Source organism: Schistosoma haematobium, chromosome 3 (genome assembly GCF_000699445.3).
Source record: "Schistosoma haematobium chromosome 3, whole genome shotgun sequence".
NCBI classification, from domain to species: Eukaryota; Metazoa; Platyhelminthes; class Trematoda; order Strigeidida; family Schistosomatidae; genus Schistosoma; species Schistosoma haematobium.
The window spans coordinates 2,607,730-2,664,309 of NC_067198.1; the positions used below are offsets into that span (position 1 = coordinate 2,607,730).

Below are 56,580 nucleotides of genomic sequence, written 5' to 3' on the forward strand. Positions count from 1 at the left end.
GAAACAAGAGTTAAAAAAATTGGAATGGGATTATTCCAAGAGCAATAATCCCACCGCAATGTCTAGTAAAATTCATCGTACTGGGATAAATATTGATTTTTCACATTGGAGTTCATGGCTATGGATTCATGGGTCTGAAGTACCAATTACGAATGAGCGTTTAGATACTTGTTTGGTCTACTTGAATAATCGCCTGCAACAAGCTGAGGAAGCCGCTTTGCTTAGTATAGAACAATTAACATTGGCTTTAGGTGCTGTCGCACAACCGTGTCTTCAAGACATCTACCCTGAAGAAACTAACGATGATTTAGAGAGTCCTAAACCTGTTTGCAAAAAATATAGTGAACAGTGGTCATCTGTTGTGCACGAAATCATCAAATCCCATTTTTCCGGTACTAAAAACAATTTACGAAATGATAAGTTAGTACTTATTGAGAACTGTCAATCTCGATATCATTGGCCAACAGTTGTAACAGACGCTCAGGTCAGTGTGGATATTCCGTATTTTTTAACAGCTCATTGTTTACATATACGTGCATTTATATTGATTTTACTTTTAATAGGTAGTTAAAGTAGCTAAGAAATACGTAATTTCCTCACCGTAATTCAAAATGATCAAATTAGTTAATCAAGGGTAATGACAAGTTTGTTAAATGTTTCTACATTCCCATTTTTAATAGACTTAAAACTACAGACAAATAGTTACCCAATTTGTCGTCATATAGATTAAGTTAATATTTTTCCTTATATGGTCTTCCAGAAATAACGGTGGCGTCCATCTTCTTTATAAAACTATCCACTTTAATGTAAACATGGTATATAAACGAAAGGAACCCTTTATGATCACAGGATAGCACTACAATAATTTCAATCCATTAGATATGTTAATTCTTCTTTCGTTAAGATTGCCTTACAGTGTTACTCAGTTCATTGTGGATTAGGGTATTACACAAATACAACGTAACATTTAAGAGGAGAAATAGGGATAGTGTCAGTTTTCATTTATCATCTAGTTTAACTGTCGTGAATAGTCACAATATAAACGCATAAATATTGCGGACCAACATGTGTCTTTTAGTTTCTTCTTTAGTTGAACTATTTGTTATGACACACTAATCATTATGTAAACCTATTTTACTGAAATTATATTAATAAAATATTTGATTAAAACGGCATATATGTTACATGACGTAGATTTTTCTGTTCTTTGTTATTATTTTTGTTGGTCAAAGATCGCTCAGGTACAATCTACAGTTAGAAACTTTTTACATGTATATGAATCTAATCTTGATCGAAAAATCACAGGTCGGACAATCGCTAATATATTTCATGGGATATCGACTCCTCACTTCCCTGCAACTACATGGTCATATTGTCGACGATTCTGGAAAGTTCATTTGGATATTGATTGGCCAACTATTAAGAAGATTGCTACCCAAGAGTTACTAACTCATTTTTCATGCACCTAAATAATTTATTCACACCATTTGTAACATAGACACTGATTTTAAAGAGTGAATCACTGTACCAATAAATAAACATATGAGTAGTTACTAAATTAACAGTTATCTAGTCATCTTAATATTTAGAATCAAACTTAACGGACAGGGTTACCAACCTGAGACGAAACTATTTAGGTTTGGATCCCAAAATGTATAACATTTACGCAAACTTTGGTGAGTTCTACTTCCTCTAGTAATTTCCAACCGGTGCACTCCACCTGGATGTACAGAGTTGGAGAGAAGGATGTACAGGACACATGTTTTCCATGGAAGAGCAGGAATGAAATTTAGAGTCGGTTTTTATTAAAGTTACATTAACGCTGACTATTTTTAAAATGAATAATTGGTACATTCAGATTACCCCCTCACTGTACACAATTTAATTCGTTAAAAGTTGGTCCTATCAGTTACGGATACCACTGGTCGTGAATTGTTTTAAAGCATAAACGAACAGAACCTACCCTTGGATACGTAGCACTAATTACTTTGAGTAACTACCCTACTTCATGCATTACATTTTAGAAAAGTAATTACTAGTGTGTGGTATCACTACTACAAATAAGAAACATCAGTACTTAACGTGAATTAACATCGACCGCTATGTCGTCCACTTTAGCATGCGACATCGCGAAAACCTTGAGTCCTAGTGACATTATTTCGAAGTGGTCTGATAATAATTTATCTCGACCACGAAGTGGTTTTAAGCAAACTACTGAAGTAGTTGTGCGATATCATTTAAATGTGACATCACACCATCCACAGTAACATGCACATATAAACACTAGTCTCTCACACTTGGGTGAGGACCTGATTTATATTAAAATGTATTCGGACTTCGAACTAGATCACATGAACAACCAGGAAACCACAGACAACATGCACACTAACTAGTTAGGCGTCAATACAGTAAAGAAAACGATGAGCGACGCTTCGTTAAGACAACACTAACTTCATTTGAAGGTAGGGTTTTATTTACTTTTGCAAAAGTAATATTAATCAAGTTCAGTAAATAATTCAAACAATATACATGGATATCTCGAAGATTTAGGAAGAAAAGCACATACCAACTAATCGTTTGGAGTGGACGAGTGCTGTGGAGATGTCAGCATAGGTCTCTGGTGATTTTGTTGGGAGAGTATTCTGTGCACATGAGCCTCAAGCAAATCAACATGCTTCTCTGCATTAGTTAGTTTACTGTCCAGATGAGACAACTTTGTCCGACACGAAGAGTCAAAGCGATTGAGGAAATTTACTAGGCTTTTAATATTTGTAGTAATCACATCAATCCTTTCGCGGTTGCCCCAATCATCTTTAATTTCTTTAGCAGCCCTAAAGGTCGAAGCCATCCATGTACCGGGACTGTCAAAAATGTTAGTCCTGTGTCCAATAGGTTTCAGTTTACGTGTATACCGACTGAGTTTGTCTCATGTTGTTTCGGCACGATTCTAGATATTTGGTAGTGTGTGGCTCGACTTCAAGAGTGAGTAGATATCAATGTGTAAGGTTTTTCATCAGAGACAGATATGGAATTTCGTTGGATGAATTTACATCCCAGTCCATCCACAACTTTTGAATCATCTGAATGTCCATTGGGGTAACGTCTAACCACCCCACTGGACTAATCACAAATATTTTTGTAGTAATTTGTTAATTTCCACATCTTGCTTAGGTGTGTTTGTCATAGATGTCAAATTTGTAATTAGGACAGAGGGCCTACGGACAGTTTTATTCCTTTTCTAGTATATTTTTGAGAGTGTATAGTTGTCTCTTGAGTGTGTCAGTTGAAATTGCGTACACCACTGCTTTGTGTAGCATGTTCCAAGAATTTGTAATTCAATTTGAAAACCTGTATGCCAAGAGTATTTTTTTCATTCTTTGCTTTTATAGTCGCTTCATATGTTCACTGAAATGTCCCAATCTAGTGAGAAGAAAAATAAAGTATGTATTAGATCCAAAACCATCTCTTAGTGTTTTATACATCAAAACCAGATCACCTCTTAATCTGCGACAAGACAGAGTAAAGAAGTCTAGCTTTTCTTACCACTCTTTGTATGGTAAACCTGGGAGTTCTTGAACTGCACGAGTAACTGCCCTTTGTACGTTTTCCAGAATATCCGGGTTACATTATAAATAAGGGCTTGCGGACTGAAGTCAGTTTTCAAGCCTGGTTCTCACTACGGGTGTGTATACTGTAGTGAATATGGTAGTATCTAACTTGGTGAATGCTCATCTGAAAGCCCATAGGGTTCTAAACCCCTTGGCTGCAGCCTCCTGGCAGTGTGTCATGGTTTTATTATAATGACTGTCACCACGAGACATTTGTGAGATCGGACCATGGATACAGGCACTTCACCTGTGCTGTACCTATTTACCTTCTTATCGCCAATGTTCGTTTAGACACATTTTGCGCATTGATAAGCATCAGCCACTCATTAGACTGTCTAATCACCATATTAAAGTCTGTCTGAGGTGCGCGTGCATCCGCGTCACTCGTTATTTTTCGCCAGATTTTTACATCAGAGTATAATGACATTAGAGACGCAACTATACTTCGGAGATAAATAACATACAGTACATAAAGCAAAGGATCTAAGACAGAACCTTGCGGTACTCCACCAAATACTGATCTTCTGGTTGGGCTCTTCGAATTTACTCTTACGTTCTGCCTACGACCTACCACGAAATCCTGGAGCTTTTTTAGGAGACGCATGGCAGAGTTAAGCCTTTCCAGCTTCGATTTGCCTCGGGATTCTGGGGTCTAGCTCATCCAGTCCTGTCGACGTTTCCATGTCTGAGGTGCAAAAACCTCACGTACATTGTCTTGATCAAAGTCCGCCGTTAGCAGATGGTTTGCTTAGTCTCCGGGCCTAGATCTTAATCTGGAGGAGGCTCCTTAGTGGAAACTACCCCTAAATAGTTCGCCATAGCATCTGCTTTGTCCTGATCATCCTCTATCTTCCGGTATCCACTACTTTCATTAATTAGGTTGTGAATCAAATGCTGCATCTTAATTCTGTAATTTATTTAAGAGAATTTTCTCTTAGGCTCCTTGATTGCTGATAGTGCCAATTACATTTCATATTTTCGCTGTGCTTCCCGTGTTTATTATACACGATTTCTTACCGACCTGTAGCGTTCCATTGTACTTCCTGCATCAAGGCTGGTGGCAACGCTCCAACGTTCCAGCAAATGTCGAATATCCCGGCCCATCCAGGAACGGACGTGCTTCGTTTTTGGGACGGTCCAGGGTTTATTTGTATTAGTGCATGCCTCGTCTACTGATTCCTTTGAGTCAGTAATTCAGTTTTCAGCCGATGCTGCACAGCTTATCGCCTCAGAGTCTGCCATCCATGTGTTAAGAAGCGCTGGCACAACTATTTGACAGGCCATCTCAGACATAAAGTTGAATATGACGACTACCTGATCACTTCTCCTTAGAGATGGAAGGAAAGTCATTTGACCGACATCATCTCCATGTAACGCTGTGTGCGTCAGCAGTAAGGTTTCAATTATAGTCTGCCGTCGCACTATCAACCGGGACGCTGGTTGATTGCAATGTGAAAATAATGAAGTGATCGTTTGTGTAATAATTGAACGACGATTGTTTGAAGAACTCACTTAATAAATAAAATAATTAGTAAAGCAGACAGTTTGATAGGATCAGAGAGTGTGAATATAAGGAAGACAGAAATGTTTGTAAGAGAGGTAGATGTAATTATGTGATATGGATTAACGATGACAATTAGTAAGTTTAGAGACGTGCACCAGACAAAGCCAAACTAATCAGAGAATGGTAATCCATGACTAACTAATTGTCAAGTCTCTTCTTGTTAGCAATGTTCTGGTGGGATGTTTGTGTTGAAGCGAACTTGCGAACTTAGTATGTTGTGTGTAATTGTTAGATTACCTCTTATCTTGCTATAGCCGAGTGTGAATAGTCCCAAATCTTCGAGTCCAAGTTGTATTCGTATAGAGTGAACAGATAGACTTACATTGCCTCGATTTCAAATTGATTTAAGCTAGCTTGGTTACTAGCGAGAGATCGCGCTTTGAGTAGATAGTCGGGAGAGGATGCTCATGCGGAGCGTGAGTGCCTTATACCGACTGGAGTAAGCAAGTTGTTTGAATCACTCGAGGAACAATGTTCACGACATGGAGTTTTCATAATTTATGTTTTAAGCTGCCTGTTTCTCAATTGCTGTAACGTAATATTTAGGCTTATTTAGTCTTTTATCGGCCTCCATATATTTGTGTCCTTCCCATATGTGTGTACCATTGGGCTAATTCTTCTTAGAAATTTAATAGAAATCAGGGTGATCAATGAACCTAATATAGTAGAGCATTCGAAAATTTCTATTTGTGTTAGACTCTCCTTTACACCTATATGAGGCGTCCTGAGCCTCACTTAAGTCAGGATCTTCACTTTTCAGGTGTTTTCACTACTTCTGGTGTATTGATTATACAGGCACTGTAACCGCTACTCCTGACGTTGTGAGAAGACAATTTGGTATGACTACTTCATTGCTGTTCCAATGACCGTTCGAAACTTAAGCACGGCCACACTTTGGAATGCTCAGTTTTGTTGTGCGTGATGTCTTTTAAAGAGGCACGAATATCTTGGGCCAAATACAAAGACGGGCAACCTAGTTGGTCATAGGGCTAAAAGATAAGTCTTAGGAGGATAAACTCCAAAATCTGAGATTTTTCTCGTTGCGCTACAGGACAATAATTGGTGATCTGACGATGGTATACAAAAAATCGAGTTCACCGAGCCAACTCGACAAACGGCATTTTAGCAGGTCATTAACAGAACGCTTCTCGAAAGCGTGCGCAACAGATGCGTACAGCCCAGCGTGCTCTCACTTTTTCTCATCAAGAGTTGACCCCACCTGGAATGCTTTCTCAGACGAAGTGATCACGGCCTTTATCAGTGGATAGCTCTAAAAAGAGACTTGATAAACACGTAGTCATCAGTGGATTATCATCTGACAGTCATCTCATTAATTCCCACGTTTATCATTAACGCATATCAGTAACTACTTCCGTTATCTCTATTTATTACCGTCGACTTCAATTTAATTCCTTCAGTTCCGTCTTATCACTGACCAATTACTTAGCCTGTTTGTTATTCTGGAAATAATTATCTTCTCTCATAACTCGAATTATCACCATTATTTTCTCATTGCAACCAAACAAACCTCCGCCTATTATTGTGATAGCTGCTGGAGGATGGAAGCCGGACTGTTTTAAGACAAACGCACTCATACAAGCAAAATGATATACAAATCTACAAGTAAATACCAAAACGACTAGAATTAGTGCAACTGAGTGGCTAGACTGCCACTCACCGGAATTTACGTAATACTTGGAATCGTACCAAAACAACAAAAAACCAACGCAAAGAAACCAAATAGCTTATACAAACTGGTGAAAAAGATATTAGATATACTAAGCACTGGGTTTGTTTAGATTTTGTTTAATTATTCCAATATCTTATGTGTTGGTAGGATAAGACGCTCAGCTCATTGAAATAGTCTAATTTACAACTTGAAATTTATTGACTTTGTGAATCAATACAACTGACTGTCACTAGTAAAAAATTAAAGAAAATCGTCTCATAAGGTTAACGATCACCCTTAAAAGGAATTACAGGCATCCGTTCAAATATTATTATTTGATCGAATTCGATCAAGTTATATATATATATATATATATATATATATATATAACTCATTAGATCAATCTCTTTAGAGGTAGATCCAGTGTGCGATCTGGATTATCAGGTTGCTTTCTTGAATAGTGTTCTATGACCCTCTCCATTTGCAGAGATTTCGTAATTAGAGGCTATTTAGAGGTTGTATGCGTGCTCACTCAGTTACCTACTTGCGTTTCTTATTGTTCTTTTCTCTTCTAGATCCTCTAGTTTGCTTGGTTTATGTTACGATCTTTAACCAACAAAATATCTTCAGAACAAATATCAGCCTATAAACGATCTAAAGCCTGTTAGTAGTATAACAGCAATCGAAACGTCAATTTATAATTCCTAACTCCTTCATTTATAAAAATGAGTGTTCCGTAAGTTTTATCATACAATAATTCTTTTTCAGTTCTATTCGGTTTAAGTGCACTATGAACAATACGATTCTTGATGTCCTAAGAAACCGTGGGTGGATTGAGGTTTGCAGGTAACCCAATAATTACTAAGTATGAATAAAAAATATCCACCTTACCAATGTAAATTGTCGAATGCATGAGCTTGAATCTTATGAATCATTTCTTTTACCTTCGACAAACGCTCTTAAAGGAAAAAAACTATCCGATTACATACTATTTGGTGGTTTAGTCCATTACAGCATACTGTATTGACTTGAAATACTGAACATTCACCGAACTAGTCGATGTATTCTTTATATATACAATGTTCTCATGAATCACTACCTTGCTTCTCGGCTTTACTGAACGGTTTCGTCAGTATAATACTTTTTATATTTCGGTCTTCATTGGTAAGAATATGAGATCAAGTCATCTCTAAGCGAATTGTATTAATCTTTGCCATTTGCAGTGCTGCGAAGATTTACCCTCGTTTTGAATATACTGACAAAAGATGGTGGTATTACGTTTCGTAGAAGACAATTTCACTCTTTAATGAGAAAAATAAGACTCTAGATGTAGACTATTTTATCTCGATTTTCACACTATCTGAGAGTGTCTTCTTAGATAATCAGTCCTAGATACAATGAGAAAATCGATCATCCTTTAGTCTACCCTTTAAGCTACTATTAGATCACCTTGTATCTTGTATTCCTTGCTGATAAGCGACTATTAAACTGTAATAATTAGTGAATTCTCTGGTATTATACAAGTGAAAATATTATATAAGTTGTGTAACCGATCACCTGGATTAATAAGCCTCTATGATAACTGATTATGAATCTGGATTTCTTGTTTAGATTCAAATATTCAATGATTATCAAAGGACAGGAATGGATAATTTGACGACGTCAATCTGTGCACTTCTTTACAAAGTTTTTAACACAAACCAAGCTTAAATGAACCTATTCAAACGTAAATGACTGTTCTATATGATTTTTGTAGTTCATTTATAAATTGGGAAATTAAAACCTGATTACCGGACTTAGTTAACGCTTCTCATATTGTTTGACTGATTACACTTTACACGTGAGCTACATAATTTTATGATTGAGTCATAAATAAATAAGTACATGTTAATGGTAAACATATATTACAGTAATATTAGCCCAGTGACTTTACCTTTTTCCACCTACGATAAAACAAAGTTTTGATTTCACTCAGGAAATATTTTTGAGGGAATATAAGTGAGTATTTTTGTACATCACAAATAGAAATTTATTCTAAATGGCTATTGTATTCATTATTTTTTTACTTTTTACAGGGAAGAAGAATGTGATTTCTTTTGGTGTGATCCCATGACAATGAAAGAGTTATTTGATCACGGATTAATGGGCAATATAACGAAGATTTGTCATTTTCGGAATCACTTTGAGGTATGTTGTAGTAAAGTATATGCAGTTTGGCTTCGTGTACGTGTAGTAATATTTCAATAAGGGCTTGGCGATTTCAAACATGATATTGAACAATGTTTGTTCATTCCAGATGATTCACGGAACGAGTATTGAAGAATTTAGAACTTTTAAAATATTTTTTTCACTAATGTTTTTTGTACTTTTATCACATTATTACTGAGTAATTAGACCACTGTACTTTTATGTCCTATTTATTATAAGCTTCCGTTTGATCCATATCAATCATTACTGTACGGTTTGCTCTTAAATTACTCCTAATCAATTATTTACAGTTTTCCCGGTTCATATCTACTTTTGACTAAGCAAAACACAATCCATAAGGTTGTTTCAGTTAACAGAATTAATGTAGTATGTAGCTAGTCTTTGTCAACCATGAATACTCATAAACTATATTTCTAGGAACAGATGAAGTCGGCGATATAAGGTTCATTGTATTTCCATTAATATCTTACTGTAATTCAAAATTTAATCGTCGTGTGTTTGATTGTACTCATATCTGTTGTTTATTGTCAGGTGGTAATTCATTTGTAAGTGTTTTATTCTTCCTGTTGTTGATGTAAAAGATTGCGATTGATTTGTCTTTTTGGTATGTATGCATCCTGAACAGATTGCTTCAATGTAACCATAAAGCACAGACGTTTCCAATCAGAGTTGTACAGTGGCTAGCAGCAAAATCCAGAACATGTGATCTGTTCTAGTTGAGATTCACCGCTTGGACGTACCTTCATCTCAGTGTTAGTGTTCAGGTCAAAACGGGAACCAAGTACCTTCCGCTTCAAACACCAACGCGTTAGCCAGTTAATTATTGAGTGCAGAATTAATCACAAAGATAGGTACAAAATAATTAGTAGACTGAAAATAACTTATTTATTTGTGGTATGGTTATCTTGCTTCATATACAGTGCTGGCATTTACAGATGTACAAAGCCTTATTTTGCAAATTCATCACATCATTTTCCCACAAACTCTCGGACACAAAATTTGCAGATTATGGTTCCTCGTTATTTTAAAATTAGCTTTAATTTAGTAGACATTGATGGTTAGTGATTATTCTTTGACATAAGGATGCCTATAGCCTCGATTTTTCATCTCAATTAAGATATGTTTACGTGTCTTATTGTTGTTTTACATAATGACTCAAAGTTTATTAGCATGAACATACGATATGATATCTGTGTATTATAAGAATTAACTGAATAGTAAATGATTTCAAAGTTTTGATAATTATTTACCCTTAAATAAAAGCATACATTTGTTTGAGTAAAACAAATGCTTAAATAGACCGTAAAATAGCCTTTAATTCTTATGTATTCAGAAAGATACAAGTGAGAAGACCGGCAGAAATTTGTTCAGCTGTATAATAATATGGGTATATATATAGGTTTTATAATGTAGTTAGATAACTATTAAAAACCGGGAAGTATTAAGCAAATGTTCCTTTCTAGTACAGAACTGCTTAGCAGAGCACATTCACGACCCAACTGGGGACCAAACTTGAGAGTTTCAGGTCTCATAGCCAGTGCTCAACCTCTAAACCACTTAGCAAGAATCCAATAGTTTACATATCTAAACATCAGCCAGTTGTTCATATTGAGCAACAATCTTTCCATACCATTAGCGAGTGACTGATACGTCAGTGCTTTTTAGTTTTCAATGGTTGTCTAAGTAAGTTCAATCCATGATGTTAATCGTAAAAGTTAACAATCTTGACGAATCCTTGTAATAAAAATAACGATTTTCTAAAAAAAAATACTTCTGTTTAAGATCGATTAATGCTCTATTTCCTGTATTACATTGATATAGTGGAATATTTGTCCTCGTTCATTTAAAAGCAGTTACAGCATAATGAAATATCATACAACCAACATAACTTATTCACTTGGTATTGTTTTACTTGAATCTACCCATTGATGTTTAGGACTGCAATTGATCAGTCTCTTATTGGCATATGTGCATCCAGTGCATATTGCCTCGATATTGCCTTAATTTACAAGCATTATAAGGAAGGATGGATAGTGATTAGCAGTGAAATTCAGGACGCGCGTTTTGTCTTATTCGGGACTCATCAGCTGGATGTATTTGCATCTCACCACATTGCATAAGCAAATGGCTATCACGACTCAGTAGTTGAGTGGATAACACGATGTCATTTGAAGTGAACGGCACTGGGTCCAAGTCTCAAAGTGAACATCAACTCTGAGATTTAGAAACATCCAGTTGACAAATCACAAATAAGACAAATTGTCGTGCATCCTGGATTCCACTGCTAGCCACTATCCAACCTTAACATTAATTTATTTGGTAAAATGTATTTTGTTAAAGTAGAAACATAAGAACTAAAGCGCAAGTAGATTTTATCTAGTGATTAGTTCACGTAAATATCTCTGATTTTATAGGAACGTAATCTTTTCATAAATAACATGATCATTTATTTCACTGATTGAAGTCATGAGTCAATTGAAGCTAGACCACTATGGAAAACGTGGAAGCACTGGACGGCCGTTTCGTCCTAGTATGGGACTCCTCAGCAGTGCGCATCTACAATCCCGCGCCCCGCGTGATTCGAACCCAGCACCTATCAGTCTCGCGCCAGGTGCTTAACCAACCAGACCACTGAGCCGGCCGTCATCCACCGTTGTTAATGTCTAACTTCAACCAATCCATGAAGTTGCGCCACCGTGGAGCAATGCTAGTGTTCAGTTATATGTGTTCCAGTGCAATGACGATTATACAGTTGGTGTTACAATCTTGAAAAACCGACGCCGATGGTTTGGCCATGTTTTATGAATGTCACTTCAGTGAACTCTACACTGAGCATTATTTTCCGATGCTAGGGCGGGATGAGAATAGCGGCGACGTGGTCAGTTGTAAATTACTCTATGTCATGAAAGACAGCTTCATTGAAACGGTACCTATCAGTGAATGATTCCTCTCAGTATCACCGAGCCGGCAATTAACGGTATTAATATCTGACCTCAACCAATCCACGATATTATGCACCGCTGAGGAGTCACATACTAGGACGAAACAGCCGTTCAATGCGTCCAGGTTTTTCATGGTAGTCTAGCCTCAATGGACTCATGATTTCAATCAGTGAAATTTCTAAAAATCTCCACAAAACCCCTTTTTGATCATTTATTGTATAGATTAGTTCTTGGGAGATAGCTTAGTTACTAAATGTTAATAATTTCGCATAGTGATAAGTACACAGATTACTTTCAGTGTTTTTTTTTTTAACTCTTTGATATCATATGAATACTATAAAGAAAACTTTCATTTCATTTCATTTCTTTTTTTATATTATTAGCTTACACGTAAAAATTTAATGGTTAAAAATTTGAAACGTTTAAAACGTAAATGGGAAAAGGAATATAATAAACAAGAAAGTCAAATGTAATAGATTCAATTATTATAGATCAATACACATTTGTTCCTTTATAGATTGGATTTTTTCCCAACAACATTTGAACTTCCAGTAAGATTCTATCAACATAACTCTAGTCAATAATTTTTTTTTTATATTTAAAGATGGAATATCATATGTTTATTGAAGAATTTCGTAAATATCCCGGTTCTATATGGATTATGAAACCGATTGCTAAATCACAAGGCAAAGGAATATTTCTATTTCGTAAATTAAAAGATATTGAAGCATGGAAACGTACTGGAATGGTACTTTGTTTTGTTGTTGTTGTTGTTTTTTTATTGTAAAAATCATGTTCCATAGAAATTTGAACAACAAACTGTTGGTGATATACAAAATCGTGAACTACCTGAAACTTATGTTGTATCAAGATATATCACTAATCCATATTTGTTATGTGGACGTAAATTTGATTTACGTGTATATGTTCTTGTTACATCGGTAAGTGATTTTCATGTATCATTATGGAATTGGATGTTGTCTTTTTTTCTCTAATAGTTCAATCCATTGAAGGTTTGGGTTTATAGAGATGGATTTGCTCGTTTTTCCAATACAAGATTTTCATTAGATTCTATTGATGATCAATGTATCCTTTTGAATTGATTCTATATTATGTAACTATTCTAGTATTTTCAGAAGAGGATTTGTGGAGATTTTTAGAAATTTCAATAGTTGATATCATCAGTCAATTGAAGCTAGACAACCATGAAAAACTTGGGAGCACTGGACGGCCGTTTCGTCTTAGTATGAGACTCCTCAGCAGTGCGTATCCACGATCTCGCCCCCCGCGAGATTCGAACCGAGGACCTAACAGTCTCGCGCTCAAGCGCCTAACTATTAGACCACTGAGCTGGTGGTCTAGCCTCAATTGACTCATGATTTCAACTATTGAAGTTCATAAAATCTCCACAAAACCCCTTCTGATAATAATCATCTACTAACTAGTGACTGACTTCAAGAGGCATTTCCTGAAGATTTAGAGAGAAGCCTTGATCAGTGGAGTTCAATCAGGTCTGTTGTGAGATATCAACCCACTAAAGACAATGGTGCACGGTGGTGCAATTTCGTAGATTGGATGAAGTTAGACATCAACACCGTTAAATGACGGCCGGCTCAGTGGTCTAATGGTTAAGCCCTCGCGCGCGAGACTGATAGGTCCTAGGTTTGAATCACGCGGGGGGGATCGTGGGTGCTCACTGCTGAGGAGTCCCATACTAGGACGAAACGGCCGTCCAGTGCTTTCAAGTTTTCTATGATTGTCTAGCTTCAATTGACTCATGATTTTAACTATTATAGTATTTATTCCCAATTGTTTTCGTCATATATAGACAGTATAGGGGAAGGATATGATGTTTAGATGTGTTGGGTTGTTTAAGAAAAGCTGTATTTGGTTGATTAGAAACTGAAACCATGATCATAAAGTGTTCACCAACAGTCTCTTACCCTTATTAACATCGTATTAGGAAATCTATTGCGAAATCTAATTTTTATGCCTGGGAATCTTCTAAACAATTCCATAGACTGTTGCGTGTAGAGTCCTAGCCTCACTATAATCAAAATAGATAAGTTATATATTTACAGCCTACAAAACAAACACATACAATTAATGGGAAATTTCCCACCGTCAGTGCCCCCAAATGCCCTGGTATGGCCAAGAGTGGGGAAGGCCCGCCCTTCACCTCGAAATGCTCTCTCCACTGCCTTGTGGGTCAGACCTTTGAGTCAAAGGCTTGGGGTATGGCCCCCTATGAAAATCAGCTACTTCGATTTGGGCACCCAAGCAGTATCACAGCCCACACACAAGTAAAATGAAAAGGACGATATTTACTAAAAATTCTATCCACGCTTCCATTAACAGTCAAACAATTCACATTATTATTATTATTATTATTATTATTATTATTATTATTATTATTATTATTTACTACGTCATTATTCACCCTTTTTTATTACCACTCTGTCTATACTTATTTTTCGACTTATACAGCAACTCGCCTGTAGTGGAAATTCGGCTCTGTCTAAACATTCTTGAGTCACTGCCTCGTTGAAAATTGTATGCTACCAACAAATACAAATACTGAAGCAGTTTATCTGAAACCACGTGCGCCATTCAAACAGGCTGCCTTCAACGTTCGCACACTTATGCAGGTGGGACAACAGACAGGGCTGGCTATGTGTTTGAAAAGTCTTAATATCGACGTTTGTTGTCTATCTGATACCCGTTTTCAAGACTCTGGTGAATTACTACAAATTCGCTCTCCATCTGTCACTTCGATAAGCTTGTTTTACGTGCGCTTATCTGGGGACCCTGTGGCATCTTTGTCTGGTCTTGCTGGCGTTGATGTCGCAATGAGCGCTAGAGCTGAAGCAGCACTAATCGATTGGATCCTCATTAACAGTCGGTTATGTGCTGTTAAATTAGAAAGTCCCATTTAAGTGAGAAGAAATCAGAGTGAGAAAGATGTCTTTTCATCATCGCCTATGCTCCGACAGATTGCAGCCCGGATGCAATCAAGGATGAGTTTTACCACCAGTTATCTGTTCTTCTCCAGAAAGTGCGTTCGACAGATATTGTAGTACTAGCCGGAGACTTGAATGCTCAGGTCGAGCATCTAGGCACAGAAGAGAGTCGTTTAGGTGGCCGATGGGGACTTGTTGGTCGCAGGACAGATAACGGGGACCGTCTACTGCAACTGTGCACAGACCACGACCTGTTTCTGGCTAGCACTTACTTTCGGCACAGTCGTCGCTGATGTGCCACCTGGCGTCCTCCCTCTGCATCTCAAACCTAGACTCAGATTTATCACATCGCGATCAGCTACCGCTGGCGTGGTTGTGTACAAGACTGCCGCTTATTTTGGAGTACCAATATGGACTATGATCATGCCCTGGTTCGCGCCAATGTTGTTTACAAAAGTCTGGGAACTAGAGAGTGTACCGATGTCATGGAATGAGTCGTTCCTGTAACAACTATCGGGGGATCAGTCTACTTCTGATTGCGTCCAAACTGTTGGTTTCTGTCATACTTCGTAGGTTGTTCAAAACCCGAGATAGATTGACTCGCGAGGAGCAGGCTGGTCTTCGTTCTGGTCGAGAACGTATTGATCACATCTTCACCCTCCGCCAAATGTTAGAACGCCGTCATACTTAACAAAGGCCATCAATCGTAGTGTTTCTTGACATTAGGGTTGCCTTCGATTCGTTGGACAGAACTGTTCTCTGAGACTGTCTATTGAAGAAAGGTATGTTTGGGAAGTTTATTGACATCCTAAAGGCCCTATATACAAACACTTTGGGTTGAGTGAGGGCATACGACCACCTTCCTCCATTGTTCCACTCGAGCAGTGAGGTTAGGCAGGGTTGTCCAGTCTCACCAGTTCTCTTCAACTTTGCCATCGATGACATTCTGGAAACAGCTCTGATGGATGAAAGTAATGGCGGTGTGGATCTGTTGCCTGGAGAAAGACACAGTGGCTAGAGACGTTATCAGATATGGCTTAGAATGGAAGCCAGTGGTGATCCTACTGTAACCTTCTTTCACTTTCTTCGTAAAAAGTGGTTGTATCTTCCTTAACTGAGATATCTCTTCTGATTGTACCTTTCCGTTTCCCCCATTATTATTATTGTCATTATTATTAGTACACTACCTTACACTACTCTGGTCGTTATTGTTCTTCTTTTTTTTCTTTTACGCTCCTTACCTTCCTTTTTTCTCTTCCCATCCTTATTGTTCTGTGTGGCGCATATATATTTGGTGCTTCCTTGTACCAATATCTATGTATTCAAATAAACAAATAAACATAAAATTAGTACAAAACATGAAATGAAAGTCAATTACGAAAAAGGATCATGAAGTGAATATATTTACCAAATATCAGCGTGGATACAACAAAAAAAGGTACAGTTCCGTGACTGATAGTCAGAAAAAGATTGATCCGTTCAAGATCAGCTTGAGTGTAAGTGGTTGGTGCTTTACAAAGATGTAATTGATTGATTCAAACGTGGCATCGCTCCTTGAAGTCACTAACTTCTAGTCTGAGCCATGTTGATAGATGCAAACTACTTGATTGAGCTTCGTGTGACTATCGTAACCAATAGTTGGAGACTCTTGGTGATATGACTCACAATCGATCACAATCGCGTCGGTGTATACACTCTCTGTCTTCCCTTAAACCGTGAGATTGAAATCACTTAATATCTTTTTTTCTACTAACTAATTCTTTCTTCCTGTACTATGTCCTTACATGTAAAATCTTTCTTTTATATATTACCATCATTGAATTAACTACTTCTATGAATCCGGTGTTCATCTTGCTGTGTTAATGCGGTATGGCAACTTGGACCGATGCATATATGTGCCTGGTTCTACGTTGTAGTTGATTGACTGAATTGATCGGTTCATTGTTAGAGATCAGGAATAACACTTATTTCATACATAAAAGTGTTGAGTGATAATAAGAAATGTTATTTATCTAAGTTTAAAGCCGAAGGGCTTACCTCTAATTGATATCTACTCATTTACTTATCTTACTTACTTATGCCTGTTACCTTTCTTGGGTATTATCGGTCGGACCAAAGACGCGTAAACACGTAAGAACGGCCTAGAGTTCTGATTGGTCCTGCTTCCCTGTCTAGCCCAGCTAGTTGAGTCCAGAACGCAAGTCTCAGCCTCTGAGATATGAATCGTTATATTTCAAGCATACTCTGTTTATATACCAATCAAGCAGACCACACCGCACCATAAAACAGAAAATAACATTTGACACGTGAAATAAGTATTGACCAGTAGAAAAATGACACGTGAAATAAATATTGATCAGTAAGGAAACGACCAATAGGAAAATGACACCATTTAACGTTCAAGGGTAGCATTTGACTTAACCGGATAATTGTTTTGGGGATATTTTTCTGAATATCCCAACACCTCACTTTGGAAAAGTTAATACCGACGTAACCGAGGGTTTGCTTGAAGTTTCTTTGGGTGTCTTCTTTTGCGATCCGACCTCCGAGGCAACCACATAGAACCATAGGGATGTTCTTCTTGAGTAGATGACTTAGTCGTCTCTGTTGGAGGTATTGGCGGAAGTTGAAACGTGTCCAACAGCAAGTCGAGTGGGACGCGTTCTGTAATTGCTTCTTTCTCCTTCGCTTCCCTTGGCCTGACTTGATTGTGGTGCCTGGTCCAGATTTCTCGGTTCACTTTGACATCATACATGACGACCCCATGTTTTTTTTGTGATTTCACCCTCTACCCATCTATCGCACCCGTGTCTATAATCTCGTGCATACACTTTTGTACCAACTTCGTAGGGAATTCGAGTATTCTTCATCTAGGGGCTTTGCCGGGCCACTTGCTTGGGTTTCATCGCACCATGAACTGTCCTTTCCAGTTGCTATTCATTCATTTGATATCTGCTTCCGATTCACGGTTCGGTGTGTTCTTTGGTCCTCCTCTTTTTCGTTTCTCTAAAGGATTCTAAACTAGGGCTTTCCTCGTGATACAGTTTAATGATTTCCTCAATGTATTTCCTATCCATTTCCATCAACTTCTCCTAATTTTCTCTTTAGTTGGAAGTTGGTTTGTTCACTTTCACAGTAGCATGTTGCTGATGGTATCCTGTCAAAGTACATTGAATATCTTTCGCAGACAACTGTTCATAAATACTTTTACCTTTTTGATTATAGTTGTGGTATTTCTCGAAACTTCAACCCCGTACAATAGAACTATCTTGACGCTTGTCTTGGAGATTCGTACTTTGATACTGGTCGATAAATATTTTGAGTTTCAACCTTTAAAATGAGGACCTCGCTTTGCAAGTCTTTAAATTTACGTTTCCATCAGATCCTCAGTGTTCATTGATGATGCTGTCCAGGTACGCGATAGGTTCCACTTGTTCCAGAGTTTCCCTACCGAATGTGATCAGGTCAGTGTTCCCTGTGTTGTATTTGAGGATCTTGCTTTTTCTCTTGTGTATGTTGAAGCCTATTGATGTCGAGGCTGCTGCTACAATGACTGTTTTCACTTGCGTTTGTTGATTTGTACGGGTTGAAGAGCTATGTGATCTGAAAAGTCCAAATCGTCTAGTTGCATGCAAGATTCCAATTGCATTCCTTACTGTCCCTGCAATGTGGAGGTCTTGATAATCCAGTCAACCCCCAGAAGATAGAGAAAGGGGAAGATTAAGTAGTATTGTCCAACTCCGGTTCTTGCAATGCATTTGCCAGCTGTCCTCCATACACGACTTTGCAGTGTAGCCCATCATATGAATTCTGTATGATGCTGACGATCTGTTCATGTACACCAGTGTCGAAGAAGGTTCCATTAGGTTCTCCTATCCACGCTATCAAACGCTTTCTCATAATCAAGGAATTTGATGAATAGTGAGAAATTTCATTCACTTGACTGTTCAACAATGATCCATAATGTCGCGATTGGGTCTGCGTACGATCGATCCTTACGGAATCCGATCCGTCTACTGAATCTTTCATCCAGTTCGGCAACACTGCTTAAAACGTTTCCTGGTATCGATAGAAGAGTGGTGTCACTGTAGTTCTCACATTTGCCCAGATCTCATTTTTTGTTGGTTTCTTGATGGGTTATCCCTATCTCCATTCTACTGGTACTGATTCTTCCTTCTAAATTTTTTAATTGAACGTGAATATCTTTGCAGATGCCTCTATATTTGTATTCAGTCCTTCAACTGATATGTTGTTTGTTGCTGCTTTGTTATTTTTGATTTGTCTAATAGCCTTGAAAAGCAAAACCCGACTAACACATCCTCGTCGTGCCTCCTGGATAGTGGGACTCAGTCCCATGAACTAACTTGAGCAATAATACGGGTGATATAGACCGAGCTAATCACCCACTCGACCTATACCCACAAAGAATCACATCACAATTACTCCTGGATCGATAAATGACAAAAAATTCACAAAAGTTGTGCATGGAATGTAAAGGTTTGCTACCTGCGGGGAAAAATTCAACCGATTGCAAAAGTAGATATTCTAGTCCCGGTAGTTCTGCTGTGCCTTGATATGGCCTGTATCTTTTCAGAAGGGTCTACTAGGCTTCACCAATTTGTTTGGCTAGAAGAAACACAACCAATAGCTTTGTTGGTTCTTTTAATATCTTTAATGGAGTAACATTTATAAGGGTATCTATGTGTTCTATGGTACTCTAATTATGCCACTTGTATTGTTAAGAGATTTTACATAATCAACAGTTTTAAAATGAATTATTTGAATGTACCACTGAAGATTAAAACTTTTCATGGTGGAATTCATGTTTTCTTGTATAAACTTAACATTATATACTTTATTATAGATATACATTTGACAAATATTGCTGTACAAAAGACTGCACCTGATTATGATGCTGAAAAAGGTTGTAAATGGTCTATAGGTTGTTTACGTCGACATCTTTTATCTATATACGGCTATAAAAAAGTAAGTGTAGTTAAGATAGATTATATTTCAGTGATTTGGTTCTGATGCAAACGATAGTAAAATGTAGTTTCGGAAACTGCATCATAATCAGAGAGGGGTTTTGTGAATGTTGCAGTAATTTCACTGGTTGTGTTCATGAGTCAATTGAAGCTGGACCATCATGGAAAACCTGGAAGCATTGAACGGTCGTTTATTCCCAGTATTGGACTCCTCAGTAGTGCGCCTCCACGATCTGTGGATTGGTTGAAGATAGACATTAAAACCGTCGGATGCCGGCCCAGTGGTCAAGAGACCGATAGGTTCTAGGTTCAAATCTCGCTAGGCAAGATTGTGGATGCGCGCTGCTGAGAAGTTCCATACAAGGACGAAACAGCCGTTCAGTGCTTCCAGGTTTTCCATGGTAGTCAAGCTTTAAATGACTCATAAATTCAACAATTAAATAGCTGTTTCATAGTTCTATGGAATGTTTTTAAATTTTGATTGATATTTTCCGTCCTAGTTTTTTTATAATTTCAATGGTTAAGATGCACGACTTAACGCAAATAATTTTGACATTTTTCACTTGAGTTCCCAGATTTGTTCGAGTCTTTTTGTTGTTTCATTCATGCTACATCATTAATAGCCTTTTTTATCCGAATTGGTCGAAGGATGTGTGGAGATTCGTTTAACTTTGCGGTGGTATTCGCTACCGACTGATACCAAATGATGTATCACTACAATCAGGGAACACTAGACTGTTGTTTTAACTTATTAAGGTACTACTTTTGTGATAATCCGTTAAATGTTGTCAATACAGCTCTACTGTTTGGGTCGGAATCTTGGAGAACCACTATAGTCATCATCCAGAAGATACAAGTGTTTATTCACAGTTGTCTACGCAAAATATTTCGGATCCGTTAGCCAGACACTATCAGCAACAAACCACTGTAGGAGAAAACAGGTGTTAGTAAGTAAGGAACTATTTGACAGCGTCCATACATGGACTTAACAGAGATCGAATACAGACACCCATTGTATTGATCTAAGCTGGTTTTGAAGTTAGAGATTTTCTTTTCTTAGAATGACACTACTAAAAACATTAAAACTATCATATTTTCAGAACTTCCCTGACGGTGGTTGTACGTACGTGGCAATGTGAGAGTCTTTTGAAAGGAAGAGCTGTTTCTCTTCACTCTTGACCGTACTAGAACATTTGAGGACTGTGAATTAGAAATAGTAACTATTGTTTTTTAATGAATTAAAATAAACCATTCAACTCAATGAATAACAAAATATTAACATACTGTTATATTGATCAATCAATGTTCTTTTCATTTGAGATCATGAACTGATCAGTGAGAAGATCAGCAATGAAAATCTAGAAGTATTGAATGATCATTTCGTAGGACTCATCAGCAATGCGCATCCATAATACCACATATGATTATGATTAAAATTGATCTCTGGTATTGTAGTGAACAAGAACATAATTGAAGACAATTGAATGTATTTGAATATAAAATTACAGAACATCTTAGTAAAATCTGAGCATCATACAGTAAATACTTCATTTGTAAAATGTCAATCAGTTGTCTTAGACTTGACTGATTCTTCTTTTCCATACCAACCATTCTCTGTTGTCATTCGCTTTTCTTTGATCTTTTTAATCTTCTGCTTTCGATTAAATGATATATACTACTTATATCTGTCGACATCAGTAGCATACACCAGACTCGTCTCACTTTTAAATCAGTCGTTCTTGCTGTGGCTCTGTTATTATATATATATATATATATTTGTGTATTTTTATAGGTTGCCGAGTTGTTTCATCAAGTGGATATAATATTTATTGGAAGTTTATTAAGTGTTCAAAAGATTATTATCAATGATAAACGTTGCTTTGAATTATATGGTTATGATATATTACTTGATGATAATTTACGACCATGGTTATTAGAAATTAATGCATGTCCATCATTGACAGCTTCATCTAAAGAAGATTATACATTAAAAGTAAGTGAATTTGAATTATAGTCAGTCAGCTGCAATGTAAAATGAAGCACATATATGTATCGGTCCACGTTGGTACACCTCATTAGCACAATAATGTTATCATTAAATTCATAGCACCCATTACTTCAATGGTAGTAATATATATAAAAAAGATTGCAATAAGGATATAGTACAGAAAGAAAGAATTAATTCATAGAAAGATATGAAGCGATTTTAATCTCTCGGTTTAACGGAAGACAGAGAGTGCATACACCGACGCCATTGTGATCGATTCTGAGTCATGTTACTAAGAGTCTCCAACTATTGGTTACGATAGTCACACCGAGCTCAACCAAGTAGTCTGCATCTATCAGTATGGCTCAGACCAGAAGTTAGTGACTTCAAGGACTGATGCCAGGTTTTGGTTTGAATGAATTATAGTAGAAACTAGAAATTTTAGAAATAACTCAATTTAACGAACAAGTGTAATTTACTAAGATATGCTTAATGTTTTCGGTAATATAGTAGAAAAAGTTGCACATAAGATCTCAGATTCTAATATTCTACAATTGTTGTTGTAGCTTGATTAACTAGTTTGTTAACATAAATTACTTAATCCAATTTTTAGCACAAAGATTATCCAGCTGAGCCTTGAGATTCGTAGATCATTCCCTGCTAATATTTATGGCGTAGATGAGATATCCGTCTATCAACCAAAGGACGTGTTTACTGTGCAGCAGTTCGTTCCGTCCTACTTTATGGCAGTGAAACATGGCCGGTAAGAGTAGAGGATATTCATAGGCTACTAGTATTCGATCATAGGTGTCTTCAAAACATTGCTCGTTTATCGTGGGACCATCGAGTAAGTAATGCAGTTGTTAGGAAACGGGTAATAGGTACGCATGGCAAATCACTTGATCAAGTAGTGAAACTTCATCAGTTGAGATGGCTGGGACATGTGTTACGTATGCCCAACCACCGACAGCCTCGACGTGTTATGCTTTGTTGTATAGGAGTAGATTGGGAGAAAGGTAGGGCACAAGTCCATGTAGTCACTGACAAGTGGACTGAGTCATATTGGTAGGTGTAGACTACTTGGTTAGGGACCGCGATATGCTAGCAACCGATAGTTAGAGACCCCGAATGACATGGCTCAACATCGTTTACAATGGTGTGCGCAGGTGCATCCACTCTTTATGTTCTCCCAAATTCTAATCTTCTGAATTTTTCATGTCCCTTTCTTTTTTTCTCTTTCCAAATTTATTTTACTGGACAATACTCCTTGAATAACATTTTCAGACCCTAATGTTTCGGGTAACTGCTTGTACTTTTACTACCTCTACTACTACGGGATTTGAATCGACCACTGCATCTCTGTGCTAATGTGTTATGGCAACTCGAACTGATGTACGTATGTACAAAGTTCTACGTTGTTACTGACTGACTGCTAATATTTAGCCGTCCGTCGTTGTAATTCAATAAAACACTGAGCTGCAGTCAACAAACAGGATATCAATAATAAGCAAAATATCGATCCTATGGATTATCACATTTCAATTGACTCAATGGTAGTTTTACATAACAAAATCCTTATATAGTGAATGGTCTAAAGTTATAGAATGTGCATCAATATTCTAAATTGAATGAAACATTAAGTAAAGAGATGGTTCATGGAATCGATCAGCTTTATGGGATTTCCTTCTCCTTTGCATACATTTTATTACAATTATAACCCATAGTTTACTTGCTATTGACAATAAATTATGAAACAATAACATGGACGAATATTAAATTTACTTTATTTATATTCACAAACTGAATATAGACCTCTCAAAAATTGGAAAATTAAACAAGAATATCAACAGAACCATATTGAGAATGATAATTATATAGTAGGTTATAAAATTCACTTGAATCTTCCCATTGCTGTTTATAACTGCAAATGATCAGTATCTTATTGGCATATATGTATCCTGTACTGATTGCACCAATATTGCCCCAATTTACAAGCATTCTAAGCAAAAATGGATAATGGCTAACAGTGGAATCCAGGACGCGCGTTTCGTCCCATTGGGGATTCGTTAGCCGGATGTACCTACATCTCAGAGTTGATGTTCACTCTGGGATCCGAACCCAGTACCGTTCACTTCGAACGCTATCGCGTCGTCCACTCAGCTACTGAGTCCTGATATCCACTTGTTTGTGAGATGGGGTGAAGCTTAAATTCCCCACCACTTGTCACTATCCACCTTTGCTTATAATGCTTGTGAATTAAGGTAATGTTGAGGCAATAAGCACAGTATGCGGATATGCCATTAAAATACTGATCAGTTGATTTTCTAGACATCAGTGGGAAGATTCAGGTTAACAACACCAAAAGACTTTAAACTTTACCTCATTGTACAAGCACGTGGGTATCAGGACTCAGTAGCTAAGTGGATAACGCGACGGTGTTTGAAGCGAACGGTACACGGTTCGAACACGGGAGTAGATATCGTCTCTGAGCTACAGTTACGTCCAACTGACGAGTGTCAAATAGTGCGTAACTAGGGTCCTGGGTTCCACGGATAGCCAATGTTTATCTTTGTTTATAATTCGCAACTACAGTACATACCTGGTAGAATCAAGATTTTAATTACTTTCAAAACACTAGTGGAGACAGTTTTGCTTCAACAAATTTGTTTTTACGTCTATCAAGGGGTAGAAGTATAAAGTGTTGTCCATCTTTTTAACTGCTTCATTATGTCTGTTTTGCACACAGATTCATAGTTTGTTTAGTAAAACATCTGCATAAGAATGTGTCCAAGTTCAACAGATTAGTCTATTTATGCTTTCCTTTGTAACTATCTAGTAAACATTCTTCTGAGCAAGCATAATACCTTTTAAAATAGTGATAGAAATTTCAAGCTTAGGTAAATGATTTTGGTGATGTTAATCCACAAGCTTCATATCATTTCGGTCTGACTGCCTCGTTTGTAATTGATAATCGTTAATTATGTTTACTACGTTTTCTCTTGAATGACTATCTTCTTCCGTTGATCTCTGATTCTATGATCGATTGAACTCCTCCACATATGGTAGTAGTCGTTATCGTCACTGATCACCAACTGATTTGAATGTCATGCTTCTAAAAATTCCTCGAGGTTCTTAGATTTCCCATGACCCACAATTTCGGAGCTTCTGCAATCGAATTCGCGCTCATGATTTCTCACACATGTATCAGCAACAATTTGAATTCAGTCGCTGTTTATTTGTAATCATCAATAATCTTACCACTGCAAGTGTTTTTCTTTCATTGGAATTGTGTGACAATTTACTCTATGTATCACGTAAATTTGACCCTGTAATTCTTCCTATTCACAGAAAAAACCCAGTTATTTTGAATGTTTCAGTTTTTTAATATAAAATCTACTTTCCAGACTAATCTTTTGAATGATATGCTGGACGTCGTGGATTTGGAGGGTCGTTTAACAAGTTTTGAGAAACGTGTTGGCGATTTTGATCTGATCTGGGATGATGGTCCTATTCACCCTACTTCTGATACTACAGAAGGTTGGCTAATCAATGCACTGAACACTATAAATCCGTTTAATTCAGAAAATTCATCGGAATCAGTACATGTGTTTGGACCTAATGGACTACCTAGACTTAATTCATTTCTTGGCTGTACTTCACGTCAATCAGCTATATATAAGTTGGACTCGAAATGTTAGTTTCTGGACAGTGATACAAAGGTAATAAGAAATAATATAGATATTTACCATCCATCAAATTGTGTTCCACTGTATAAAAATTTCTTTGATATCAAAAATAAATATATTTCACAAGATAACTTTGATATTTTATTTCCTGGACAGTTCTATTACATTATATAGCAATCTGCTTATTTTACGAAGTATGTTACTTCACAAATGTTTTTGTTTCCACTGGCAAAGCGAAGCAGTAATATATTGATAGTTAAACTATCAGCTTCAATGTGAAGTCACTTGGTAGAACGCATTCATATTATCCAGACGTTTATGGTTCCCATGTTAAGGAATTAATGCCACTATTTTATTTGTCCAGTTTTTTGGTTTTTTCCAACCCATTCATACTCTAACGAACGTCGGTCTTCGAAGTAGTGGAATAAATGATAGTTTTGTACTTGTTGCATGATATTTTAGATTGGTGGATCAATCCAGAACAGATTTTAGTCTTTAAGAACAGACAGTAGCTTGAAAACAGGATTTCACGTAAATACAGTTGTGATATGTTTATGAAATGATGGTTTAGTTGTACGGTATGTTGAGTTTTATTCATAGTTACACAATTATACCATATGCATTTATGGTCTCCTACCTTCTGGCACTGATGTTTTCATAGCTACTAGAGTACGTTTCCGACAGAAGCTGGAACTTCTATACCATACATTGCATCCCATATCAGTGTATAGTCTGATGCTGCAATCGAGTCATTCATTGGATGATTGGCTGGTAATTCGAATGATATGATGTTTGAATTCTATACACATCGATCGAAAATTTGGTGCGACAACAGATATCAAAGATGCTGACCTCCTATTTGGTTTTTTTTCAGTTAGTTTCAAACTTGGAAGCAATTATTTATATTCAGGAATTTGCTTCATGATTTTTTTGTCGATAACAATGGGATTGAATATAATGTTTGATATTCCAAGGCTCTCGGCCTGCTATTTTTAGCCGGCGAGGTCAGAACGAGTATCCAGTCTACCTGCATATGGGTGTGATAGCACGAGATGAGGATGGACAAGAATCATTCTGGACTAAATCGTGTGCCATCTGTTAGGGATGCAGAGGAATATACCAATCATTATCATGTTAAGTCTAATGATGTCCTTGGACTTTAAATGGACATTCCCTACTGGCCACTCGTTAAATTTTGTACAGATGTTGTTTTCTATTTTTATGGTACGATGTGGTCTGTTTGGTTGGTATATAAACAGAGTATGTTTGAAATATAACGATTCATATCCGAGGCTGAGACTTGTGTTCTGGACTCAACTGGCTGGGTTAGACAGGGAAGCGGGACCAATCAGGACACTAGGTCGTTCTTGCGTGTTTTCCTTGTCACCGAATCGATCAATAAAACTCTGCGCATCTAACCTGCAATCCACACGTTACAACATCAAATGACCAACTTCCAGTCTAGGATGTCCACATCCCGGGGCTGACCAGTGTTAGTGATATAACGACGTCACAATCCACAAGATCGCAAACGAAGTTCTCCGGAGAGGCGAGGACACTCCCTACATTTGCCACAACCTGAAAGACTACACGATCATGAGGAAGCACGTTCAACCACTCCATAGCTACGAGTGTTGGAAACTAACACTGGACGGCCACTGGGGGACAGGAAGGGATACTATTCGGGATTCTGTCATTATCAAAGCATCTTAAGCGCAGCGAACACCCGAAAAGTGAAAATCCTGACTGAAGAGAGGCACACGACTCTTGATATGTGTTAAAAGGACAGCCTAGCATAAATGGAAAACTGCCTTATTGATTCTGATCACAGCCTCTACCTGTTATTGAGAAATGAACGTGACATAAATGTTCGAGGCAATTCAAAATAGATACAAACCAAGCGAGCAGTTAAAGCACAAGCCAACCCAAAACATCTCTATAGGTTGTTGTCTAAACAAAAACCTACAAAACGGGTGGGTTGGCTCCCTCGAAGTGCCTAACGGTGGAGATCTTACCAACGCAGAGATGGCTGAAATCTTAACTCTCAACCTCACCAATCACTTCAACCAGAGTCACACAAAAGTGGAAGACTCCCCAACTCTGATGAGAGTTGGTGTTCTAAGGAATTTCCATTCAACTCCCAGGTAAGCACTTGCAAAACTAAAGTGCATGAGCTCAGGAAAATCATCAGGATATGACAAAATCCTCTTTGAAATTCCGGAACAATGCACGAAAGCAATCAGTTCATCAGTATGCGAGCAGTTCAGGCACTCGCTAGAGTCACAGCAACGTATTAGAAACAGTCTACTGTCTCTGAAATCCTCAAAGCAAGAGATAGGAAAGTAGCAGCTTGCTGTAGATCAGTCACATTACTCTCAATACTATTGAAAAAACTGGTTAATGATTGAACAAGGGAATGGATGGACGAAAACAATATTCACCACGAAGCCTTAAGTAGTTTTAGGAACGAAAATTTCTGCGTGTCCAATCTTCTTATAGAATGGAGAATCTGAGTAACAGTTGGGACCGAACGATACTGGTCTATTTTATACCCACAGACAGCATGTAAGCTTTTAACACGTAACGACACTCACTTTTCATAGTGAAGGTCACGAAGATAGGTTGCACATACTGACGCCATTTTATTCGTAGCTTTGACTGTCGGTGCGAGTTGAAAACGCTTTTGAGGACAGCTTGTTGCTGTGGCTTACTGTTTTCATCAAATTTCGTTTTGCGATAGCGTTTCATGTTAGTTTTCTTGTGGAATGAGCTACTAAGGTGGTGAGTTAGACTTTAGTAGTTTTACGGTCATGAGTTGTTGGTAATTATTGGTGATTTTGAGCCAGTATTTCGCTGTTCCAGGGTTTGTTCATCTGGAGAATCCCAGTTTTTGTGTTTATTCTCTCTGAGATCTGCGAGGGTATTGGGTATTCTGTATGGATATGCGAGACACTTGGTACGCCAAGGAACCTCGGTATAGAGATTATCAGAATACCACTGTCACTTACCTAAATGCAACCTCATGAAATTCGGGCATTAGAGAACGAAGACTTAAGTGCCCCCACACCTCACAGCAGCCTTCAGAATAATAGAAACAGAATACCCTTTCTCTATTCGTCTACAATATCGAAGCTAGTGGAAGAACTAGCCAACGACCAAATGAATGGATTCATGGGCAAACGTAATGTCCTCAATGAATTCAGAACGGATTTAGAAAGGTCAGATCTACTCATAGAATTTGAGAGCTGTATTAACTGTTGGGTTAAACGATACCAGGCCATTTACTATTCGTTGACATCTCGAAAGCGTTTGATAGTGTGTCCTAAGCACTCCTCATAGATTAGGTCGTAGATATAAGTTTCTCGGACCCACTCCTATCATGGCTCCGAAGCTTACCAGGTAACAGGGTGTTTAGTACCAAGGTATAATGAGTGCACACAACCTTCTGGGTTTCAATACCAGGAGATTCAAACGAGAATACGTCATGTCCACGACTCTACCCAATCATCATTGATGACATTTAAGAAAAAATAAGTTCTGTGGTACTAAGTCACGTAGACAATGCAAAGATATGGAGGTTCACCTTAAATTCCACAATGTCGTTGCGACCCTGTTCTTCGAAAGAGACATAAATCACGAAAACCAATAACATAGATGGGCAAAGAAGTGGATGATAGAACTAGGGAGGAAATCTTACGAATATAGATCCAGACATCTGAGACTATGCGCGCTGATCTGTGGAAGGATAAGTGATCTGATAGTGGCGTTTAACACACGCAATTCGTCAAGTCGCTCTAATATGAACATCCAACCAGGACATGCTCTTCAACTCAGCCCCCTGGAAATTGTATATCAAAGAGCGCAAACCCATGTGCGCACCCACATGTCCTCAGGACGTGTTTCCCCTATCCGAAATCCTACCCTAGTTGATGTAACCACATCCACATCGGTGGATAGCTTGTGAGGAGACTTGACAAACAAGTATTGACCCATGTATTGCAATCTCCCTCTCGGACATTCTGGACCAGAAACATGTAGCGCAACTTATTAATTGTAATCATTACACTCTACTAACTTATCCCTTTCTAGTCTGTTATCACTTCTGTCTTTTTTCTCGAAATTCGGTCTTCTCATACTGTCAGGATTACCAGTTACTAAATTTTATTTGTTTTTTGAAACAATCGTCTACACTGGGCTACTGAGTATTTGGGTCTTCACCATATTATTTTTCACATTGCAACGAACCAACATCTTGTCTAGTAATTCAATACCCGCCAACTCTGGAAGCCCTACTGCCCTGAGACAAATGCATCCACTAAGGTTGCAAAATAAATAAACCCACAAATAACTACCAAAATGTCTTGAACTAGTGTAGTTGTTAGACTATCAATAGTCCGGAATCGTACCGAAACAACAAGAAGCGATCACAAAGGAATCTATCGGCCTATATAATCTCGTCACAAAATCACTTGATATTGGACTCAATTTTGTTTAATGTACCTAATTTTCAAGTAGTGCAATCAAATTTTGGGACCAGCTCTGGCGCATAGGTTGTACTGTTTCCGTGCTAGGAGTTAACTTTCTGGGTTCCTACTCTACAATTACCAGCTACAGCCCGTTTTTAATTTGTGCATAGTATTGATGTGTGGTGTGGGATTTTGCCGTCGTATTCACCAAAACTTATGCATATGCTTAGCTATATACACTCTATTTGAGTATCGTATTCCGTGTGCCCACTGTCATGATCGTGATGCTACGTTAAATAAACACTCAAGTGTGTTGTTTGCATCACTTACAAATGATAGCAAGTATATGGACAAAGAAATGCTCGCGAATTTCCTGAGGTTTTTGCATCTGTACGAAGAATCTCCCCATGAGAACGATTCCAAAGAAGACAAGGTTAGTCATAGATGACATCACTTACGGGATATCTCGTGCATTTTCATGAACTGATATTGATAGACATAACTTTCCAATTCGCAGCTCGATCCTGGTAAATACGTTTCCTGAAGAAAAATTACCAGACATTTTGCTCAAAATCTCCCTATTTTGGGGAAGCCGCAGTAAAAAACTTTGATGAAGTTTTTGAGAAAAGGCACGGAGCCCCCAAAATTTTCATAGGTTTGGGGAGAATCGCGATGCTTTATGCATCAACGTTTTCTGCGTACAACTTCATTTTAGATTGCGTAGTGTTTTTGTCATTTTCTAAGTGTTTTGCACGTCACTTTTCTACCGTTCGTCGTCGTTCTCTTTATCTTTGTTTGTTGATGCAGCTCATTCTTTGAATGTTCTCCTCTCTTCGCGCATATACAGTTTTACATTGTTGTGTTACATCAAGATACACTCGCTCTTCAAATCTATGTATGGTTCTTCCGTTTGCAGGATCTTCGGACTATCGTCATGTAGATCAGGTAATAGACTTCACAAACAACGAAGTACTTCCCTGTGCAGAAGTTTTCACTTTCCCGTGTGATGAAAACGTTTTGTTTTATTGTGCTATGTTAGTAATTTCCAGAAAGAACTTCTTGCGCTTAAACCATGTGTAAGGTGTGGCTGTTTATGGTGTAAAGTGAATTCAGTCCTATTGGTTCTTGTCCGAAGATTGTTCACTGCTATAGAGACTAACAGTGGAAAGGTTATCTTCGTTTTCGGACCACTTTCATTCCAATAGATTTCTTATCCATCGCTTACTGTGTGTATCGTAACATCCAGAGATTTTAAAATCCATTTTCAGTCTCGAATAAAAGCCAGATGGTTTGCACTATCAAACCTAGTCTACCAGGATATGATAGGTCTTTCTGAGTAAAGTTAGGTCTCGCTATCTTGGTTTCCTGATTTGAATATGTACATGTGGTCAAAACGTTTATGGTTTTCCTTATTTATTTCAGGTTTAATGATATACGATTTGTCTTCCAGTGGTGTGTTAATTTTTCTCAATCACTAAGCCCTGTTTAAATAAGCTTTATTGTACTCTAGATAATGTGGATTTAGCTAGGCTGTAGGATATGATCTTATGGCTTACTGAATGCCAAACTGTTCTTTGCTTCTATAAACTTAATTTTCAGCGGAACTAAGGTGTGCCTCGATTTTTTCAATTCTACAAGTTGTTTAGTAGTTCTTACCTACTGTTAGTAACATGTTACCTTTACATCTGTACTATTTAGTGTTTCACGGCAAGTGAAATGTTCGATTTATTTTCTCCTAATCACTCACATCTAAACCAAACGGATTTTCATGCGTTGTTGCCGACTATCGTTTATGAGTTAAAAACTGGAGTTTGTAAGCACAATCATGTACACGAAGTAGTTCCTTCAACGCACGAGTTCAGTTGGAAAGGTAAGTCGACCTTAATTCAAAATAAATTTATATCACAGTTTTAAATCCTCGTCCTTTCCACGTGCTCTTTTTCTCGTTTTGGTATATTTCTCACGAATTCATCTCTTCAGTTACGAAATTAGTATTTATAAATTGAAATTTATACAGATGATAACCGTTATTTTGATATTGTACCGTGAAATTGAAAATTCCTGATTTTGTCAACTTAAATCTTGCCCGTCTACCAACCAAGCAACAAGTATACTGTGTGCTCGGTATTTATTACCATCAAGTTGTCTATAAAAGTAGAATCTATGTGTGGACTGGAAGTATCTTATCATAGGTGCCTTCTAGACATTAGTCACATAACTTAGTATCATGTGAGTAATGTTGGGACTCGTTGTGGAATATCAATTAACAATGCCAAGTCAACTGTTCAGGCTACAGACCTTTATCGATTCAGGTGGTTAAGACATATGTAATGCATGTTCAGTCCACTGCTGACTGTTGTAGAAGTAGGTTAGCCAGCCGGTAGCAACGTTCGATTGAAGATATATTATCACCTCCTAAAGACATTAACTGCTCTCAACTGTTAGTATATGTGAGCTTTTTAGTTTGGGCTTGTTCAGTAGCCCTAATATACGGCTGCAAGCGTTATTTGATAAGTCAAATTCCATTTCGGCGACACATTTGTGTTCATTTATTGCCAAGATTTAAATCCTCGTTCTTTTTTCTCGTTTTGGCACATTTCTCACGAATTCATATCTCTTCAACCCTCAAATGCCCTGGTACGGCCGACGGTGGGGAGAGTCAGCTTTCTTTCTCGAAATGTTCTCACATGGCCATGCGTATACAACCACTGCCAAGGAAGTCCTACTCGTGGCGGGGGTGTTGTTTGTGAAATTGAGAATGTCCTGTGCTTTAATTGGGTTGGTAGTATGGATGATCCATCCAGGCAAGTTGGAAAACCCTGATTCCGAACCAATGGTGTACATGGGCTCCCGTATTCTTAGGGAAAAAATGTCGTACGAACCAATTATTGACCGCCGGCTAACATGGAACTGCATCTCCTGACGTTGCTCCACTGCCTTGTGCATTGGACCTTTACGTCAAAGACTCCGGACGTGACCCTCTAAGAAAACCAATCGCTTTGGCCTGGGAACCCGGGTAGTATCGCAGCTCACACACAAATCAAGTGACTTGTGTGGCTCATAAGTATTCGGTGTCCCTTTGTACCAATATTTATGTGTTCAAATAAATATGATTGCATTCATTATCTGTCTTTCTCTTCATCTTGAGTTTGGCATTATTTCGTGCTCTTATATCTGGAATCCCCCTTCTGTTTCGACTATATTCCTCATACTTAGCTTCCCGTTAGACCTCATATTACATACCTTCGACTTCAATACGATGACGCCCTCTCGTTCTAATTGTCGGGTTTTTCAGCGATTTCAGATATATTTGCGGCATATCATACGTTAACTGAAATTTTAGAATATATGTCGATAATTTCTGTTATCCGTTCTAAATCTCTTAAACCTCAGGAATGCTTATCCGTTTATGTATGTATTTTGAATCCTGGGCCAAAGTAATGGACGTTTAAGAACAGAATATGTTGTTGTTTCTTGTTTTCCCTCAGGTCTGTTATGCTGCTTTTATTGAATTCGTCTTTGTGTAGTAACTTGCTTACAAGTTCAATATGTGTAGACATATGAGGATTATAAAATGATTTATTTTTCAACATATCATACACATTTATGTTTTGTATCGTAAGTGTGGGAATTTGTTTACTTCGTATTTACATGAGTTCTTTGGCTCATTAGTTTTTAATCACTTTATTTTTTTAGCCTTTCTAGCTGCAGTCGGTGCTGTGCTTTTGGTGAGCTTTTCAGGACTTATTGTTGTATGTTTGGTACCTCTAATGTCCCGAAGTTTTTACAATGTTGTAACTCAATTCCTTATAGCGCTTGCAGTTGGGTCACTTGCTGGTGACGCCTTTCTTCACTTAATACCTCATGTAAGCGTGTTTAATATAATAACAAAAAAAAATTCAACAGCTTTGTTTGATGAAACGTTTACGTATGTTGAGTTTCTAGACTCTTATGATATATTGTATTTATGTCTTTATAAGTGAGTTTATGTACATTTCGACTGAAGTTTTCATTTACAATGAACCGACATTTTTATCGTCCTGCTCCTTCGATTATATCACTATTTATCAACTGTAGCATTCGGGCACACAGACTCGGCTCCCTGGATTTTAAGACTGTCAGTTTGATACGATACTCAAAGTAGAGGCTTTAAAGTCAAGTCTTAATTGACTAGAGAACGAATGATCTACAAATATATTTCCTCCAATCACCTATGACATTTTATCATGTTTATTTTGTGCCTATATTTCGAATATAGTCGTATTATTTATTACATGGAGAGCCGTTTATCCGGCTAATGGTCTTGTCCTTGATCTGTAATCATTCTAGAACTTAAGTTAATTATACGGTCTCGTGAGTAGCCATCATTCAGCCACATTATATCATCGCGTTCATCTACCGATCAGCATTCTATCCAATGATTTTAACAATCAAACCTCACGTCATCCAGAAAACGCGTAAAATAATATAGTTTTAGACGTTTCCCATTCTCTAATTGTTTTTCAGAATGCTTTTTAGAATATCAGGAAGATACTTGATGAATAACTCCAATTGTTTCAATAAATTAAAGAGAACGGTTGTATCAGGACGTAACATTCATTTCATATATTTTCTACGTCTGTTTACAACCTAGAAACAATATGTATACTTCATGTCCGAATGATTGTTCAAAGATTTGTGTATTTGTAGGTTAAATACATGAGTATTCTAAAAGACGACACTAAGAATAACATAGAAACAAGGTTTTTAGAAGTCGAAGTTTACGTCATAGTTTATGCAGTACTTAAGGAAATTGACTGAGTACAGCGTAGATGAGAAGGAACTGTGATTTGGGCCATGGAAGAAATATCGCGTAAAGGTTCACTCAAATAAGATCATCAGGACAACATAATACTGGTAACTGTGTGTTTGAATGCCGAGATTTGGATTAAATTTTTTTGTAACAACAACTTCAACAAGGCATAATAAAATCCAAGTCTGGTTTACTGGCTATCCTAAATAATTGAAAGACACCGTCACATCCACTGTCAGTCGAATGACGAGTAATCTCACTCATAAGGTTATGTCCTTCTGTTTTTGTGGAAAGCTCTGAGATGTTGACAATAACTCTTTTTGGTTTTCTTCCAGTGCATGTAAACTGATAGATAATTATAAGTAACATAAATTGGGAATTTGTGAATATTTGCTTGTTTCAATGAGCAATCCGACTGGTACAAGACTAACTTAGTGGCTAAATACGTTATAAAGTTATAGTTTAAATCTATGTAGTTTACAAAGACATCAATCATTATTTTTCAAAAGAATCTAAAGTTACGAACAAGAAAATAAATGTATTAAAGTAGTCTAGTCACAGTATGTGTTGAGGTTTCGTGCAGACAGATATATTCAAGGCTCATTTTAGTAATAAGTGTATCTCGTGTCACAATAATTAGTATCTTTATTAAAATGTTAAATACTGTTATGTAAATAACAAGCTTAGAAATCAAAAACGAGTCCCTAGATATGTGTATTTCTGTCTATTCATCACTAGCAAATGTATAGGCCAAAACAAAGTTTAAAGTTTTAAATTGAGGGGTATAAATTTGACTCAGTCTTCTAGTAAACTAGGTTCATTGGGTATGTAGTGACCTTTTATTTCGAAGTATATGGAGTTTTAGTGGTCCATTGTTTAGTCTCTCATTACCAGTCATTCGACTTTGTGTGCTCTTAGTTTTTCTCAGTAGGTTTTCATATATAGAAGCAGCTATCAGTCGGTTGTATCCTATAATCTTGTAGGATGGATTCACTATTATTTAAAGCATTTCGGTGTGATTGATCACTTAAGAAGCAATTTTGTATATGCTTATAGTTCATGAAGTTTATTGATGAGTTCATTTTATTTTTTTGAGTTCATGATCAGCTGGTGAATAGTTTACATTACTTGAAGTATGAACTAGCTAGTAATTAATTTCTATTATTGACACCAGGCAATACTGTTGTATCGACAGATTATCGCTTGTTTTTTCTCATTGGACGACAACATCTATTGAGATTATAATTTTCTTGTTTTCAGGCTTTTTCTGGTGCTGGACATATCCATCACAACCATGATCACGAAACTAATATTGTTCATGAACATATTGACGAACATCACCACGAATCTATATCATCAACAAAACTCAGCTCGCACCGGAAAATGATTTTGGAGGCACTCATAGCTCTACTAGGCATTTATATATTTTTCTTAACTGAGCGGCTTACCATCATCTGCCAAAATAAAATGTCTAGACGGAAGTTGAAGCGTCAACATGTAAGTGTATTCATTTACCATATATATATATATATATATATATATATATATATATATATATATATATATATATATATATATATATATATATATATATATATATATATACATCGTCGTTTCATTCTATTTGTGTGTGGGCTGTGATACTGCTCGGGCGCCCAGACCGAGGCAGGTGGTTTTCTTAGGAGGCCACACCCCGAGCCTTTGACCTAAAGATCTGACCCACAAGGCAGTGGAGCATTGTGAGAAGATGCAGTCCCATGGTAGCCGGTAACCAACAATTGTCTCATAGGCCATTCGTTCCCTCAGGATACTGGAGCCCATGTGGACCATTGGTTCGGGATCCGGTTAAAAGCGCCGGACATTCGCTTTTCGTCCTCTCAATTTCGTAAACAACACCCCGGCCACGAGTAGGCGTAGAGTAGGATTTCCTTGGCAGAGGCTGTATACGCGTAGCCGTGTGAGAGCATTTCGAGATGAAGGGAGGGACAACCCCACTGTCGGCCATACCGGGGCATTTGGGGACGTATTCATTTACCTGGTTTTCCGATTTGAACTTGAGTTAGTTTTAGACTTTATGTTTGACAAAGCTGCTTTGAAATCGAACTTTGAGCTACTGATTTGTATATTCACTAAAAATATGACTTGTATAGGCTTAATAAGATAGATCTCAACTTGCGTTGGTGGTATGATGCTCGTAGTCACCTGCGGTTGCTCACACTTTTGTGCACAAGCAAATACTGTTTAGTAAAAATGAATGACGTTTTCAAATTATTTCGATTTTGTATTTGAATAGTTCATGATGAAGTTATAGATCAAAAAGAAAAACGGGTATGAACATTTTAGGCTTTCCTGATTAGTTCCCGTTGCCTATTTATTGTTGTTAAACTCATGTTCTATGAGGTGAATAAAAATGTTTTAAAGAAAACAGATTTAGGTCACCAGTCCATTCGTGATTTGAGATATATCGGTTAATGAGGTTTAAATATCAGTTCAGTCACTAAGTTCATTGTCGAGCGTTCGTGTAAATTCAAGAAATTATTATTCCTACATCATATCATACCAACATTTTAGAATGATATTCCTTTTCTTGTTTTTTTTTTTTAATGGAAATTATTGATTGTGAATTTCTCTAAGCGCTCGCGCGCGAGTCTTATAGGTCCTGGGTTCGAATCTCGCGAGGATGCGGGATCGTTGATGCTCACTGCTGAGGAGTCCCACAGTAGGACGAAACGGTCATCCAGTGCTTCCAGGTTTTTCATGGTGGTATAGCTCCAATTGACTCATAATCTTAGCTATTTAAGTAATTTTCTTTGTTCGACTAATTTATTCATATCCTCTAATATAAATCTTTTATATATTCATTAGAATACGTGACAAAAAATACAGTCCTAGTGAATAGATTAAATTGTACATAATATGTATATATATAAATATACCCTATCGATTCATAGGCTCAGCAATAGTATGTGAGATTATTGTGAAAACGAATAAATGGGTTGCAAATTGTTTTTATTTATGATTACTATGCACGTTATAGATTCCTATAATTTGACGATTTGAAAGGTAGATAAAAGTTAAAATGGTATGACAATTCTGAAATGCATTTACATTCACCATATTATGTAACTGATCGTTTGCATAGGTTATGAAGATTAGTTAAATATATAACTGAAATAGCAAGTGTTAGTTCGAGCTACAATGTTAATTAATATAACAGAGTAAACCAACTAATGAACTGAAACAAAAGACACAATTGGAACGGAATGCTTGTTTTTCAAATATAACAGATTCCGAGTTCCAGTAGTCGTATATAAGATGTTATCAAGTATCAACTTAGCTCTGGAACTACTTACTTTCCTAATATAAATGGGATTTGATATTCCTTAAAAAACAAATTCACATAAATATCTACTACCTAACTAATGTAATGTGCCCAGCCAAAATAGGCATATCGCATATTTAGTATCAAACTAATTGCAAAACAGCGAAATATAACCAAATATCACATTAACAGTGCGATAAAACATACAAAGAAACGACTTTCATCGGTTCATATAAACAAAGGTAGAATGTAAATAGTAGTGGACATTTGATGAAAATCACGTCCGGATGATTCCATGATAGCTAACTGCTAACTTATTGTTTTCAAGCTTCACGAAACCCTAAATCTATCATTACAAGATCATTATGTACATTATGTACAAAAGTAATTCGAATATCAGATAGTAAATTCATTTCACTCTGATCTACTGATCTGTATATTCACTAAAAATATGACTTATATCACCTTAATAAGGTATATCTTGAGTTGTGTTAGAGGTGTGAGATCTGTAGTCACCTGCGGTTGTCCACTCTATGATAAGACACTTCTCGAAAGATCTGACATGGAAACAAGACTACATAATATTAATATAACTCAAATGGGTCACCATTACACACAAGCCTGATCACCATGTTAAGGTAGAGACTATACTGTAGGAGCAGGTTGTAAGAAAACTAAGGGTGTCATCAATCCATGAAGGCACTAACTGTCAGTCTAAGTCATGTTTGTAGATGTAGACTGATTAATTAGGGTTTTCACGATCATGCTTCGGTTTGGGCACCCGAGCAGTATCACATCCCTCAAATAATTCAAATGAGATTTCTGTGGCTCATATGTATTTGGTGCCTCCTTGTACCAATATGTATGTGTTCAAATAATAATAAGTTGAAAGTATCAGCTCGGGATCAGATTAATGACAAAGTCGAACGGCCTAACTAATCACTAATACATCGCTCCCACGTCCCATACAGTAGTTGCAGTTAAACTATCTCGCACTGAAAAATTCATCCGGATTTTATCATTATTCCTTTAAAAATGGAGGTCAAAAGAGCAATTATTTCTGTCTGGCATTTAACACTATTCTTCATTTTAAGCAGAAAAGTATCGTACTTATGCCTTGTCACTATTATGAGTTGAAAATACTCTATAATTCACTACACATAACTTGGCAAGTAAGGAATCACAAATAATCACATATTATGATTAATCAATATGAGAATTCTAGACAGATGAGGTCAAATATCTTTTTCTTACAGTGTGTGTGACAGAGTGATTGTGCAAAATATGCTCTCTTTAACAAATTCATGACACTAGTAACTACTTAAGCTATTTGTTAAATAAATAGGTTATCAGCTAAACTTGCCCCTGAAAGCCGTAACACATCAAGTGATTCGGTCACGGCTGGTTTGTTGGTTGGTTGGTACAATAGGAATTCATATCTGCCTGTTGTGTTCTTGTTCCATTCTAGTCATTAGGCAAAAGAAGGTGGAAAGCGTAATCCTGAACCTATAGGTGATAAGTATTGACCTCGGTCGTTATCTCATTGTCATTGAACTAGTGTCATGCAGGATATCTAGGCGAATTAATCAATAATTGGACTAGATAGAATAACTGTTCTCAGAATAATAGCCCGACCACACAGTCCTCGACATAATACGAAAATTGTTATGGGGACAAATGTGCAATTGAAACTTTGAAGAATTGCTCCAAGCTTTTCGTCGTAGCTTTCATTTCAAACTAGTTTTTGTTTCTTCCTTTTTTACTTTCTTAGAATTGATAAGGTTTTTAGCGTTAATACTATTCAATTGATAGTAAACGATTACTTCTTTTCCTTATCTGATTATTCGTTGTAACCTGTTTTGATGGTTTGATCTGTCTGTCTCTTTGCAATTAAGTCGAAATATGAAAGTTAGAATTGTGACAAAATGAATGCTTCTCATGTTTTTTTCTTGAATGAATCAGAAGTTTTAATTTATTCTCAAGTTTGTTATTTTATATAGATTTGTACTTTCTTAATTCTTGTCTACGGATCAGCTACCTTCTAATCATCCGTAATTCACTAGACAATATATAAGACTGTAGTCAGTTTCTACGTATGTCTAACTCATTTTTATGTTTATCATTCATTTGAAGACACCTATTCACTTGCTATAATGGGCAGTGGGGCTTTAACATTTGGTCATCGTGTATTATCTCCCTTTTAAATTCCCTCTAACATTTATTTTTTTTTAAGAGTACTGCATTGAACGAAAGCCAGATGTGTAATTGCTCTCCTGAACGACCCATGGATAATAGTCGTTGCGTAGATTATCTTAATGAAAAGCAAATAAGTACGTAATAAATTTTATTCAAATATTTTTGAAGAGTACTCTTTTTGCCGGTATATTATTTTTAATCTTGAAGAAGTGCTTATATAATGAACACTTTCTATGGAGTTATCTATACTTAATGGATTTGTCTTGAATTCTTGAGGTTATATGCGCAACAATACATAAAATGTGGTACCAAAATCAACTTCATTGATTATGAAAAGGCATTCGACAGTGTAGATAGGAGGACATTATGGAAACTTCTTCGACACTACGGAGTTCCTGAGAAGATTGTCAATATTATCCGGAACTCATACGACGGACTACAGTGCAAAGTAGTGCATGGAGGACACCTGACAGATGCATTCCAAGTAAGGACCGGAGTCAGACAAGGCTGTTTACTCTCTCCCTTCCTCTTTCTTCTGGTGGTCGACTGGATTATGAAGACCTCGACATCTGAAGGAAAACACGGAATACAATGGACAGCTCAGAACCAATTAGACGATCTGGACTTCGCAGATGACCTAGCCCTCCTATCACGTACACGTGAACAGATTCAGATAAAGACAGCCAATGTAGCAGCAGTCTCTGCATCAGTAGGCCTCAGCATACACAAAGGGAAAACCAAGGTCCTCAAATTCAAAGCGGAGAACAGCAATCCAATCACCCTTGATGGCGAAACTCTGGAAGATGTAGAATCCTTCACATATCTGGGAAGCATCGTCGATAGACATGGAGGTTCAGATGCAGACGTAAAGGCGAGGATTGGCAAAGCAAGGGCCGCATTCCTACAATTGAAGAACATATGGAACTCAAAACAACTTTCAACCAATATCAAAGTGAGAATCTTCAATACGAACGTCAAGGCAATTCTACTGTATGGAGCTGAAACTTGGAGAACTACAACAACCACAATCAAGAAAGTACAAGTATTTATAAATAGCTGTCTACGCAAGATACTCAACATCCATTGGCCGGATACCATCAGCAATAGCCTTCTGTGGGAGAGAACAAACCAACTTCCAGCTGAAGAGGAAATTAGGAAAAGACGATGGAAATGGATAGGACATACATTACGCAAATCGTCAAACTGCATCACGAGGCAAGCTCTAACTTGGAATCCTGAAGGGAAGCGGAAAAGAGGAAGGCCAAAGAACACATTACGTCGGATAATAGAAGCAGATATGAAAAGGATGAATTACAACTGGAAGGAGCTGGAAAGGATTGCCCAGGACAGGGTTGGATGGAGAATGCTGGTGAGCGACCTATGCTCCTTCACGAGGAGTAACAGGTGTAAGTAAGTAAGTAAGTAAGTAAGTAACCAAAATTATGAAAATTGAATTTTAGAAAACCCAATATAAACCAAAAACAGTTGAGTTTCTAAGGATATTACAATAAGATACTGGGTTTAATAGGAAAAATGATTGAAGAGTATTAACACGTTCATAGTTTACAAACAAAACTGACGAATGAATCCAATAGCATCGTATTAACCTAGTCACCTATGGTTCGTGTATACCGATTTATATTTCATAATCTGTACTCGAAATAACATTAATTCTGGTGTAGTTGGCGAACACAAATAAACCACACAAAAGAATTATTAGTAACACAATAGGGGTTTGTGGTAATTTAATGGTTGAATTCGTCAGTCGATTTAAGCTAAACCACCATGGAAAACCTGGAAGTACTGGACTGCCGTTTCGTCCTAGTATGTTACTCTTCGGCAGTGCGCAATATCGTGGATTGGTTGAGGTCAGATATTAATACCGTTAGATGGCCGGCTCAGTGATACTGAGAGGGATCGTTCACTGATAGGTACCGTTCCTATGAAGCTGTCTTTTATGTCATGGAGTAGTTCGCAAACTGAATCCGTTGCCGCTATCCTCACCCCGCCCTAGCATCGAAAAATAATGCTCAGTGTAGAGTTCACTGAAGTGACATTCATAAAACATGGCCGAACCATCGGTGTCTGTTTTTCAAGATGGTAACACCAACTGTATAATCGTCATTGCACTGGGACACATATAACTGAACATTAGGATTAGTAACATGGTGTTGGCAGTGGATGCAAGCAATTTTTCGGAAACAACGATTGTTTAACAAAAAGAATCGTTGTACACCCTGAGCTCATAAGGTCTGAGTTTGACAAGTATGGAACAAAAGTGCACTCAGGGACACGTTATGAGACCGACTACAGATAGACTAACATCACGACGGTACCAGAGATGACCCACATTATCGTAAGCTTCTCTATCTTTCGTCACACATAGGTTGATCCCATCTGGCAGGTCACCACTAACGTTACTGGTACTTACGCAACTACTAATATAGATGAATATTTTGACCATTTTGACAATTCATCACAAAGAGAGTCCAAACAATGATGAGAAGGCATAGTGATATTGTGCAACTCCACTCTTGGACTGCAATAATACAGAGAGGTGGTTGTAAACTTATATTCTTCTTGGTCTATTTATTTATTTGACACGATTTACGTTCAATATATCCGCGATTTAAATGAAAACCGGCGTACTCTCAACTAGTTAATCATTCATGGATTTTGCACAGTCTGTGTATCATTATGGATACCATCGATTCATATCTCAGAAACTAGGTATACCCTTTTTGAAAATGGGAACGTTAATTTCTCAGATTTCCGGATCCTTTGAAACAATCTAGTCATTGCGCTGCCCACATATTCGTTACCATTCTTAGAAAAAACCGGTTGTAGGTCTTCTGGTCCTGGTGGTTTGCGACACTTTAAAAGCTAGAGTTTCTTAAGAACCCGTGCCTCCATAAGCGTTTCTATTGTCACAGGTTAATGAGCAATCTAATTCATGCTGATAGGGAAGTTAATTTATCCCTCGACGTCTTCTCCTTAGCTTTCAAGACATCTTGAAAGATTACTAATTCTCTGACTATCAACCTCACAAATTTTTTCTTTGACACTAGATTTCTTGTAACTTGTGATCAGAATGTGTAGAGGTATTTTCCGTTAATTACCAAATGTATCTGCTGCTTTCAACTTATCAGCACACTTTGTCCATTTATTAAGACGAAATATATATGCGAGATTACGTTTTTAACTGATTGTGAACTTTGTTGAATGGTATTTCCTTTATTTAATATTGTATGATAATTGCTCAGTGTATTATTTGTTTTATTTTCGGATAATATTCTGTGTATTAATTCAGTATGAACTTTGTTCATTTGCCATACAGTTGGGGTTGTGTAACAGTTGTTAATTACTCACTAACTGTGATTATAATTAACCTAAAAATGAGTGTGTCTGTTAAAGTGTTTGTTGTGTTTTTGTAGAGTCATTAACATTCTTTGTCCATATCAGTGTTTGTCTTATATTTGGATCACATGAATCACAGTTGTTTCCACTTCAAAATAATTCACATTTACATCACTAGGCTTATTTATCCCTTATACAAGCTTTGTGAAATTTCATATTTGTATCGCCAAACTCACGATTATGTGAAGTAGATTGGAATACTTCAATGAGTCGTAAGAAGCCTGCAAAACTCAAAACTCATAAACAGGACGTTAAGCACAGCCTCAAGCGACTTTACTGACCATATTTTTGAAATAATACAAACTTGGCTAGTGGGTTCCTAGGATTTTCACTAAATTAATAGCCATCCTTAAACGTAATTTGTTTTTATATTTAGTTGCAATGGTATATACAGTCAATTTACTTGTATCAACCCGTTTAAGACAATCTGTTGAGTAGCTACCAACAAGCAGGATAGGCTTGGTACATGCAAGACGGTAGTCAAAATCTATATGTGTACTCCGAAATAAGCAAAATCTTGTACGCAGTCATGTATACAGTAGCTGATCACAAATTGATCATTCAGAGTCGAGGTTTAGGTCACAGAGTGTGGACGCCCGGTAGTATAGGCGATAATCGTACCAAAAGGTTGTGTCTTTTCTCACTTCAAGGGTTTAGGAAAAGTGAGCTTTCTCTTCCAACATGCAACTCATACTACGAAAACATGACTCTTCCTTGTGTTCTTTGGATAAGGTATGGTGTATAACAGATGAATAGCAGTTGTTCTTGTAAGATTATATTAGTCCGTAATCATCAAGGAATTTGAGATTACTTGTATTAATGTAATTAGATTTGTATTCAAACATAAAATCGTCAAGTCTTGTCCCATAGTCAGTAATTTTTATATATATTCAGTCTTCGCTAGTTCATGAATCTCAACTCCTTTTGCAAATAAATATCCAGTTGTGACTTTTGCTATATTTTGAGCTCGTGACACTGATGGTAGTAGTTTCTGATGTAGCGGCAGAAAATCGGATACTTGTATTATGTCGAGGATCGTGTGATCGGGTTATTATTCTGAGAACAGTTATTCTATCTAGTCCAATTATTGATTAATTCGCCTAGATATCCTGCATGACACTAGTTCAATGACAATGAGATAACGACCGAGGTCAATACTTATCACCTATAGGTTCAGGATTACGCTTTCCACCTTCTTTTGCCTAATGACTAGAATGGAACAAGAACACAACAGGCAGATATGAATTCCTATTGTACCAACCAACCAACAACCCAGCCGTGACCGAATCACTTGATGTGTTACGGCTTTCAGGGGCAAGTTTAGCTGATAACCTATTTATTTAACAAATAGCTTAAGTAGTTACTAGTGTCATGAATTTGTTAAAGAGAGCATATTTTGCACAATCACTCTGTCACACACACTGTAAGAAAAAGATATTTGACCTCATCTGTCTAGAATTCTCATATTGATTAATCATAATATGTGATTATTTGTGATTCCTTACTTGCCAAGTTATGTGTAGTGAATTATAGAGTATTTTCAACTCATAATAGTGACAAGGCATAAGTACGATACTTTTCTGCTTAAAATGAAGAATAGTGTTAAATGCCAGACAGAAATAATTGCTCTTTTGACCTCCATTTTTAAAGGAATAATGATAAAATCCGGATGAATTTTTCAGTGCGAGATAGTTTAACTGCAACTACTGTATGGGACGTGGGAGCGATGTATTAGTGATTAGTTAGGCCGTTCGACTTTGTCATTAATCTGATCCCGAGCTGATACTTTCAACTTATTATTATTTGAACACATACATATTGGTACAAGGAGGCACCAAATACATATGAGCCACAGAAATCTCATTTGAATTATTTGAGGGATGTGATACTGCTCGGGTGCCCAAACCGAAGCATGATCGTGAAAACCCTAATTAATCAGTCTACATCTACAAACATGACTTAGACTGACAGTTAGTGCCTTCATGGATTGATGACACCCTTAGTTTTCTTACAACCTGCTCCTACAGTATAGTCTCTACCTTAACATGGTGATCAGGCTTGTGTGTAATGGTGACCCATTTGAGTTATATTAATATTATGTGGTTTTGTTTCCATGTCAGATCTTTCGAGAAGTGTCTTATCATAGAGTGGACAACCGCAGGTGACTACAGATCTCACACCTCTAACACAACTCAAGATATACCTTATTAAGGTGATATAAGTCATATTTTTAGTGAATATACAGATCAGTAGATCAGAGTGAAATGAATTTACTATCTGATATTCGAATTACTTTTGTACATAATGTACATAATGATCTTGTAATGATAGATTTAGGGTTTCGTGAAGCTTGAAAACAATAAGTTAGCAGTTAGCTATCATGGAATCATCCGGACGTGATTTTCATCAAATGTCCACTACTATTTACATTCTACCTTTGTTTATATGAACCGATGAAAGTCGTTTCTTTGTATGTTTTATCGCACTGTTAATGTGATATTTGGTTATATTTCGCTGTTTTGCAATTAGTTTGATACTGATTTTGTTTGTTGAACTCTTGTTTCATATTTTGTTTGTTATATTAGGTGGTTCAGATGGTGCTAATCAACCGCACTGGTCGTTCAACAACAATGTTGTGCCGCCAACAGATACAGTTGAAGCGGTAGCAAATATTGATCAACAACATTTTAACGGTGGTGGTGTTGTTGTTGAAGGTCACTATGCAAAACTATCCGGTTTGAGAAAGTCATCAGTGCACAATAATAATAAAAATATTAATAATGATAATAAGCAAACATCTGTAATAAATAATGGCGCATCCGTAGTTGATATGCTTGATGTGAAACAAGTGAGATTATGATGTTTTTAGTTAAACTAATTTGTAGTAATTTGGAAGGTTCTTATTCGATTCAACAACATTACACCTTTTCAGAAAGTTTTCCCAGTATTTAATTTTTAAATAACCGGATTGGTTTTTAGCAAATATCGTCCACTTGGTCGATGTACATTGAGAATTCGTCAATCAACTTACTATTTTCACTCAGAATCCTATCCCTAACATTAGCATTCCTCACTTGATAGTTCCTCGCTCCCCGAGAAATGCTTCGAAAATATGTGACTAAAACCCTGCAGCCTAAGTAGATCTTTCAATTTCGTAGAACAAATTTCACAGCTACAAGGTGAATCCAAACGGACTTCTTTGCATTATACACACCTTTTAGTTGGTAGGAAGACATCTCGCCCAAACAACAGGCGACTCAAGTTAGCAAACTTCAATCGGATTTCTTGAATCCATCCTGAGGTTTCATCTGACACCAGAACATCTGGACTAATGAGAATCTCAAGGTAAATAGAGTGGTCGTTACGATCGGCTTCACTCCTATTTATGACGAAGTTAAATAAGAATGGTGAAAGTGAACAACCTTGACGAACGGCACGTGAAATTATCAATTCCGATACCGGTTAGTCGTGAGCTCTGACCTAATCAGAACCCCTCGAGTAGAAAGTCTTAACAGGGTCAATGCACCTCATTAATACGCCTTTCAATGACAAACACGCAGAACCTCACGACCAAAAGAGTCGAACATACCAACATATGTGAAGTAGCATTAGATTAATCCTTTGACTCGGGTAGATTCTATTCATAAGGTTACTTACTTACAACAACTTACTTATGCCTGTTACTCCCAATGGAGCATAGGCCGGATTCATAAGGTTAGTTATCCTAAAAGAATAGCTCCACAAAAAAATTAAAAAATTCTTTAAAAAATTTGAGACCCATTGCACCAAGTTCAATGGATAAAATGAGTACATAAATTCACGTTTGGTTAACTAGTACCACAGCTTACAGTTTTGTTAAGCGACGAAAATGTATGATAAATACTACGCAAACAACAAATAACGTACCAATTAAAAACCCAGCACGTTGACCATTCGGTAAGATACACTCATGACGTTGACAGGCGTACACCACTGCTTCCAGTTGCAAAGCTGAAAGATACGCCCGCTCGATAACTTCATCCGGAAGAATCAGGCGATAATGAATATCTGGAGGAGAGACACTGGACAAGGAACTCGACTCGACAACAGGATCTGGATGCTTTTGTCCATAATTCACTGAAATAACAAGAACGTCATTATATTTTAAGAACATATGAAGTTATTTCTTACTCTTATCAATGGAAAAGGAAACAATGTGAAAGAAACTGATAACTGCATACATATATAAAATAGTTAAGTAGATAAGCTACCTGAAATTAAATGAAATGCCTGTTCTAAGATTTTAATCTGTACAACATTTTTCAGTTAGAAACATTCTAAAGAATACAAGTTATTGACTAGGACAACCCTAACAACCTGTTTATTAAATAGTAAATTTGCTAGATAAGGTGTTGTATAGCTTTTATACCATTGCTTGCGCGCGGGGATTCTAATGTATTGACGTCTCGTTCTACCAGAAGATATACTGTAGTGAACAAGAACTCAGATGGGAAAGAACAATTTATTGTTTAATGCAACATTAATGTCTTGGTAAAATATTAAAACTATACATTAAATACATCATTTGGGCATCTTCGATTGATTGTTTTTTACAAACTTCATCGTCCTTTCATTCCGGTTGTTGTCACAATTACTCTCTGTATATATTCCTCTTCTCTTCAATTTGATCTTCCCAATCTGCAGCCAGGCGTTCTACCTCTGATTGATGTTACATACTACTTATATTTGTCAACATAAGTAGAAAATATCACAATAATTGTAGTATTTTTCCATTGAGTTTTCTGTAAATTGATGTAACAATTTGTGGTTTATTTATATTATCTATTTAGAATAATACTACATTAGAGCTTGCTAACCCTGCTAATATTACTCCTTCACAAATTGGTAAACGTAATGCAATTTTAAGGACGAATTCGTCATTCGATTATATTGGTGGCGGGGAACAAATTCAAACACATCCACATCGTGATAAACCACATGGGCATCATCATGGTCATAGTCATGATTTAAGTTCTGTTCGTGCAATTGCTTATACTATAATTGCTGGTGATGGATTACATAACTTTTGTGATGGTATAGCTATTGGCGCTGCATTCGCGAATGATATGCGTGGTGGTCTGTCAACTTCAATAGCTGTACTATGTCATGAACTCCCACATGAACTAGGTAAGTTAAAGCTATAAAAAGTACGGCGTAAATTGTCGGTATTACTTCCCCATAATTATATCTAATATATTATGTTAAGTTCTTAGCTCAATTACTCAATATTTTGCCATGCACTATTCTTCCTACTGTAACTAGTTTATCGAATTATGTAACCTGGTATATTGACACTTTTAAGTTCAATTATAAGTGAAATGTTAACTAAGAACTTGTTGGTTCTTGAAATAGTTACTGTAACCTTAACCCCTTAGGTAGTTTGCTTTATGATTATGATGATTCAAGGGTGAACTTATGTAATAAGGGGTTATTATGGATATTGGATGAATCTAAAACAATAATTTCTGTCAAACATTTAGCTTAAGCAGGATTAAATAAACTTTATTACTAATATAACTCATATCTAGCTAAGCATTTCGATCCCGACATAGTCGTAATTGCAATACAATGATCAAAGTGTAGAAACAAAATAGACACCTTTGTGGTCGATTATCATTATTTTTAAATAACTGCTTTCATTTACTTCCTACACTACATATATCTTCATTTTCAAAGTTGCCTTTATGGAATATATAGTTATTCTGAAAGTCCCGTCTTCTCGATTAGTATGTGTGGTTTATCCGAGCTCCTATTCGTTGTGTCATATTAGAATAATCCTCAGTCAGTCGTAAACGTAATTTATCTGAAGCCAGTCAAAAACCCCAATATTTTAATCGTTCTTGTTAAGATATAACACAATGTCGGTCTAGTCGTGGACACTTCCACCGGCTCTCACAAAGATAAATAAATGTATTCCGTATATTCAATTGTTCAACACATACTAAAGTTAAAAATCTATAACAGCTTACATTCATTTCAATACTATTTCCAGGATATCATTGACATAATAACTTAAAAGTAAACAAAGAAATTATGCAATCCTATCCTTACTTTTCCGGTTAAATTGATTGTAAAGGGCTTTAAATAAGGTAGCGACTCAAAGACCCACTTCTCTCAAGCCTAAATATACTTAAGACAAATAGACGTGTCAAATAAGGGCCAACTCTAATATCAGTAAATAAAACGATGGTTAACCCGTAGTACTTGTGATTCAATTGAAGCGTCTAATAGAGGTCAAAGTATAATAGTCAACAAATGTAGGATTTATGAGAAAAGTGACCTAGTGTGCTCAAGTTAATCTTTCAATGGTTTTGAACAACTTGTACAATTCAATATAAACCAATATATTTGACGCATCAGGTAGAGTGGACCTATGCCCAAATGATCTTTACATTCAATATGTAAGTCTCTTTTAAAAAAAGAAAGTGAGTATAACAATCGTTTATTTAGAAAAAAACAACTGAAAAATCACTTCTTTCATGCTTAATTTTTCAAATAGAGTTCAATGATGAAATGTTCTAATTAGAATTTCTGATGAGACCATAATTTATGAACGACCTCTGACTGACGCTACAGTGACCTTGAGAGTGTCCACCTACTAATATCTACGACCAAATGAAGATTGGAATTATGATTTATAGTTGGTAATTAAGGTTAAGAATTAGATTTAAGATTTTTTTTATCATGAACTGACATCAGTTATAATGTCAAAATGGATAAGTGAATTTCGCGCCAAAATCCGAGATCTGTTATCTTATATCTGATTAATCCGTTCACTGAGTTTCTATCATTGATTCTATTAAAAATCAATAAATATTTTATTTATTATCATTATCATTCATTTTTAGGTGATTTTGCTGTTTTACTTCATGCTGGAATGTCTGTAAAATCAGCTTTATTTTATAATTTATTATCCAGTATATTATGTGCTGCTGGTATGATTATTGGTTTTTTACTTGGTGGAATGCATTCATTAGATACATGGATATTTATGTTAGCTGCTGGAATGTTTATTTATATTGCATTAGTTGATATGGTTAGTTTTCTATTTTAAAGGGGGGTTTTGTTTTGTTTTTCTGTTAGATTTCTATACATTGATTATATTTAATTATTTTACTCCCCCTCCTTTTTTTTGAAAAAAAAGATAATAATAATTAACTCATTAATGATAATGTCTGATCAAATTTTCATGATGCATCCTGATCGCAAACTATTGTCATAAGTGATTGGAATTCTTATTTACACCTATCACCCCTCGTGAAGGAGCATAGGCGGCCACCTATCAGCATTTACCATTGTACTCTGCTTCCAATTCTCTCCTCAGTGTGTTTTTTTGGTCTTGGTCTTATCCGTTTCCCTTCAGAATTCCAAGTTAGCGCTTACCTGGAGATGAAGTTTGATAGTTTTTGTAATGTGTGTCCTATTCACCTACAACGTCTTTTCCTAATTTCCTCTTCACGTAGGGGGTGGGTTCTCTCTCATATTAGATTGCTACTGATGGTTGTGGTAGTTCTTCAAGTTTCACCTTTGTACAATAGAACTGTCTTGATGTTTGTATTGAGGATAGTTGTTTTGAGTCCCATCTGCTTTTAAACTGTAGTAATGCTGCCCTTTCACAGTTTTTGTCTGCACTTCATCTGTAGTTCTTCTAGGGTTACTGCCGGTCCCAAGCCCGGGTAAAGAAGCAGGGTTGGAATGAGGTTGGCAACCTCACTGAATTCATAATGAAATGTTAATTTGTATGTTTTGTAAGTTTATAACTGTAAACGTAAATCAATAAGAAGAAGATTATGCTTAGAATATCCTAGTTTTTGGTTTTATTGTTCAGTCAACACTTCGTTATTCCAATTAGTTTTTTTCCTCTTCAATAAAATGGATTTATATTTTGTACTTAGTTTCAGCCTACTGAGCTGGCTAAATATATAGTTAAGCCCATGTATTATTAGACTATAAAGATTGACATTGAATTTTTGGCATCGTCTTTACGGAGGACCAAATAATGTTTTATACTTGTTATAAAATATGGCTTGGGATATTTTTCCCTTTCAGATGTACTATCATTATGCGTTGAATACGATAATGAAAGCGGTTACGTTATATTAGTAACAGGGTTTACGACCTAGAATAAAGAACTAAATTAACACTAGATAGTACTTTTTTCCATATAATTACAAGCAATCATTGTTAGTGAGCTAAATGCTTGTTTATCCATTCTCAATGACCAATCATATTTTACTTTCATTATTATATATCAATAATACACTACTAGTTAGGGATAATCTGTACTTTATTAATTGTCTAACTTACCTCTATTTAAGTACTTTTTGTTCTCATTTTTTGCGCTTATCAACATAGACCATGGTACCAGCTTTTTATTACTTATTGTATCCATCACTGACTAATATAGATAATTATCAGAAGGGGTTTTGTGAAGATTTTTAGGAATTTCAATAGTTGAAATCATGAGTCAATTGAAGCTAGACCACCATGGAGAACCTGGAGTTCTGGTGAGAAACCGTGACCAGTGCAGTTCAACCAGCTCTGTTGTGTGATATCAACTCACTGTGGACAATGATGTGCGGCGGTGCAACTTTGTGGTTTTGTTGAAGTTAGACATTAACACCGTTGTATGCCAGTTCAGTGGTCTAATGGTTAAGCGCTCGCGCACGAGACTGATAGGTCCTGGGTTCGAATCTCGCATGGGGCGGTATCGTGGATGCTCACTACTGAGGAATCCGATACTAGGACGAAACGGCTGTTGAGTGCTTCCAGGTTTTTCATGTTGGTCTACCTTCAATTGGCTCATGATAATATAGATAAGTCTAATAAGGTATGGCAACTCGGACCGATGTATATATATACCAGGTCCTATGTTGTAACTAACTGTTTGACTAAATATAGATAAGTCCTTACATCCATCATTTTAGCACTCATCATCATTACTTTCAAAATCATTTCAACTAATCAGTGTATATAATACTTTTGTTTATGTTTGCTTGCTTTTTTGTTTTTTATTTCTCAGATGCCAGAATTATCGGCTAATCAACTTAAAGGTAATCGACGTTGTCATCAACCGAGTGTTTTATTTTTATGGCAAAATTTTGGTATCCTTTTAGGTTTCTGTATAATGCTATTAATAGCATTTTATGAATTTCAATTTATATCACACTAACCAACAAAAAAATATTTTTTTTTTTTACATCTTTTCAAATCGTGTTTCTTTAAGCACCCCCACCCCACCCACTCGCAACCCCACCCCCACCTATTTCTCTTTCTTTTCTTTTTCTTTGATGAAAAATAAAGAAGAAAAAAATATTGATTATTTCCGTTGACAAATTACATTTCTATTTTATCTTTATCTTTGTATCTTTTTTATTTACCCAATTTAATGTAAGTAAGAAAAGAAAACATGATTCTCTTTTTTTTTGTTTTTTTTTAAAGAGAAAAACAATTTTTTCTCTTTAACTTTTCTTTGTTTTGTTTTTTTTTCCTAAGGAAAAAAAGAAAGAAGTTTATATTTAGATATATTTTGCTATTTATACTTTTAGTCTTAAATATAATAAAAAAAAACGCTTTATGATTTTGTTTAATGGTGAATTATGATCTTCATTTCAATTATCAAATACACTATTATCATTACAATTTGCATTCTTTAATCATAGAATGAGGAATGTATGCAGTGCTGTTTGTTGATTATTCGATTGTAATGATATGTGATTCTTTTTGTTTTGTTTTTTCTTTTTCTTTTCTCTTTTTTCTTTTCTTGTTTCATCTATTCCTATTTAAAAATAATTTGATCAGAATGATCTTATTTTCTGTTGATCTCATTTTTGAGTTCAATTAAAGATTTGTTTACTGATGAATAATAATAGTGTTGTTTTTATCATTGGTGATGAAGGGGTTTTGTGGAGATTGTAATTATTTCAATAGTTGAATTCATGAATCAATTAAAGCTAGATTCATCATGATATACTTGAAAGTACTGGTTGGTTGTTTTGTCCTAATATGGAACTCCTCAACAGTGAATATCTATGATCCTACTTTGCGATATTCGATTGCAGGAGTTATCAGTCTAACTCTGAGAAGTCCTTATACTAGGACAAACCAACTATTCGATTCTTACAAGTTTTCTATGGTAGTTTAACTGACATCAACTCATGAATTCTAACTATTAAGATTTTAATCGGAGAGAGGTTTTGTGGATATTATTGTAATGAGTCAATTGAAGCTGGATCATCGTTGGAAAACTTGGAAGCATTGGATAACTGTTTCATCTGAATATGTATTTCCTTTTTCCAGACTGTTTGCGTGTATACATCTGATCATTTCCTAATATCCAGGTAATGTACTTGTTTTTCTTTTTCTTTTTGCTTCTGTCACTTGAAAACTAATCAACTGTGACTAAATGAGAATAAGAAAAAGTATAAACATAGTTCATCCGTTTAATTCTTTTAATATTTGACATAGTCTAATTGTAGTTGCAATTCATAAGATGAAGTTTTAATAATTTTCGATGATGTAACTTCATGTATAATCTATACGGGGGGGGGGTAGTATCTTTAAATCTTTTAGAGGATTACAATATGTTACGTAACGCAAATCGATATGTAATAAGTTTCATCTAATCAGATTTTTATGATCTTGTAAACAGGTTGTTCATAGAAATCTGATCGATTGAAATGACATTTAGTGGATTTACTATTATAATTGTCATTATTTAGCTGTTATATCAGTCAGCTACAAAGTAGGACCAAGCACATATATGCATCGGTCCAAGTTGCCATACCTCATTAGCACAAAAAGATGAACACCGGATTCATAGTAGTTAATCCGGTGGTGGAAATATATAAAAGAAAGATTGCCTACAAGGACATAGTACAGACAGAAAGAATTAGTTGGTAGAAAAAAAGATATAAAGCGATTTTAATCTCTTAGTTTAAGAAAACCCAGAGAGTGTATACACCGACGTCATTGTGATTGATTCTCAGCCATGTGACATAGAGTTTCCAACTATTGGTTACGATAGTCATGCGGACCCGAACCAAGTAGTCTGCATCTACCAACATGGCTCAGACTAGAAGTTAATGACTTCAAGCTTTGATGACACGTTTTGGTTTATCCACCCCTAACTTTCTTCCAACCATCTCCAACACTGGTCAGAATTGCGCGTCGTGGTAATCGGTGTCCAGGCACGTGGCTCAACCATCTCAGTCGATGAAGATTCACAACGTCATTAACTGATTTACCATCATTCCCTAATACCCTGCATCTAACCTCACTATTACTTACCCGGTGATCCCAGCAATATTTCTAAGGCATCTGTGGTCAAATACTAGTAGCTTACGAGTGTCTTCTACTCTTAATGGCCATGTTTCGCTGCCGTAAAGTAGAACAGAATGAACTGTTGTGCAGTATACTCGTCCTTTAATTGATAGGCAAATATCTCGCCTTCGCCATAGTTGACGTAAGTTGACAATAGCCAAACGAGCTTTTCAAATCCATGCAGAGATTTCGTCAGACACCAACTCATTAGGACTGACCAGACTCCCAAGTCGTCAACGAGTTCTACTACTGGCATTGTTTCTCAGTACTACCAAAAGATTCTGCATTTTATCAGCCTCTTCACCGGTATTATATACTTCCTGACTATACATTTTCAGAAAAAGTTGATTATTTGATTCTTTGCATTCAGTTTAACTAACGTTAAAATAGACTAACCTTGAATATATGTATATTTTTAAAAAAATTATAACAAATAATCAGATAGATGTTATATCACAATGCACGAATAATTTTACTGTATACCATGACCTATCATTTAACATTGTTCATTTCATCAATGATCACGCAAAGGATGACTTTCTCCATTAGTCAACTAACTACAAGTTCACACTTCATAATTAATTAATTTCATTCATGAACAATTGATTAGATATATTCATGTAAAAGCAAATGATCCACTTTGTGATGGTATTATTTCTATGGTAACTAATATCGCAGTTAACTACAATGTAACTTCTTAAATATTTATGAAATTTAATCTGTCACATGCATATCTGAACACTTCTGTACAACATAATAAATAGCCTGTTACTTGATCTTAGTAGAGATTAAGAAAAAAAAGACAAAAGGTATATTAAATTAAACACTTATGCTTATATCATACGATATGTAGTTTAAGATTTAGTTTGTGTCGTGAAATACTGTTATGGTGATGTTTAGTCGCAGTCGACTAAGATCACCACTACAGATTGATTACGTGCCAATTATCAGGTGAAATACCTCCTTAGGATAATTATTAGAAGGATAGTTGTAGATTGTAGTCAGGATATATTTACTGGTAATCTCGTGGTCATAAAATAATGCCGATTTCGTGTCAAAGTTTACAGGAGAGACTACCGTGCATACGTCACAAACAACGGAGAAGTGTGTTTTCTGGACAACTAAACAAAATGGTACAGTAAAACAATCACTGGTACAGTTGGTTATAATAATTAGTGCTTTCATTTCACCAGTTGTGTTGCCTTCATAAAAGTGGATCACTAAACTGTCTTGAAATGGTACTCATCCTCCGTACTCCTCTCATGTAAATAAACAAGTATAAGGACAGGATTCATACGCTAATTCATATAGTTCATACAAAGGTTAAAATACTCGTAATGAGGAAATATAACAGTGATTCATCAATGTCTAAATCCTTTTTTCCGAATGAGAATTCTACGATTGAGTTTCTTGACTG

At 36.5% G+C, this 56,580-nt stretch overlaps 3 protein-coding genes across 3 annotated transcripts in view; all 3 read left to right on the forward strand.

The window, feature by feature from the left end:
• RECQL4 (ATP-dependent DNA helicase Q4) overlaps window positions 1–2,150 on the forward strand; it is a 17,004-nt gene extending 14,854 nt beyond the window's left edge. The window contains exons 8-9 of the mRNA XM_051207953.1: window positions 1–484; window positions 1,233–2,150. The exon at window positions 1–484 is cut by the window's left edge and continues 197 nt beyond it. Of these exons, the coding sequence (XP_051068677.1) occupies window positions 1–484; window positions 1,233–1,469 (721 nt within the window). The 3' untranslated portion in view covers window positions 1,470–2,150. The remainder of the gene's footprint in view (window positions 485–1,232) is intronic.
• A 4,578-nt stretch (window positions 2,151–6,728) lies between these two features.
• On the forward strand, window positions 6,729–26,870 carry TTLL9_1 (putative tubulin polyglutamylase ttll9). The gene is made up of 13 exons (XM_051212764.1): window positions 6,729–7,124; window positions 7,417–7,577; window positions 7,610–7,687; window positions 8,917–9,028; window positions 12,375–12,460; window positions 12,509–12,542; window positions 12,596–12,739; window positions 12,795–12,932; window positions 12,990–13,077; window positions 19,816–19,937; window positions 21,729–21,929; window positions 25,328–25,642; window positions 26,271–26,870. The coding sequence occupies exons 2-12, from the start codon at window positions 7,567–7,569 to the stop codon at window positions 25,619–25,621; spliced, it is 1,308 nt and encodes a 435-aa protein (XP_051068678.1). The 5' UTR covers window positions 6,729–7,124; window positions 7,417–7,566; the 3' UTR covers window positions 25,622–25,642; window positions 26,271–26,870.
• A 3,124-nt stretch (window positions 26,871–29,994) lies between these two features.
• Window positions 29,995–53,709, forward strand: TTLL9_2 (putative tubulin polyglutamylase ttll9). The gene is made up of 9 exons (XM_051212765.1): window positions 29,995–30,508; window positions 31,774–31,945; window positions 33,772–33,941; window positions 36,128–36,364; window positions 40,423–40,519; window positions 46,388–46,650; window positions 48,632–48,968; window positions 50,690–50,877; window positions 52,864–53,709. Exons 1-9 carry the CDS (start codon window positions 30,251–30,253, stop codon window positions 53,011–53,013), a joined length of 1,872 nt encoding a protein of 623 aa, XP_051068679.1. The 5' UTR covers window positions 29,995–30,250; the 3' UTR covers window positions 53,014–53,709.
• The last annotated feature ends 2,871 nt before the right edge of the window (window positions 53,710–56,580 follow it).

Bases quoted from the DNA above. Each gene is read 5' to 3' on its own strand.
- TTLL9_1 (XM_051212764.1), top strand. The intron at 7,688-8,916 runs GTAACCCAATAA...TACTTTTTACAG, and splicing joins GGGTGGATTGAGGTTTGCAG to GGAAGAAGAATGTGATTTCT. The intron at 12,933-12,989 runs GTAAGTGATTTT...TTTCTCTAATAG, and splicing joins TATATGTTCTTGTTACATCG to TTCAATCCATTGAAGGTTTG.
- TTLL9_2 (XM_051212765.1), top strand. From the start codon at position 30,251: ATGTGTGGTGTGGGATTTTGCCGTCGTATTCACCAAAACTTATGCATA. The intron at 40,520-46,387 runs GTACGTAATAAA...TTGTTATATTAG, and splicing joins TCTTAATGAAAAGCAAATAA to GTGGTTCAGATGGTGCTAAT. The intron at 48,969-50,689 runs GTAAGTTAAAGC...ATTCATTTTTAG, and splicing joins TGAACTCCCACATGAACTAG to GTGATTTTGCTGTTTTACTT.